Consider the following 52,576-nt stretch of genomic DNA (forward strand, 5'->3'; position numbering starts at 1 on the left):
GGCACTCGTCAGTTTTCAGATCTTTGACTTTAACACCGTTTGATCTAAGTCTAAAAATTACAAAAAAAACCATCCCTCCCAGTTTAAATAATTATTAAAAAAATTTGTGGCTGGCGCCGTGGATTATGTTTTTTCGTTGTCTTGAATTTTTTATTATTTTTTTTTATTTTTTTATAGCTTTTTAATAATTATTTAAACTGAGAGATGTGGCGTTTTTGTAATTTTAAATCTTAGATCAAACGGTGTTAAGGTCAAACGTCTGACAACTAGCAGCGATGGCCACATTGAGACAATTTTTCAAGCACAAGGGGTAAATCAATGCAATCGAGAATAGAATAAGATAAAGTAATACCGAACCAAAATACAAGGGGGTAAAGTGGAATTTACCCTTAATTTTATAATATATTTTATTTATGTCATCTCAAGTTTACCTCTAATATCGATCATATTTGTAGAAATGTTAATACCATTACTCTTAAGTTAAATTTGAGAAATAAATATTTAAAGATTGGTGTAATATATTTCTTATTTCGATTTACAAAATTTATTTTCATAATAATTTCACGTCACTCGTGAGCTTTGCTCATGAGTTTTGTTTCTTGCGCCGTTTGACTTGAGATAGGATTCGTTTTGTACTCAAATACAATTTGAGTTCGTAGAAAACCCTTATTTTTCCATAATTTCTTTGGATATTTCTACCAATGCACATTAATAACTCTTCTCCGAATTAAATAGTTATTTTGCAATTTGAATCCAATTTGACGTTCCTTATCAGTATAGTATGAGTTATTCAATTTTTCGAGTCTTATTTAATTTGTGGTTATTTTGTACGCAAGTGAAATGTTTTGGTTTCTACTTGCATGATGTTATGTTCACTACCATTGTCTTCATTACACCATGTAAAATCTGATGCCTTAATGACTGTGATAAGAGTTTCTCGATTATGGCTTAGTATCATGTTGCAAAAACAACATGATATTGACAAATTCACTTTCGGAAGTGGAATCGATTATGCTCTATTGGAATACTATTTCAATAAGGAAAATCTCAAGTTGAAGATAGTGTGTCTGTATGAGAGAAAGTTTCTTATGCCAACAACATTCGATCTCATAAGCACTTCCTCTTCTTTGTTTCTATCAGTACTGATTACACTTGAGCACACATGTTGAAACAATCTGTCATATTTTCACTACTAATCTCCTTTGTGCGGTACTCAGTGAAAACTAAAACGAACTCACTTACATGTTTCTTTTCGTGACCAATATATAAGTCTAGTCATCAATTGTTGTTTATAATCCGACATGTCCGATTGACTTCTTACAATCCTAAGACCGTGGATGAATCAATTTTAAAGATCGAAAGCAAACACTTGGCCGATGGTTATCGAACCATAAGGATCATTATTCATTAAATCATTATTTATTAACTGATCAAACCCATCATTGTTTTCATATCAAAATAGCTGTTAAATCTATTATTTATTAACTGAATAAAAACATCATTGTTTTGATGAATAAACGCATTAGTTAGCAACATAGCTGTTAAACATCTAGGGTTTTGTATTATATTTAAAATATTGAAGAAAAAAACTATCTAATAAATGTAAAATGGATAGAAGATTAAATAGTGATACAAAATCAAATCACACACCTTGACTTGTTGTTTGGAAATATAAAGGCTAATCTTCAGTTGATGTGTTCGGATGAATAAACGTATTGTTTATCAAAATAGTTGTTAAATCTCTAGGGTTTTGTATTATATGTAAAATATTGAAGAAAAAAACTATTTAATAAATGTAAAATGGATAGAAGATTAAATAGTGATACAAAATCAAATCACACACCTTTGAATTGTTGTTTAGAAAAATAAAGGCTAATCTTCAGCTGATGTGTTCTGATGAATAAACGGATTGTTTATCAAAATAGCTGTTAAATATCTTGGATTTTGTATTATACGTAAAATATTGAAGAAAAACTATTTAATAAATGTAAGAAGGATAGAAGATTAAATATTGATACAAAATCAAATCACACACCTTGAACTGTTGTTTGGAAATATGAAGGCTAATCTTCAGCTGATGTGTTTTGATGAATAAACGGATTATTTATCAAAATAGTTGTTAAATCTCTAGGGTTTTGTATTATATGTAAAATATTGAAGATAAAAACTATTTAATAAATGTAAAATGGATAGAAGATTAAATAGTGATACAAAATCAAATCACACACCTTGAATTGTTGTTTAGAAATATGAAGGCTAATCTTCAACTAATGTGTTCTGATGAATAAACGGATTGTTTATCAAAATAGCTGTTAAATCTCTAGGATTTTGTATTATATATAAAATATTGAAGAAAAAAACTATTTAATAAATGTAAAATGGATAAAAGATTAAATAGTGATACAAAATCAAATCACACACCTTGAACTGTTGTTTGGAAATATAAAGGCTAATCTTCAGCTAATGTTTTTTGATGAATAAACAGATTATTTATCAAAATAGCTGTTAAATCTATAGGGTTTTTTGTATTATATGTAAAATATTGAAGATAGAAACTATTTAATAAATGTAAAATAGATAGAAGATTAAATAGTGATACAAAATCAAATCACACACCTTGAAGTGTTGTTTGGAAATATGAAGGCTAATTTTCAGCTGATGTGTTCTGATGAATAAACGGATTGTTTATCAAAATAATTGTTCAATCTCTAGGGTTTTGTATTATATATAAAATATTGAAGAAAACAATTATTTAACAAATGTAAAATAGATAGAAGATTAAATAGTGATACAAAATCAAATCACACACCTTGAAATGTTGTTTGGAAATATGAAGGCTAATCTTCATCTGATGTGTTCTGATGAATAAACGGATTATTTATCAAAATAGCTGTTAAATCTCTATGGTTTTGTATTATATTTAAAATATTGAAGAAAAAAACTATTGAATAAATGTAAAATGGATTGAAGATTAAATAGTGATACAAAATCAAATCACACACCTTGAACTATTGTTTGGAAATATGAAGGCTAATCTTCAGCTGATGTGTTTTGATGAATAAACGGATTGTTTATCAAAATAGTTGTTAAATCTCTAGGATTTTGTATTATATATAAAATATTGAAGAAAAAAACTATTTATTAAATGTAAAATAGATAGAAGATTAAATCGTGATACAAAATCAAATCACACCTTGAATTGTTGTTTGGAAATATGAAGGCTAATCTTCAGCTGATATATTTTGATAAATAAACGGATTATTTATCAAAATAGTTGTTAAATCTCTAGGGTTTTGTATTATATGTAAAATATTGAAGAAAAAAACTATTTAATAAATGTAAAATGGATTGAAGATTAAATAGTGATACAAAATCAAATCACACACCTTGAACTATTGTTTGGAAATATGAAGGCTAATCTTCAGCTGATGTGTTTTGATGAATAAACGGATTGTTTATCAAAATAGTTGTTAAATCTCTAGGATTTTGTATTATATATAAAATATTGAAGAAAAAAACTATTTATTAAATGTAAAATAGATAGAAGATTAAATCGTGATACAAAATCAAATCACACCTTGAATTGTTGTTTGGAAATATGAAGGCTAATCTTCAGCTGATATATTTTGATAAATAAACGGATTATTTATCAAAATAGTTGTTAAATCTCTAGGGTTTTGTATTATATGTAAAATATTGAAGAAAAAAACTATTTAATAAATGTAAGATGAATAGAAGATTAAATAGTGATACAAAATCAAATCACACATCTTGAATTGTTGTTTGGAAATATGAAGGCTTATCTTTAGGTGATGTGTTTTGATGAGTAAACGGATTATTTATCAAAATAGCTGTTAAATCTTTACGATTTTGTATTAAATATAAAATAGTGAAGAAAAGAATTATTTAATAAATGTAAAATAGATAGAAGATTAAATAGTAATACAAAATCAAATCACACATTGAACCGTTGTTCAGAAATATGAAGGCTAATCTTCAGCTGATGTGTTCTGATGAATAAACGGATTGTTTATCAAAATACATGTTAAATCTCTAGGGTTTTGTATTATATGCAAAATATTGAAGAAAAAAACTATTTAATAAATTTACAATGGATAGAAGATTAAATAGTGATACAAAATTAAATTGCACACGTTGAATTGTTGTTTGGAAATATGAAGGCAAATCCTCAGCTGATGTGTTCTGATGAATAAGCGGATTATTTATCAAAATAGCTGTTAAATCTCTAGGGTTTTGTATTATATGTAAAATATTGAAGAAAAAAACTATTTGATAAAAGTAAAATGGATAGAAGATTAAATAGTGATACAAAATCAAATCACACACCTTCAATTGTTGTTTGGAAATATGAAAGCTGATCTTCAGCTGCTCTGCCGAGAAACGATGTAAAATGAGAAATGGGATATGGGAAATGTGATTGTTTGGAAATATGAAAGCTGATCTTCAGCTCCTGTCGAGAAACGATGTAAAATGAGAAATGGGATATGGGAAATGGGAATTGGGAAACTAGGGTTGTGTTTACTAAATAGTGGTATATTCGACTAAGGGCCTTATCAACATTTTTTCTCCAATAAGCCCATGTCCATCCTTTTAATATTTATTATAATTAAAGTCAAATTAATGTATATGACAAAATTATTCTAATTTTTAAACTCAATTCCTAATTGCAACCCTAATTGAAATATAGTAATTGACAAATAATTTATATAAAAAATGGGCAAATTTCATTTTTAACACTTGTACTTTGGTTCGGTTTCATTTTACACCTACTCTCGATTGCATCGATTTGGCCCCTTGTACTTGAAAAATTTGTCTCATTGTGGCCCTCGCTGTTATTTCTAAGACATTTGATCTTAACATCGTTTGATCTAAGCTCTGAAATTACAAAAACGCCACCCCTCCCAGTTTAAATTAAATAAAAAAAATTCAAGACAACGACAAAGCATAGTACACGACGGCAATCACAATTCGTTTAATTTTATTTTTAATTTTCTTAATAATTATTTGAACTGGGAGGAGTGATTTTTTTGTAATTTTCAGACATTAGACCAAACGGTGTCCCTAGGGACGGGCTCGGTTCTAGAATAATGTGAACCGTGAACCGTCGGGCCGGTCCGGCGGTTCACCCCAATTTAAAAAAACAAAAAGAAAAAAAACCGAAAAAGGCCGAAAAAAGTTGTGACAGCTAGTGAACCGACCGTTATTTTCTTTTTTTCTTTTTTGAATTCGACACCCCCCCCCCCCCCCTTTTTCCCTATAAAATAAAGTTCAAGTCCTTTCATTTTGTTTTTTTTCCTATTTAAAAGTAATTCTTTTAATTTATTTATTCATCAATTATTTTCAATATATATATATATATATATATATATATATATATATATATATATATATATATATATATATATATATATATATATATATATATATATATATATATATATACCTGCGATGCATGCCCGAATGGAGCGGTGACTAACGGTTGACTTGGGTCGTCCCTATCTTCTTGAACAGTTTTCTGACAGCAAATATTGTAACTATGTAAGATGTTTGTTTTTAAAGAATGTATTTAAAAGAAAAACAGAAGTTGAAAAAGTAGAATAAATATTTATTACCAGTCCACGAGACAATAATGCGGAAATCAAGAAAAGCAATGCTCCCATGCGGCTTCTGAAAATAGGAAGCCCGTTTTCGAGCTTTTGAATGGCACTGGACAGAGAAGTACACGTGCTAACTCTCAGAACCTTCTGCAAGTCGGAACCCGATACAACAGAAAAACTTTCAAGTGCCTTTGCAATTACCTCTGTAATAAAGTGCCAATAAATTGTGAAAAAAAAAACGAGAAAAAAAAAATTCGACAAAATTCCGAAAAGGACGTAACATGTAATGTGCGAAACTAAAAAAACTCACCTCGTCCACCGAGCCTTTCTCGGACTCCAACAAATCACAATCGAGAATATTTAACGACGATATAACTGCTGTTTCATTTCTATATTAATTGGTGTATTTGGTAACTTATAGGTACAAATCAGAAACCTACCTGGATAGGCCCGGAACTGGAGTGAACCGGGGGGGCGGCCCAACCCGATGAACTGTATGCTCTACGTGGCGGTTCTGGTTTCTGAAAAAGTGAACCGTGAACCGGCCCATGACAATGTATGCGTGAAACCTCATTTTGCAAAGAGAGTTCAAGTTGTGGCATGATTTTCTACAATGCACGACTTATATACATATATACATTTTGCTTGCTACACACTCATACTCAAAACATCAATTTTCTGTATACGCCTTTCAGAAACTAATCATAGCACACCATAACACAGTTCATACAAAATCTATTTTCTTCTTGTGAGTTACGTTTACCTCTTTTATAGATTTTTATGAGTTACCTTCCGTTTCTTCTTTGCATTTTTGTCACATAACATTGACAGTTATATATGTTAGATACACACCACTTTACCATTTCAGCTGCTAAGATTGATTATTTGGTATTTTGTTAATTTCTGCATAAGTCCGATCTTACAAGGGACTCGAGCATCCTTATGTTTTGCGACGAAAACACTCAGAAAGGTAAAAACAAAGCACCCTTGCGTTTTGCAACAAAGTAAATTCAGAAAATAGATAAAGACAAAGCATCCTTATGTGCTGCAACGAAATAAACTTCGAAAATATAGGTAAAGACAGAGCATCCTTGTTAATAGAGGGTAATATTGTCCGTAAACTTAACTCGGATCATCACCACCACCACCTGTCGCCCGCCGCCGGACACCACCAACTGTCACCATCCTCATACCCCTCATTTTCCGCCAGTAATCCACTACCACCCGCCGCCGAACACCACCAACGGTCACCATTCCCATACGCCCCAATTTCCGCCGGTAATCCTCCATCACCTGCCGCCGGACACCACCGACAGTTACCATTCCCATACGCCCAAATTTTCGCCGGTAATCCACCACCACAATGACGACGAATTCTCTACTCTCTTGACAATACGTGATGGACATAGAGTTAGGTAATTTAATCAGCCACACGCCATTGTTTTGATGAATAAAAGCATTAATTATCAAAATAAATGTTAAATCTCTAAAGTTTTGTATTATATGTAAAGCATTGAAGAAGAAAAACTATCAATAAATATAAATTTAATACAAGATTAAATATTGATAAAAGATCAAATCACATACCGTGAATTGTTGCTTGAAAATATGAAGGGTAAAATCTTGAGCTGCCTTGAGATGCCGTGAAACGTGAAATTGAAATGGGAAATTGTAAATGGGAAAAGGGAAATGGAAACCTAGGCTTATGTATAGTGGTTATTATGAGTAAATCCCTTGTCAACTATTTTTTTACTACAACCTCATTCGTTTAATATTTATTATAATTAAAATCAAAATTAATGTATATGATAAAATTACCTTAATTTTTAAACTCAATTTCTAATTGCAACCCTAATTTGACTTTAACTTAATCAATTTTGCCACAAATCTAATTTGACTTTTTTTTTTTGAATATTTTTATGAACCTTTTTTTTTTGCCGTCGGTTCCTGTCGTTCGATTTTTTAATTTCCTTTTTCTCCTAAATTTTTTATCCTTTTCTTTTACACTCGCCGCTGAACGTTGACCGTAATTGTATTGTCAATAACAGTAATTTGCTGACATTAATTACTGTTATTGACAGTACATTTACGTAATTTCCTTGAAATATAGTAATTGACAAACAATTTATATGAAAAAAATGAGCAATTTTCACTTTCCCCTTTTGCTTTGGTTCGGCATCATTTTACCCCTTCTACTTTGCATTGATTTGCCCCCTGTACTTGAAAAATTGTCTCACAGTGGGCCCTCGCTGTTAGTTGTACGATATTTGACCTTAACGTCGTTTCTAAGCTCTGAAATTAAAAAAATGCCACCTCCCAATTTAAATAAAAAAGGTTCAAGATAACGAGAAAGCATAGTTCACGACGGCAATCACAATTTTTTTAATTTTTTTTTAATTTTTTTAATAATTATTTAAATTGAGTGGATTGATTTTTTTATACTTTTCAGACATTAGACCAAAATGTGTTAATGTAATTTTTATATATCACATTAATATGCGATGATTCAGGTTGCTCGACTCAATTGCTTATCAAGCCAAATTATTGCACGACCTTTTTAAGCTATATAAATATTCAAATCAACTTGGACAATCATGCATTCGTTCGAATCGATTCGTTTTCGCCCTATTTGCAAGTAAATTAGAAAAAAAAAAAAAAAAAAAAAAAAAAAAAAAAAGAGAGAGAGAGAGAACGCATTTGACATTAAAATTGAATACTCAAATCCTAGGCCCAAACCCATATTACTAAGCTGCTAAGCGGGCCAAACTAATGGCCTAATTAGTATGATAACCCGACCCAGACCGGACAAATTACTATCTTAGTCTTCATTTAGGACTTGCTCAAAACGTCGCCGTATGGAACTCCCTCGTCAACTCTGAAAATATTCCGTTATTATTACTGTTTTAAATTCCATACTACCGTTCTCGATTTTGCATATCAGATATCTCTACACATCAATCTTCTTCATGCTTTCTGTCAATTTCGGGATATTTGTTTACTAAATTCAATTAATTTTTGCATATATATATTGTTTATATATTCGACATCGTGTGTAAGAAAGATGCTGCATTGTATATAGACGAGTCAACGAAAATCCAGTTAGAACCCTAATTGTTCGATCGAGTTCGATTGTTTTTCCAATGGCGGATCAAGAGGAGGAGGATTTCAAATTGGCGCTGAGACTAAGTATGCAGCATCACGATTCGCCGGAGCCGGAGCCGGAGAGGAGCAACTCCGGCGCCGGAAATGAGGCCGCGGATGTGAAATTAAGGGGTTTTGAAGATGAGGGTAAAAGCGAAGGCGCGAGCTTGGAGAAAATTGACGGAGCAAGTGGAATTTCTGAGACGGAGTTATCTTTGACGGAGGCTAATCAGCTCTTCGTGATGATTTTCGGTGACGGAGTTAGTCGGAATGTGCTTGCACAGTGGACTAATCAGGGAATTAGGTAAGAATTTGTATGAACAGTTGATAATTAATTGTCGATTTTTCGTATAATTGAAAGAAGAGGTGGAAAATTTCGGAATCGAGTGTTAATGGGATTATCGATTTGTTGCACTACTTTTAAAGAGCATGTACATGTTTGTGTCTTTATTGGATCTTAGTTAGTTAAGATTTGTTTGCTAGTATAAAAAAACGAGATTCTCGTTGTATCGTCTTGTCTGGCTTGGGTGGTGATTGACTTCCATTTGCAGGTTTAGTGAAGATCCAGAAACTTCAATGGGGCTAGTACAGCACGAAGGTGGGCCGTGTGGCGTGTTGGCTGCTATACAGGTAAGTGTCGAAATGAATGAAGTACATGTTTTTTTATTTTACGGTGTATGTTTTCTGATAATGACGTAATCTGTGGGAATTGCAGGCTTTTGTACTCAAGTATCTTCTATTTGCTCCAGAGGAATCTGATAATGTCGTGCCGAATAATTTGTCAAATTCGGGTACGAGAAAAGTGCCCGAGAATGAATGTTTGGTGACAGATATTTTACAGTCTCTTTCAGAGGAAGAAAAATCGAGGTCATGAATCTTTCTATACTATTTCTTAAAGCTGTTGTGTTTGGTCTTTCCTTAGTGTTAATTTCTCAATCGATATTTGATTTGTGACGTTAGTAAGAGATATCTGGATAACGAATCTATATGCCAATGGCATTTTTTGTAATTTGGCAAGTGCAGATTATATCGTATCTATAGGATTTTTCTTTTGAACATTTCTTGGAGATGTTATTAGATCGATAGTGTAAATCTGCTCGTCAAGTTATATCAAAGTAGTAGTCATTGTCGCATTTCCAACGGAAGAAAATTATCAATCAAATATTCTTTCGAAAACTGCAATTTGCATTACATAATGTCGGTTTTGTACTAAAATGAACTTCTCCATTGATTTAATTCGTAATATTTTAAGTTTATTTATTTGACGAACAGATTCCGTGATTTATTAAAAAATCGAACGATTAACTACTCGTTAGAATTACTGATAGTAATTTCTGCTTCTTCGAAACAGATCTTTGGTTAGGAGTATGAGCGAAATACTCTTTCTATGTGGAAGAAATGAAACAGCAGTAATAGCGTCGTTAAATATTCTCGATTGTGATTTGTTGGAGTCCGAGAAAGTCTCGGTGGATGAGGTGAGTTTTTTTTAGTTTCACGCATTACATGTTATTCTTTTCGGAATTTTGTCGACTTTTTTTTCTCGTTTTTTTTTTCACAATTTATTGGCACTTTATTACACAGGTAATTGCAAAGGCACTTGAAAGTGTTTCTGTTGAATCGGGTTCTGACTTGCAGAAGGTTCTGAGAGTTAGCACGTGCACTTCTCTGTCCAGTGCCGTCCAAAAGCTCGAAAACGGGCTTCCTATTTTCAGAAGCCGCATGGGAGCATTGCTCTTCTTGATTTCCGCATTATTGTCTCGTGGACTGGTAATATATATTTATTCTACTTTTTTCAACTTCCGTTTTCTTGTAAATACATTCTTTAAAAACAAACATCTTACATAGTTACATATTTGCTGCTGTCAGAAAACAGTTCAAGAAGATAGGGACGACCCAAGTCAACCGTTAGTCACCGCTCCATTCGGGCATGCATCGCAGGTCTATAGACACACACACACACAAATTCCATTTTTTCTCGTTTTATTTATGACGATTCGAATGATGTTTGACATTATAAAATCACCAAAAAAATTAGGAAATCGTAAACCTGTTACTTTCCGGGAGTGCAGTTGCTAACGTGTTTGACGGAAATATGGATTTAGGGGGCGGCATGTTTTTAAAGGGCATCTCGACAAACGTAAAGATCGGATTCCTCACTCTATTAGAGTCCCTCAATTATTGCAAAGTCGGTCAATATCTCAAAAACCCGTGTTTTCCGATTTGGGTCGTGGGGAGTGAATCCCACTACACGGTTCTATTCTCACCCGACTCCAAAATCCAAGAGCAAAACGAACTCGAAGAGAGAGAAGCACATATCCGAAGAGCCTTCGATGCTAAAGACGAAAGTGGAGGAGGTGGCTTCGTAAGCATCGAAGGATTCAATCAAGTGATCGAAGAAACGGGCATTAAACTTACCCGCGAGAAAACGGAGCGGCTTTGTGGGACGGGTTTCGCTGTATGGAGCGAATTTTGGAAGGTTCTTTTGGATTTGGACAATAGTTTGGGTGGAATGAAGGATTACGGCACGAGTGGATTAATGAGAGAGAAAGTGTTTGATCTTTACCATTTTAATGGGATAGCTAAATCGATTGGTTCTTCTGGAAACGAGAATAGTTTGATTCAAAGACCTAGGTTGACCAGATTGAGGGTTTCGGTTCCGCCTAAGTGGACATCCGAGGAATTGTCGGCTGATGTGGCGGATAGATATGGCCCGCATTTGGACCAATCCGGAAGCGACAAGTGTACTAGTAGAGTGTCGGAGGTTCGACTTGCTCAACACGCGCCGTTGGTTGATTGTGTAAGGACTAGGTGGTCTGATGCTTTGTGTAACTGGGAAGGTGATGCACCTAGTATTGTCTAAATCTGATTTTGCACCTTATTCTATTTTTTTTGGAAGAGAAATGAAATGTCATTGAATTTATTGTTTCTAGATTTTCTAATTTATTGAAAATTACTTAAATGTAAATTATAACGTTGTTGTACTTGTACTATGGGTGGAAATCGGACAAGTTTTCGGAATTGAAAAAAAATAATTCGAAAAGTTTCGGTTAATAAAAAAAATCGGAAGAATTGAAATTTGGAATTTCGGAAATTAAAGTGCAAAATCTTGATCCAAAATCGAGTACTTACGATTGGAATTGGCGGAACTCGAAATTTCCATTTTTTTTATCACACTATATAAAATACATAATAATATTAATATTATAAATGTAATTTTCAGAAGAAAAAAAATCGGACTTTATAAAATATTTACCAAAACTAAAATCGGATCGGAAATCAGAGTCATGTATTTCGATTTTGTTCCAAAAAAACTCAAAAAAATTGAAAAACAAAATTTCTTGAATTCGGAATGAAAAATATTGTTCCGAAAATCGAAAATTTAGTTCCAATTTCCAAGCGTAACTTGTACCAACCAACATTGATTTTGACAACATAAACTAAAATTAAGAGTCAAGAAACATCCTGTTTAGAAGGAGGCAACAATAACTTTAATCTCTTAACCATATTCTTCAATTCTTCTAATTTCTCCAACTCCAAAACCCTCTCCAACATTTGCATCACTCTCTCACTCACAAGCCTCCCTCTTTCCAGCATTTGCTTCGAGCAATCAAACGCTTCTTCGACTCTCCCGCACGCACAAAGCCCCGTCACAAGTAAATCCAACGCATGGCTATGCGGGCACTGCCCTTTCTTCACCAAATAACCCCACAAATCGAGCCCCAAGTCAACCCTCCGGTTTTGACCGAACAACTTCATCAACATAACAGCCGTATTACTCTTCGGCACAAAATCTCTCTCCACCATCTTCCTGTAAAGTGCTTCAACACCATCAATGCCGTTCGATCTCATTAATCCCATAAACATATTATGGTACGTCACGTTATCGTGTTCCACTTTTCTCGTTTCCATCTCCGCCATTAAAGCTGATGCTGACGTCACATCCTTCGATCTGATGTAAGCGCTCAACAGGGCGTTATAAGCACCGGTATCTGTGTTCAGCGATCTTCTAGAAATTTCCTCGAATAATTCCTTCGCCTTTGCGATATTCCGAGCCAGTCCAGCGCCGTGAATTAACGTGGTTATTGTTTCTAATGTGGGCCCGCAATTTTCTCCTTCCATCTGTTCGAAAAGTCTTAAAGCATCCCCAAAATGCCCTCTTTTACAATAAGCATCGATTCTTATACTATACGTCACGTTGTTCGGCTTAAACCCTCGTATAACCATTTCATGATAGAACAACTCCACTGAAGTAATATCGCCCGATTCTTTAAACCCCAACAATAAAATATTCATGGTTTTGGTGTTGGGTGGGTACTGAGAGTGCATTTTCTGGAAAACGGATCTTGCTTCCTTCATTTGTCTTTGTGTGCAAAAGGCTCGAAGAAGCACGTTAAATTCGTTTGTGCCGAATTTTCTCCGAGGGAATATACTCGTCTGCATCCTCTCGAACGCTTCTAGGGTTTCTTCGTAGGATCGGAATTTAGCTATTCTCGATAACATTATGCTCATTGACTTGAGAGTGAGCAAAGAGGGGTGATCTTTCTTGATTCTTTTTATCAATTCCCATGCTTTGTCGAAGTAGCGCATACGAGTGAGTATATGGAGGGTTTTCTCGAAAGCATCGGAAGTTGGAGTGTAAAGATTGCTGCTGAGGCAATATTTGAAGAGCTCGTAGGCTTTGAGGCCGTTTGAGTGAGCACCAAATAAGTTGCCGAGGATTTTTTCAACGAAAGAAGTTGAGAGGGTAGAGTGGGGAATTTGAGTGTGAAGAGTGAGATGCAGTGGCTGGTCTGGAAAAGGGTGGTCATTTATTATTCGAACAATTCTCTCTATTTCGGTTTTCGTCTCCGTTTTCGTCTTTGTTTCGATCAAAGAACAAAACCAGGCAATGTTCAGCTTCTGTCTGAAATAAATTCTGCTACTGAGAAGCATTGTTTCTTGATATCAAAAATCAATTTTTTACTCCGGTGTGTCAAATATCCCATCAAGGCCGGAGTTTTGAAGCTATCATCGAACCAAAAGAGATTATCAGAGTTTTAAAATAAACAGAGTGACAAAACACAGAATCGAGGCCAAATGATCCAAATTAAAACAAGTAATGTAGGAAGTTAGATTTAGCTCACCTCGATCATCTCCGGTGATTAAACAAACGCAAACGATGCTCTGCTGGGCATTTTATCAAACAGGTAACATGCAGTTGATCTGATGGGTGAAAAACTAGCTGTTTTGGGATTAAATTAACGAGTACTGACTACTAATCCATGCATTACGCGGTAAACCAAGCTAACAATCTTATAAACAGTAATCAACTGTCTTTCGAAATTCTTGTCCAAACTGCTTATTTGATTTTGTCTGTTTTTCTGGGGTGTAATTGGATTTTATACCGATTTATGAGCATGTACTGGGCCGGGTCAATCTCAAACCCGACCCGAGCATAAGCTGTACTAACCTGAAAAAGCCCAATAAAATACAACTAAAAAAGGCCCAAATGATATAAGTTTTTCAAAGAAGCGCATAAAATATTTAATTACGTATACAGTTAAACCTCTATAAATTAATACAGTTGGGACCATTAAAATTTCATTAATTTAGCCAACTATTAACTTATCGACAAATTAATAATTATTAATTTATACATTAATTAATAATTTATTAATTTATGAAATTATTTTTATTATTATTTTCAGTAAATACGTTTTTTGTTAATTTTTTTACGTGTATATTATTCATTGTACCATTAGTTCGTTGCACTATAGAGCCCGTTTAACGAATGAAAGCTTTTAAAGCAGCAATTGTATTGAACAATTTCATGTTGAGTTATGCGCTACACTATAAATTCTAACCATGTTAATAAAAGTGAGACACGAAATTGATAGTAATGTGAGCTTCAACAAGAAACAAACGACAATTAAATTATATTTTATTAAACCTTCATAGATCTATAAAATATGCATTGTACCATGTAATTAAAGTATTGTTTTTATGAATTATTAATTTATATATTATATGAGGCTTCTTAAAATTTTCGAATGTGTATTATCTTATAAATTTAGCGAATTATTAATTACTGTAATTACAAAATAATTAAGCAATGTAAAATTGTAAATTAGATCATTAAGATGAATAATTATTCTAATCAGTTGCTCTGTACTTCCATACTAACCACACCTTGGAATAAAACATCTAGTTTCGTTCGACTAGTTCCGCACAATAGCTAGTAACCCTAGTCGAAATCCAATTCATACTGATTACGATTATCTGGATCTCAATTTAAATAGTAAATGAATAATATTTTTGTTCAAAACTGTCGCTGTTAATGATAAGATCGGACTTAGCAACGAGAATCGGCGCAATATATTTTCAGACAAGAAAATAGTTATGAATTAACTATCGAAGTCCACAATTAGTTCCCGTTGGGTAATAGAAGAAAGCGATTCCTTAGAAAATACATTCCGATTATAAAACTAAACTCACACTCGTAATTGTGTACACAAGAAAATAGGGAGAATACAGAATTACGAAATTACACACTTCGATTAAGTGCTAGAAGAAAAAGAAAAGAAAAGAAAACGATTCTTGATCCTCTATGCGTTTAAGCTGTTCTTAGTGGAGGTGAAACCAAAATAACACCATCTCCTCTGACAAATAGAAACGGCACCGTACGCTTTGTTGTCTGCAATAAAAAAATAACTTATAAGTTACAACAAAAAATCGAAGTTATTTTTTTTATTTTTTATTTCTTTTAGGCTTACTTTGAACATTAGCTTATATTCGATCAATCCAACGTTGAATGCAAATGAAGCTCAAAGTATCTTTTTTACCAGAAACGCAGTCATTATATAGTGAGCCTACTTTATTACATGAATGCAGGTGAAACGAATAAAGCCATAAGAGAAACGTAACAGCGTACCCTGACAATTTCTTCGTAAGTCTCATCGTCAATCTCCACGGTTGTAATAATTTCTTCGACATCACCCAGAATCATATTTAGATGCTGATCGTACGCCTGCAAATTCACGTACAAAAAATGAAATATTAAGTCCAAAAATGACAATCTGTAACAGGGTAGTCAACTATTAAAACATTCAAACGGGTAAAGAAAGCGTAAATGAACAAACATTAGAGAGAATAATTCTACTCGGACTTTGTTCATTACGCACACATGTGTATATTATATACTGTATGCATATACAACATCTGGCGTACTACTGGACAATCAAATTTCATCTATTCAGACAAATCAGAGCTTCTAAACCTAGTCGAACTTTGTTTCAACCTATATGACATAACAACTTCATCGATTCTTCGAAATTCTGTGTCGGAAAATATCAACTGAAATTTGAACACGAATCACTAGTTTGATCTTTCAGACACGTAAGCAAAGTTCAAGTAGGTCTATGATTATTAGTGACATTGAGTTGCGTTTTTAAGTAACTTGCTCGGCTGAAATCGCCAAGTTAAAATGAAACGATCGGTTCCATCGACAAAATAACTCGTAAACAAACTTCAATTGTTAAAAGTTCAGTGACTTATTACTGACAAAACAAATTCCAGCAGGACAGTTCTTAAATTGAGTGGAAAAAATCACTGAGAAAAATAAATAAACGGGAAACCCTAATAGCCCTAACAGGAATTCAATGAATCCCAATGAATGTTAGTTCAACTAAGCCAATGAACAAAACTTTGCCAAACCCTAATTATTTCACCCCAATTACAAATAAAAAATATCTCAAACACAATTGAGAGAGAGAGAGAGAGAGAGAGAGAGAGAGAGAGAGAGATGAACAGACATGAAGCTTGCCACGGAGCTCTCGGTCATGGCGGAGTTTGACGTAGATACGCTCGTCGAGGCTGAGACGAATGAGATCCAACGGTTCCTTCACCGCGCTTTCCTCTTCACTCCCCATTATCAATTCTTCTGAGCTTCGTGTTCCCCAATTCGACGAATCAGATTTCTTCTGCTTAGGGTTTCCACACAGCTCTCAATTGGGGTCGCCGATTTTCAATTCCTAATATTTGGTTTACTTTTTTGAAAAAAAAAAAGAAAAAACAAAGGGGTTTTAAATAGACACGTGGCATGTGATGAGTGGGAGTTGAGAGAACCCACCTGGTGGCATCGAATTGGCCGAATTAGACAACTGCGTCGTTGTTGAAGAAAGACCCTTGGCTTTGTCTGTAGGAAATTCGTGCATTTTTTCAGATCTTCAATTCTACAAATTATTGCTTCTCTCTCACCAACCCATTTCAGACCTAATTTTAGCTTCCACTTCACCTGCTCAAATCCCAACGTATTTAATCTTTCATTTTTTTTTAAATCATTGAATTGGGCAGCTGCAAAAGTGAAGTCCTGATTTGTGTTTCATCAGTTCGACGTAAGTTCTTCATAAAAATCGAATCTTTTTTTAATTTTCTTTGATGGGTAGTTGTTTAATTTTAATTATTGTGTAATCATGGTTGTGGGTTTCTTTCCCAGACTCCGCAAAAGTAGGAGCAGAATACTAATTTTAATTTTGTTGCCCTTTTGCAGTTAGGGTTACTTCCTCTGTCGATTTAGGATTTTAGGGTAATTTGGTTTTCGATTTGGAGAAATTAAACATGGATTTATAGGTATTAATCGGCAAGTTGGATTGCATTTCTTCGTTTGATCGAACGTAAAATCGCGTTTACAGCGAAAAATGGAAGGCGATTTATCGTCGCCAAGTACTATGCGTGGCAACCCTTCCTACGGAGGTTTCGATTTCCATCTCCACAACCCTAACCGTAGACAATCTTCCTCAATAGCCCACCACACGATTCACGAGAATTTCCCGCTCACGATTCGAAGCACTCAAGATTTCGACCAGAGCGTTTACGGCAAATCCGCAAGCGAAGAAGACGAGCCGAGCGTTATAGAAGAGAGAAAAGGCAAGAAATCTTCTGCTTCACCATGGCAGCGTGTGAAATGGACCGATACAATGGTGAGGCTTCTAATCACAGCCGTCTCTTATATAAGCGAGGAAGCTTCTTCGGAACATTCTAGAAGGAACTTATCGAACTTGCAGAAGAAGGGTAAATGGAAGTCGGTTTCGAAAGCCATGGCCGAAAGGGGTCACCTCGTCTCGCCTCAACAGTGTGAGGATAAATTCAACGACCTCAATAAAAGGTACAAGAGGCTGAATGAGATTCTAGGGAGGGGCACTTCTTGCGAAGTTGTTGAAAATCCGGAGCTTTTAGATGTGATGGACCGAATATCGGAAAAAAACAAAGAGGAAGTTAGAAAGATTTTGAGCTCGAAGCATTTGCATTACGAGGAGATGTGTTCTTACCATAACGGGAATAGGTTGCATTTGCCTCACGATTCGGATTTGCAGCGTTCTTTAAAGTTAGCCCTTTTGCCTAAAGATGACTGTGATGGCAATGAGTTTGATGATCTTGACGGGTCGGACGAGAATCGGGTCGTGGATCTGGATCCGGGTCGCGGGCCGGGTAAACGGGTCAAGCATTGCGAGGAGAATCTTGAAGATTTGGGTGTGAAAGATTCTTTGAATTCGCTAGATTGCAATAAAACGTTCGATGAAAATCAAGCGCCGAACGAAGATGCGAATGCTAGTACGTTACGAAAGCAGTGGATGAGTCGTAGGAATGTTCAATTAGAAGAAAAAAGGCTACATATACAAGTGCAGACTTTGGAACTGGAGAAAGAGAGATTTAAATGGCAGAGGTTTTGCAGAAAACAAGATCGAGAATTGGAGATGATGAAAATGGAAATCGAGCGGATGAAATTAGAGAACGAACGAATGGCTTTGGAGCTAAGGCGGAAAGAAATGGGTATTATCGACAACAATTAATTTCGCATTCGTTTATAGCATTTTAGAATATAGCTATTTTAGAAATCGCATGCTAGAATGGATTTTCTGTCGATTTACGGTTGTAAAACTCGCTTTCGTTATTTATAACCTAAAGGCTTCATTTTTACGAATTTGTGTTTTCCCGTATTGTCTTCGATGTTTCGATTCTTGATTCTTACAGGCTTTATGTGTTCTCTTCTATGTTTCGATTCTTGATTCTTACAGGGTGTAAGTAGTTTGTAGTATGTTTCCCAGGTTTACAGAAATTCTTAATAATTGCCAAATTTATAAATATCGTTTTATGTATTTAAATTAGAATTGTTTAATGCAAGAAAAAAATCATTATATTACACTACAAGAAAGTGTATAGAAAAGGGTATTTTGGGTTGTCTGAATCATATCAGTGTGCAAGACTTTCTATATTTAGTTACATATAAGATTGAACAAATTGGGTATTATCCTAAAAACTGCATATTATGTTGTGATAACGATGTTTTTTTTTATTAATTTATAATTATTTTAGGGGATTGTGGTTGGCTGATACACTGTAATGTATTATTGTTGCAGATAAATCACTTTTTCTGAAAAAGTTAAATTTAATCTGTTAAAAAAGTTACAAATGACTTTAGAGCTCTTTTGGGTTATTTATTGCAATTCTGTGAATAATAATAATAAATTGTTGGGAAAGCAGAAAAGCTTATCCATATGTGACTCGGACCACCAAATGTGACATATGAATGTAACAAAGTTAATTAGATACATATATACATATTGTGAAATAGACATCAAACCAATCTCTCTCTCTCTCTCTCTCTCTCTCTCTCTCTCTCTCTCTCAGACAACAGTTGGTGGGCTGTAATTTGGTGGCATATGGAATCTGAGCATCGATTTTACAAAGAGTGCTGATTTTGGGCTTTTTAGAGTGCTTCAATTTGGTCCATAGGGGCCCTAAACACAATCACCTTTTTACAAGCACTAATCTTTTTTTAATGGACCCCCATTATTTTTATTTTCTAGTTTTAGGGTAAATTACAATCACTCCATGTAAAAAAAACCATTTATTGTTTCATAATTACATTCACTTCGCTGTAATTTGTAGATTTTCTAGGTAAACATCATTTTGTAGAGGATGGATGTAAGAAATTTACAAATTACATGGGGTTGGATGTAGTTTTTCAAAAAAGAAGGGGGTTTTTGTAATTACACTTTATCTTAGGAGGTTGTTGTAATCCCCCCTCATTTTTATTTATCATTATTATTATTCGTAGTATTATTATAGGGCAAATTACGGCCAGCCCTGAGTTATGGTCAAATTACGAAAATCCTCCTCCTATTTGGGTAATTACAGCCACCCCCTAAACTATGTATTATCTTACGAAAATACCCCTGCAGAGGTAAATTTAAGGGATGTTAAATCTGTAAAACCGAACCGAAATTTCGGTACGCCAACATTTCATACCGTTTACCGAACTGAGTTTACGATTAAGTTCGATAAATAACCGAATTACATAAAATTTATGTAAAAATATTTAAAAGGAGGGGTGGTTGTAATTACCAAACAAAAAAGGTTTTTTTTTCGCAATTTGACCATACCTTAGGGGTCTCCGTAATTTGCCCTATTATTATACTTCAAAAGAGTTGCTCCATTCCTTTTCTCTTTATACTTTGCTTCTTTTTCAGATGATGTGCCCTCACTTTCTGAATTCATGCTCTTTATTTTCCTCCTTTTTTACACACACACGTGTCAATTGGAACATTTTCCGAGTTTCACTCGATCTGATCAAAATTCTCGCTTTCGGAACTGTTTTTCATTCGGTTTGTATCGAAATAATTGGAACACATAATAGATTCTAACTTTCGATTTTTTTTTAAAAAAAATTCGATTCCAATAAGTTCCGATATGAAAAAATCCAATTTCAGAACAAGTTTTTCATTCCGGTTCTCGTTTGCGGTTAAAAGTGTCGTATCCTTTGTTACAGTTAAGATAGCGTGTTTCGATACACTGACAAAGCTTTTGCTTCATACTTGTTAACAATTAGATATTCACACAGCATAAATACAAGTTGCTTTTGGTTTAAGTAATATTAATCTTTCAAAACTAATCTAATTAAGCAGCTAATTAAATAGAGTAGGTAATGAATGAATGAATGAATGAATGAAGTTGCCTAGCTGTATTTAATTTCCAACCTAAGCTAATATACATATACATATATATAAATATATATATCATAAAAACCCTAGCTGGCTGTAACGGTTACACAGTTTGCATGTGGATTACATGATGGGTTTTGGCTGCATGCACGTTCACATGCCCATGTTTTTCGTATTAATTAATTAATTAATTATTATTATTATTAATTACTACTAATTACTTGATTAGCAAAATCTTTATCACTCATACATATATGTTTCATCTAAATTGTAATCTCTCCTTTTTTCATCAGTGCGCAATTAGGTCATCTCCACATGCAGATTACTGTTGCTTTTTTCATTAATTACTCCGAATTAACGTTGTTTATTTCTCTATATCCACACACACACACACACTTGTAATCATTTATTTTCTTCTGGATATCCTTAATTAGTTACGTGCATTATATATATTTGATCAATCTTGTATATCAATATATTTAATTTAGCAGTCGGATGCAATCTTTTTATTTATTTATTTATTATTATTATTATATTAATTGTAGATTTTTTTTCGCAATTTTAATGTATTCATGATTAGGTAATTAAACAAAAGTTCATTAACAAGAAATATCATATAAGTTAATATTAATTGAAAGATCCATATTATTATTATATTTGTTATATTATTATGTTATCATGTAAAGTGACAAAGAATATTTTTTTTCTGCATGTACGAATTATGATGTAAAAAATAAAAAAATGTAAAAAAAAAAAAAAAGAAAAAGAGGAAATATATCCCAAAAAACAGTTAAATAATAAAAATATATACTTGAAAAATACAATAATCCCACTTTTGGTGGGTGGTAATAATAATTGGCTAATGCCAGATAAATCGGAAAAAAAGGTTATTTCCACATGGATACCACATGATTTATGTCTATAATCACATGCCTACCATGTTCATTAATTAATCCTTTGTGTATATGTAACTTATTTTGATTTTTTTACTAAGGTATGTGATATTACCAAATTACCCTTCCAAAAATTAAATACGTTTTCCACTACTTGTGAGGAATTTAGAAGTAATAAGTCCCAATATGAAAAAAGGAACATATATATATTGGAAAATCGGTAACTTACATTCTATGTAAAACAAAAAAGAATTTATTCGAAGCGACAAGTAATTTAAAACATGGATGCTTGTTAACTAATTGATGAGATCACTTTAAATAATGATTTAATTACCTTTTTATAATTACTAGAATAAAAATAAAGTAACTTTACTTACACGTGTAAGCATATTGACATACAAGAAATATCAAACATGTATAACAATAAATATTTAGCCAATTTCCAATAATTTGCATGTGGCATGTTTAGATACTTTCTACCTATTTTTGGTGACAGAAATGTAATTTTGAAAAGGAGAGGAGTGGGTGTAGTAATTTAAGCATGTTTTTTTTTTTTATAAAAGTGCCCACTATTTTATTATGCGGAATTAAAAAGATTATTGCACTTCTGATATTGGGTTTTTGAAATTCGATTATATAGCCACAAAACATAATTAATCAAATAGTCAAGAAAATTAAATAATTAAATTACTTAGAGAAGATATTCCAATTTACAATCCCGGAATAATGAATTATTGTCAAATTACGGATGTTGACGTTCCATCGTAATCCAACTCACGGCACTTATTTATTTCAAATCTAGTAAAATAAAATAATGGGTTAATTATGAAAACCTCCTCGAACTTAGGTTAAATTACGAAACATGCCACCAATCTATCCGTAATTATCAAAATCCCCCAAAATTTGTTTATGTCTTGCACCGACCTCCTTATTGCGTGATTTCTCACGGATTCTTTTTATTTCAGGAATTTTTCCGAAAAATGTCGATTCTACCTCTAAGAACAATCTCTTAAATACCTTCTACAAGAACCTCATTATCTGCAACATGACATTGCAATGTCACAACACTTTCTCGATTGCTAGTATAAACCATGATAGCATACATAGGCATTTTTAAACATTTGTGCATAGCTACCTTCAATATCTTCTATGTTTGTAGGAGTAGAATCGGTATTTGAGAAATATTCTCCTGTATAAAAAGTATTCCATAAAAAAATCACATTGTAAAGAGTCGGTGTAAGACGGAAATAAACGCTGGGGGGATTTTCATAATTACGAATAGGTGGGGGTATTTTTCATAATTTAACCTAAGTTCAAGAAAGTTTTGTAATTTACCCTAGTAAAATGAAATCGGTTTGTGATGTGGTACGGTTCCACGTCACGTTTTACAATTCTTCCCTCGCACTTCTTAATCCCTCTCGTGGGCACTATCTGCATCACAAAAAGTCGTTAGGGCGTCGGGATTGGTCCCGGCAAAAACCCTCTGACGCTCAAGTCAACTTTGTATGATAGAAGAATTTAGAGAATTCAAAAGACTGCTCGGGAGTTATGAATTATGTACATTTGACTGTGAAGTTTCCGGTTATTTATATATAGACATATAATTTCATGGACCTGAACCGCTTGAGGCGACTTGCGCCTAACTATTTAAATCATGGTCAGTTTGGGCTTCAGCCAAGTTAAACTTGTATATTTAGTTAATTTAAACTTGATTTGTGTGTCTCTATGAACTTATTGACGTGAGCCTTTCGGCGTGGGCATATCGGGTTGATTAGTAATTAATCGTAGTTTTTTATTCACCTTTGTCTAAGAAAGCAAATCATACCAGCTGGCATAATTTGTGTTAAGAAATCAGAATTCTATAATTATAAATCTAAATAAAAAATGTTTATTTATTGCAAGAATCTATCTGACGAGAATTAAATAAAACCCAATTGGCCCCTGTAATTATTTGAATTAAATATTTTTTTTTTTGGGATCAACATTTTTACAGCCATGATCTCTACATTATAATAGTAAAAGGGGGGTACCACATTATCATGTACTGTACCACTATTTTCTGGAGCATTCAATATCAACACCTATATTCTTAATTTTGAATTTAAATATCTTAGTAATATATTTCAAATTTGAAAAAAAAAAAAAAGAAAAAAAAATTTGTGGCGGCAAAAAGAAAATTATATATATGTATTTTGACTGTTCAAGAAAGCAAAGTATTAGATGCATCATGCATTGGAAAAAGTAAATATACCAAAAAAATAAAAAATAAGATATTAACAAGTAATTTATACGGTGGTTGAATATACTATTCCACACAATGAATTATTTATTTATATAAAATATAGATTAAATGATTAATCAATCAATTTAGAGAGAGAAAAAATAGGTAGATGTGAGTAGTCATGTTCTCATAATAAATTACGTACAATTAACCTCAAAATGTAGACAAATATCAGCGGTGCCAATTGCGCCTTTGATGTTTACCTACCTTACTTCTCCACCCCTCAACCTCTTCTCCTTTTACTAAAATACCCTTCTTCTTGCCTTTACAACTTCATTTTTCTCTTGACCAATATACCCTTGATGACATAGGATTGTAAAAATATGTTTACAAGTTACTTAGTTGATGGAGTAAGAATAGTTCGATATTTACCCCCTTATTAATATGCTTTCTAGGTCGAGCTCATCGCACATAACTTATCCAGTTCAATTGTGTAATTTGCAGATAATTGTATGAAAACGAGGTTTGCTCGGTGAATGCATACGGTTTCAACTTTCAAATTTATTTGTAAACTGTATTATAATACGTAATTTTTTTTTTATTTTTTTTTTTGCATTTAATGGCTTATTAATTAATGGGTCCATCGTTTTTCATTATTTGTGGGATTATGATGGTCCACTTCTAAGGTAGTTTTCATTTTACTTAATTTTTTTTGGGGTGGGGTGGATAAGTTTGTCATTGTTGACAATTTGAATATAATAATAATATATATAATGATCAAATTATTCGAAGTTTGAACTTATGCACTCAATAATACCGTTAAATACATTTTATAATTGTATTTTGGTGACAAGATGTTCATCATATCCTATGCAATATGCATTCAATAATTCCGTTAATACGATAATTATAGATGAAGTAAATTACAACCACCCCTGAGGTATGATCAATTTACAAAAAAAACTCATCTTATTTGGATAATTATATCTACTCCTCAACTATGATTTTTTCTTACACCTCCATCCTTATGGTGTTAAATTCAACATAATCATCTAGATTTCGTGAAATGTGTGCTCTAGTTTGTACTTGTTTTGTGTCAAAATCCAATTTCTGATGCACCAGAATCTGATATATACAAGCCAAAAAACACATATTATGATCATCTTGCTTCAAAATGTAGAGTTCGAACAGGATAAAACGGGTAAAAATGATAATATTCTATATAATTTCGAAGATTCCACTAAATTTGAAACTGCAAGGGTGGACGTGTAAGAAGATTTATAGTTGAGGGGTGGTTGTAATTACTCAAACAATAGGGAGGTTTTGTAATTCGGCCATACCTCAGGGGTGGTTGTAATTTACCCTATTTCATATACTGAGTTTAGTTAAATTTGTATTATTCCACCGTTAGTGGAGCTAAGATCCTACGTACGAGGGGCCAAATGCAATAAAAATATTACGAGTGGCCGATTATGCTTTTAAGTTAGTCCAATATGGTTTACATGCATTTCTCTTATAATCTGAGTTAGTGCACGAGAACGAATGTTTACTCTCAATGCACTTATATGGTTGGTTGTTTATTTTACTTTAAATTAAAAAATAGAAAACACATCATACTTCCTATTTCTAAAAGAATAACATGGTAGCCACTAAAGAGAAAGTAGACAACATCAAAGATTAAACAAGTATTGTAGAGTAATTACCTGGAAAGAGAAAGTAGAAATATATTACATACACATTCTATTTCGATAAATTAATAATATTGTTTAAATAAATTTTTTTTCCGATCCCTACTCAAGGACGACGTGTTCAAAATATGTCCTTAAATAAATAGAATTTTGTTGATCTCAACTGTATTAATTTATAGAGATATAAATGTAATTGCACATACAATATGGAAACAAAAATCAAAATTTAACATGTACATATAGTACTCCGGTGAACTTAGCTTCATCGGATTATATATTCTAACTATATAGATCAATACTAATTTACAAAAAGTTTATGTGTGTGTGATTGTGAGTAAATAAAAAAAATAAAAAATTACATGTAGTATTTTACATCTACAAGACCAATATATAGATAATTAAGTACATAATTAATTAAGGGGCTAATTCTTGAGAATTTTCTAATGATGAAATATAATGAGATGAAATACTCCATATATACCATTTATTAGGGTAGGTTGCAACCTAACAGAAATTGGCCACAATTTACTTCTATTCATAAATGTCTTTGCCTAATAATATGGCCTACATCTAATTAGTTTAATTCACTCATGGATCCCACCCTTAAAAATGACATTTTCCAAGCTACAATTAATTACTATAAAAAAAAAAAAATCAAATCCCCTCTTCATAAGTCGTAACAATTAGAGGTCCAAATTACGCCGAACAAACCAGGTATCACAAACTCGAATTAAAACTCTTTTCACTACATCAATTTATTCACTCTTATTTTACCTTTAACTATTTATTTACAGTGGTACTTATCGATTTTTTTATATGGTAGGGGTATTTTGGTCAAACGACACTGAGAATCCCGTTTGCAAAAGCATATCCCTAATCAATGATCCGATGATTGATTAGAAAAATAAAAAATAATAATAATAATAATAAAACATCGATGATTAGAAAAGGTCAATGGTCACTCGAGGGGCAATTCGGTCATTTGAGTAAGAAAAAAAAAGAACCACAGAGTTTGAGCCGAAGAAGATAGCCACTGAAATCCAAAACGCCCAGAAAAGCAAAGGTGACCTACATGGGCCGGCATTTAACTATATTTAGCTGCACATACAAATACCAATTTATTATCACCATCGTCGCCATATGCCACCCCCCACCCCCACCCCCCTAAATAAATACATTTATTTATTTACTCTAATAAAAATACATACACCTATACATACACATACACGAGACATGCTACGCTTCTAATATATCGGATATTATAATATTAGTCCTTTATATCGGTTTATTTAGAAAATTAGTCCTTTAAGTTGTCATATTTCATGTTTACATGCAATAACTTTATTAAAAAAATTAGTTTTTTGTTCCTATTTCACTGGTATTTTTAGTTTTATGACTTACAAACAAATTTAGGGCAAATTACGGTCACCCCCTGATGTATGGTAAAATTACGAAAAAATCCTCTTATTTGGGTATAATTACAGTCACCCCTCCTTTTAAATATTTGTACTTAAAATTTATGTAGTTCGGTTATTTACCAAACCAAATTGTATATTCAGTTCTGTAGACGGTATGAAATGTTGGCATACCGAAATTTCGGTTTGGTTTTTACCGATTTAACATCCCTAAATTTACCTTTGAAAGGGTATTTTTGTAAGATAATACATAATTGAGGGGGTGACTGTAATTACCCAAACAGAAGGGGGGTTTTCGTAATTTGACTATAACTCATGGGTGGCCGTAATTTGCCCAACAAATTTAACTTGTCCTAATAAATTTTGATCTCGTAAAAGACGGGTTTACAAATGGAGTTTGAGAATGAAATTCAAGCGAATAAGCCCGAAATTTTTGAATTTGCAAAATTATTGTGCATACAATTGAAATATGACAATTTTATGGGTTTATATATTCAATAAATTAATACAGAGGACCAAAATTGCAATTTTCACAAATACACATTGTGTGTGTGTGTGCATGTTGTAGATAGAGAATTTTTAATTTTTTTACCCTAATTTCAAGGTGATAGCTCTATATATAAAAATAGGAAATGAAACTTTTCTTAATTACTAGAGAGAGAGAGAGAGAGAGAGAGAGAGAGAGAGAGAGAGAGAGGGGGTAGAGAGAGAAAGATTCCTGAGCTGAAAAGGAAAATGAAAAATAACAGCAATTATTTAAATTAAAAAAATAAATATATTTAAAGAAGTGTGAGATTGACAGACAGATCCCCACCGAAATAAAAATTAAATAAATTCACCACAGCACCTTCCCTATCTTCATAAAACCCACATAATTCACCCCATCCTTTTTTCCTTTTTTTTGTTATATATATATATATAAAATTTATTTATTTATTTATTTTATTCTGATCTGGTAATTGCTGCCAGAGCAAAAGAGAGGTGCTGCTAGCTGGAAGGACCAGTACTCTCCACACATGATGCTCGGCGTTTCAGGCGGCGCCGCCGCTGCGGAGGCGGTGGAAGCACACGAGAGCGGCGGCGCTAGCGGTGGCAGCGGCTCCAGCTCGGTTCCAGGCGGTGCTATTGAAGATAGTGAGAGAAGTGGCGGCGGCGGCGGAGGCGGCGGAAACCGGTGGCCGAGGCAGGAAACATTGGCTTTGCTGAAAATTCGATCTGATATGGATGTTGCTTTTAGAGATGCGAGTCTTAAAGGTCCATTATGGGATGAAGTTTCCAGGTAATTCAATTTATTTTATTATTAAATTTCTGAAAAAACACAGTTACACACAGTAGAGGTGTGTATATAGCTGGCGGAGATGATTTCACAAATGAACAATTTCTTCAATTTTCTGCAGAAAAAAACAAAACAAAACAAAAAAAAAGGATCGTAATTTCATTGAATTGTTGCTTTTTTTTTTTATTAAAAATTGAGCAGCTTTTTCGAGGAATATAATTTATGTTCCGGGCTTTCGCCCTTCAGTTATTGTTTGTTTTTGTCACTTTGTTGCTAATTTTAGCCAAACGAAATTAAATTTAAATAAAAAGGAAAAGATGTACGAATACAATGATGAAATTCTTATTTCTTTCAACCTGAATTCATCTCAGTTTCCCGATTTGTCTAGAAATTACAGAAATATCTTTTCCAGAAAAAGAAAAGTTCTTCACACTTGAATATGTTTTTGGGACCATAAGTAATTTTTATTTATTTTTTATTTATTTAATTTATAAAAAAAAATTGTAAAATGTTTTGTTTGAACACTTCATGATTTGGCTTTTCCCACCGCTTTGAGTTATTTTTGTTATTTTTTATTTTAATTGTTGTTGAATCAGTGCAGTTAATTTCATGCCTTTATTTTATGTGTTGAAATTTGAATGTTCATTCATCAATCACCATTAGTAATACTAAACATTAGTCTTATTGAATTAATTAGTTAATTAATACAAAGAGCTGTATTATCAAATCAGAAAAACAAATGGAGTGTGTTTGTTTCTTTATTTTATCAGGAAAATGGCGGAGCTCGGATTCCAACGACACCCGAAGAAATGCAAAGAGAAGTTCGAAAACGTGTACAAGTACCATAAACGAACAAAAGACGGCCGATCGACGAAACCCGACGGCAAAAGCTACCGTTTCTTCGACCAATTAGAAGCTCTCGAAAACACCCCTCCCAATTCGATATCATTCACCCCTCCACCTCCACCGCCACGTCCTCAGCCTCCCGCCGCCATGGCAGTGGCGGCTCCGGCGAACGGAACTCCGAATATCGTACCAATGCCGTCGATTAGTCCAACCCCTTTGAGTATAGTCCACCCTAATAACACACAAAAAACCCCAATAAATAATCCTTCTTCATTTCAGCCAATGCTATCTCAATTACCACCACCGCTACAACATCCACAAAGCAACTTTCAACCCTCGTCGCATCCTTACAACAACGTACCCACCGGCCAGCTGTTGAATTCGACGTCTTCTTCTTCATCCACTTCGTCCGACGAGGATATAATACAAAGGCGGAGGGGTAAAAAGAGGAAATGGAAGGATTACTTCGAGAGGCTAATGAAAGATGTCGTCCACAAGCAAGAGGAACTTCAGAAGAAATTCTTGGAGGCGTTGGAAAAGCGCGAGAGGGACCGAATGGCGAGGGACGAGGCTTGGAGGGTTCAAGAAACTGCCAGGATCAACCGCGAGCACGAACTCCTCCTCCACGAGCGGTCCATCTCCGCCGCCAAGGACGCGGCGGTGATCGCCTTCCTCCAGAAGGCAACTCACTCAGACGACCGAGCCCCTCCGGAAAATAACCCGCCGCCACCGCAACAACCTCCTCCGCGGCGGCAGCAACCTCCGGCTATGCCGCCGCCGCCGCCAGCGGCGGTGGCGGCGCCGGTACAACAAGCAGGCCCGCTCGTCGTAGTGCCGACGGAGCAAGCGGGCCCGCTTGAAGTGGCGGTTATACCGAGTGGTGGAGGGAGCGCGTCGAGATGGCCGAAAGCAGAAGTGGAAGCTCTGATCAATCTGCGAACGAGGTTGGACTTAAAGTACATGGAAAACGGGCCGAAGGGCCCGCTTTGGGAGGAGATATCGGCGGAGATGGGGAAGATAGGGTACAAGAGGAGCTCGAAGAGATGCAAGGAGAAGTGGGAGAATATAAATAAGTATTTCAAGAAAGTGAAGGAGAGCAACAAGAGGAGGCCCGAAGATTCGAAGACGTGCCCATACTTTCACCAGCTCGAGGCTATATATAAAGAGAGGGCGAATCATAGTAGTAGTGGTAATAATAATCATGGCCCGTCGTCTTTCGAACCCGAAAGCCCGATGATGCCTATAATGGCCCGGCCCGAACAGCAATGGCCTCTCTCTCAACAGCAACTGGAAAAGCATGATTCTGTATTGATAATGCATGGGCATGATCAAGACGGAAGTGAAAACAACGAACACGAGGAAGAAGATGACGAGGAGGAGGAGGAGGAAGAAGACGAAGGTGGTGGTGCCGGCGGCGGTTATGAGATAATGGTGAACAAGCAGCAGCCATCTTCGGTGGCAAACACGGCGGAGTAGTGGAGAGAGAGAGAGAGAGAGAGAGAGAGAGAGAGAGAGAGAGAGAGAGAGAGAGAGAGAGAGAGAGAGAGAGAGAGAGAGAGAGAGAGAGAGAGAGAGAGAGAGAGAGGGTTTTAAAAATGGGGGCAAGTGGGGGCTGAGAAAACGGGGGTGGAATTTGAAGATGCTGTCAGAGGTGGGGCGGAGGAGATAAGTGGGTCAGTAAAACGGGCTGGCAGTTGGCAGTCAGATGTGGTGGTGGTGGGTGGTGGGGTGGTGGCGGTAAAAAATATTTGAAACACAGTTAAAAAAATATAACGGTGGTTCTGTAAGATTATTACAATTGTGCTAGTTTTTTTTTTTTAAGTTTTTTTTTATAATTTATTTATTATTTTGGGAATAAATAAATAAATTGAGGGGGGTGGAAATGGAATAGAGGGCTTTTCAGTAAGAGGAGCTAATAAGGGGTAGTATTGTACTTTTTTTTTTTTCTTTTTTACCTTTCTTTGTGGAGTGTAAATTTCCTGTGAATTTATTTTTTTAATTAATTTTTTATTTTGTTGGGGGTGCATGTGTAAAGATTATAGCCTGATGTTTGTCATTTAATATTTTGCCAACATTTACATTTATGTCCCTAATAATTAGCCGTGCAATTCGGTCATGTTCAACTCGTGGGATTAACTATTAACAATCTTGATTTGACTTAACTGCACGGAAAACTCTAATTCTAAACAAGTACATTGAGTGAAATACATGCACGGGCAAATTACCACACATGAGGGATAACCAAATTAAAAAAGAACATCTCTTGTTAGGGTAATTACAACCATCCACCTCCCATTTTAAATATATATAAATAAAATTATGATATTCGGTTATTTACCGAATCAAATTGTATATTCAGTTCGATAAATGGTATGAAATGTTGTTATACCGAAATTTAAAATCTCCAAATTTACCTCTTGAGGGGTATTTTAATAAGATAATACATAGTTGTGGAGGTGGTTGTAGTTATTCAAACATAAAGGGGTTTTCGTAATTTACCCGTAACTCAGGAATGACCATAATTTTCCCTACATTTAATGCATCGTTGAATATTTATATGTAATCACAATTTATAAACTAGCCCATTGAATAATATATCTTTGTAGATTAAGCAATTAATTAGTGACAGCGTACAAAATGTTGTCACTCTTAAATAACATTTTTTTTATATTGTTGAAATTAGGGTGTCACTGATTAAATATTTACTTTAAGAATATTTTAGATTTATTTCGTCACACATAGTCAGTATAAGAGCAACTCCAATGGAAGCATTAAATGAGGTATCAAACTAAAAAACTACCACTTTGATGCTCTAAAATTAAAAAATCCTCCTCCAATGGAGGCATTAAATGGAGAATTATTTTGATACTCAACCACCCGGAGGTGCAAAAATAATTCCTGGAAAATAAGGTATCAAAAATATAACCACCCAATTAACCTATCACTATTTGACACGTGGCATTTAAAAATATAATTATTCATATATTTAAAATTTGATAATCTATTTGATACTTGTGGTTGGAGTGATTTTTTTTTCAAGAAGTATCAAAGTATTATATCAAGTATCAAATGAATATTTAATGCTCCATTTTGATATCTCCCATTGGAGTTGCTCTAAGTATAATGTGATTTACATTTTTAGTTCAATTTGAGAATTATATTTATAGGAATATTTATATTCCGATAAATATAACAAGTGGTAACAACGTTTTCGCACATGAGTTGTCTGAAATCCGTATTTGCAATCTCGGATCCCTTTAAGTTAATTATTAACTAATTATTGCTAATTTAGTGGTTGAGTTGCAATTTACAGAATATAAATAGGAATATTTTGAAATTTTTATATCAGTCATTTTATCGGGAGCACTTTTTATTTGAATTCGTTTGTTTAATTTTTTTCCTATTGAAATTTGAAGATTTCTTTAATTTACTGAATTAGCCTCCTTTATTCAATCTATGAGAGAGAAAGTGCCATTTTATTTTAAATAAATAAAAAATATTTGCTGGATGGAGGCCCATGCTACTATTTCTTTATGCAATTACTAGCGGGCCAAGCCCATCTATCTGAAGAGCCCGAACCCGGCCGATTGACTAACCCACAACCCAGACCCATAAATGAACACTACACCGATAAGCGGTTACAGGTTACCCATTTCAAAACCCGTGACCTGCCGTGTTGACCCGGGCGACTCAAGCGGGTTAACTCGTGAATTAAAAAAAAAAAGAAAAGGAAATATTTCGTTCGGCTCGTGGTTTACCGACCAGATAAACACCCTTATGTAAAGCTACCAACTGAAAGGCTTTTTCATAAAACAATGCATAGTTGGGGGTGGTTGTAATATGTAAACCATGCGTTTTTTTAATTCGTAATTTGACCTAATCTCAATGGGTGATTGTAATTATGTAAGCAAGAGGGGTTTTGTGTTGTCATAATTTGATTTTACCTCCAGGGTGGCTGTAATTTGCCCAAGTCTATAAACCTTTTTCCTAAATTTGAGATTATTTTCTGAGACTGTAGAATAGAGAATGATTTACCTAATTGGGTCAATCCAATGGGCCCACAATTTATCTAATAATTGGGTTCGCTACACGAAAGCTCAAACACCTTTAAAATAAGGTTTGTGCCCAACAAAGTAAACACAACCCAAGCTCAAACATCTTTAAAATAAGACTTGAGCCCAACAAAGTAAACACAATCCAAGCCCAAACACCTTTAAAATAAGGCTTGAGCCCAATAAAGTAAACACAACCCAATAACGACATATAAATAGAAGTTTTTAAACATTTGTTAAGGTACGTTCTATTATTCACAAGTATTCTAGAGCACATATTCTCTCTACCATCTCCACGATCCGTACATCTGACTTGAGCGTCGGAGGGGTTTCCGCCGGATCAACCCATCTTAGTTCACGTGTGTTTATTTCGCAGGGACCTCAGGACCATCTAATTGGCGAACTACTGATCAACTTTGCTCTCTCAACTCATTTACCACACTATCCCATGTGATTTAAGTAATTAACATCATCAGAGAGACTCAGTTTCCTCACTACATATTTTATTCATATAAAGATTATGACGTGAAAGTCGATCTCAAATAGAGTCTCTAAAACATGATATAGAAACTCATTTTACGTACTCCATTGAAGATGCTCTAATTAACAAATCGCGGAATAAGTGGGAAAGCTTCACTATTGAATTGTTGCCATAAAAAAGGAAACTATTTTCACTACCTAAATTAAAACATGCTTCAATGATTAAAACCATATCCTAAAAGTTCAAATGTGGCAAATAGTATCGATCACCTTCTCTTTGCAAATTGTCTAATATATTTTGGAATAAAAATATTAGACAATAAAATAGGAATTAGATATTTTTATTATTATTTTGTATAAAATGAAATAAGCACGTTTTGAACAGAGTTTAGATACGTACAAGTTACAAGTTACAACCGACAGGATCTAGTGCAAAGGCAATGATGAAGAGCAACCGTTGTGGTACCTCGTGCATGGTTGGTGGCACCACTTGATGGAATTAAAGTGATCATTTTATCAATATATTATGAATAATAATTTCGTGACATGTTATATTAGCATATATAGTGGTCATTTTTCTACAAATAGTTATTAAAAAAATTAATTAGAAAAAAGAAAGAAGAAGAAGAAGTAACGGTGTGGCGACGAAGCTAACATACGATTACAAAAAAAATTAATGGGTAAATTACAATCATCCCTGAGGTATGATTAAATTATGAAAACTCTCATCTTGTTTGGGTAATTACAACCACCCCTCAACTATAAATCTTCTTACACGTCCATTCTTGCGGTTTCAAATTCAGTGGAATCTTTGGAATTATATGGAATATCATTACTTTTGTACCCATTTTATCCCATTTGAACTCCACATTTTGAAGCAAGATGATCATAATATGTGTTTTTTGGCTTGTAAATATCAGATTGTGATGCATCAGAAACTGTATTTTTACAAAAAAAATGAGTACAAACTAGACCACATTCCACAAAATCTAGATGATTATGTTGAATTTGATACTATAAGGGTGGAGGTGTAAGAAAAAATCATAGTTAAGGGGTAGATGTAATTATTCAAACAAGAGGGGTTTTTTTGTAAATTGATCATACCTCACGGGGTGGTTGTAATTTACCCAAATTTAATTTATTTTCTTTAGTTTAGTTATAATGGCTAGATGTAAATTGTAGTGTCAAACTTCAAATGATATTATCCACCCAAAAATAACACAGTGGACTGGTTGCAAAATCAACGGTCGACCATAAAATATGGGTAAATTACAAGCATTCCCCTAAAGTAAAGTGTAATTACAAGAAAAAAAAACTATTTTGAGAAATTACATCTAGCCCCCTACAATTTGTAATTTTCTTGCATCCACCCCTATAAAGGGTGTTAATGTAATAAATCTATAAATTCCAAAGGGTAGATGTAATTATAGAAAAATTGAGGGGGTTTTCGATAAATAAACTTTACCTGAGGGGGTGATTTAAAAAGACCAAAGTACTTGAAAATTGAAGCATTGTCTGAAAGTGTCAATTATGTTTGTATCGTGCCATAGCCTACAAAAAAGTATATTCTTTATTTCCAAATAAAACGTGCCTATATATATCTATAATTGTATTGAAGCCTGCAAAAGTACCAACATTAAAATAGTGTACTCATTTCATAGTTCTATAGTGGCAAAGTGCTCCTCTTACTAAATTCTATGGTGTTGTTTTTCATCTTTAATTTACACATATTATTACATAAATATTGTGTGTAAAATATGTATAGATTTATACACGTCTGCGGTAGAATTATGAGATAAAAGTTTTGAATTGCGCCGATTTTGATCTTATTTTAATTTATGAAGATTCCGAATTTTTTTTCTGATTCCGATTTTTGAACAAAGTTTTTTCATTCCAATTTTCAGAATCCTGTGTTTCGATTTTCATGAATTGTGCTTGGAACGAAATTGACCCGTCCAACATGCTCTCCTACTTATTAGTACAAGAAAAGTTGGAACAATAATTGGACATGTTGTTTGTCTACCCACAAAACATGAAATTTTCTTGCCCCATTAATAATTTCTCCATTGAAAATACCATTTCATTTATACATATATAATTTTCTGTTAATGGTACGTCAAATTGATGACCTGAAAAATGATGCAACATCGCACATGAAACAGGGGAATTTTATGTTAATAAGTTAATTTATTCCTGTAAAAATATATTGTAACTGAATAAACGTGTTCAACCGGATTTAAGAAAAAATAAATACATCTCGAATACATACATTAAACTTTGGATAAAAATCATCATTGTGCTGTACTTCTATTGCATGAATTAAATCATCTCATGTAACTGACGGTGTTAACTATTAACGAGAAAAAAAATAGCACGACGGACCGATTTAGTGGAGGATTAATTCCCCATACTATGGGGGGTTTTATCGATCTTTTGTTTTTGCCCCTATGGGTTTATAATTATCTCTCTATATATACATGAGAGCATGTTATTTGAATTCCATAAGTAAACTAATTAAATTGCAAAAAAAAAAAAATGGGAGATGCATCATCGAATTCATATGGAGAGATTGTGAAAAGAATAGAGAAAAAGAAAGCTTACGTGGCAATGATATTTGTGCAGCTTGCATATGCAGGCATGGCCTTGTTCTCTAAAGCTTCGATTTCTAAAGGAATGAACCCTTACGTTTTTGTTGCTTATCGGCAGGCATTTGCCACTCTTGCCCTCGCTCCTTTTGCTCTCTTCTTCGACCGGTCTCTCTCTCTCTCTCTCTCTCTCTCTCTCTCTCTCTCTCTCTCTCTCTCTCTCTCTCTCTCTCTCTCTCTCTCTCTCTCTCTCTCTCTCTCTCTCTCTCTCTCTCTCTCTCTTGTTAAATTTGTGCAATATACCATTTTACATGTCATCTAATTTTTAGTGATCTTTTTCAAAAAAAAAAAAAAATCAGGAAGAAAACGGAGCCTTTGTCGTACCGTCTAATCTTGAAGATTTTCTTGATTTCATTGTTCGGGTACGTAACGTTCTTGAAATATAATCAAACTTCTCGCTGACAATTTTTTTCTAGATTATTGGAATTTACATTTTTCGTTTTTATATACATACGGTTTTATATATTATATTAAACCTTAATTTCTTGTGTACTAACTAACATTTTTCAGGATCACTCTGAGTCTGAATCTGTACACGTACGCAATAAACTACGTCTCCGCAACTTTCGCTTCCGCCAGTATCAACACAATTCCTGCACTCACCTTCCTAATCGCTGTCGCATTCAGGTACATACGTACATATATATATTAAGAAAATTAATCTCGAATCTCGATAAATCGATTAATTTATAAAAGAAAAATATCTATATTATTTTCAAAAAAATTGTTTTTTTTGTTTAGAATCGAGAGTTTTTCGGTGAAGGATTTTCCGGGGATAATGAAGTTTGTGGGTTCGGTAATTAGCCTTTCCGGGGCATTAGTGTTCGCCTTCGTAAAAGGGCCGAAATTAAATTTCATGAACCGGTCGAATGCTATTTACAATACAACTAATATTATTAATCATTTCACTACCAAAGAGAAGTCAATACAAGGTTGTCTGCTTATGCTTTCAGCCAACACTGCTTGGTCCTCCTGGATTGTCATGCAGGTTAATTAATTATATTTGATCATTAATTAATTAATTAATTAAACATTTATTTTTTTATTTAATGAGTTTATTTAATTTAATTTGCTGTTAATAATATAATATAGGCAAGTCTAGTGAAGCAATATCCAGCAAAAATTAGGCTTACAATGCTGCAGTGTTTGTTTAGCTGCGTACAGTCAACAATTTGGGCAATGATTATGGACAGAGATAAATCAGCTTGGACACTTAATTGGGATTTAAATCTTTTTTCTGTCGCATATTGTGTAAGTTTCTATTTCATTTTTTAATTTTATTTTACTACCATATATATGTATAAATTATATAATTTATTGGCTTTGCATTGTTTTGGCGCCTGCAATTTTTAACAATTTAGTTTTATATAAAAAAAATAAAATTAATTATTTTTACAAATTTACGAATTGTGGTTTGGAACCAGGAGCGAGTCCGCTCTCAGTTGATAAAAATTCCACTATATTATGCATATATATTTTTCAGTCCACCCAATTTTTATTATTTAGTCCACTCAAAATCCAAATTGTTTCAAAAAGAAGTCCTAATTATTTTTTCTAAAATTTGAACTCACACTATAACAAAATCCTAGAATCGCAATTCTCAGAATGTTCGTAGTCGTCGTTAATTTTTTTTAACGTTATTTTTTAATGTATATTCAGCCTCTATTGATAAAATTCTGATTTCGCCACTGAATATGTCAAATTGACTTTTTTATACGTTTCTTCGTACAATTCTAATATGTATAGAAGACATTTCATTTTATAACTCAAATATTCAATTTTCGTCTGATTAAAGTACGCCTAGATGGTCATTTCTTGATTTGTCTATCAATTTCAAAAATAAATAAAAATAAAATAAAATAATATAGGAATTAAGAGTGTGATGGGCTTGAATTTTGTGACATCCCAAAAGAGTGGCATATGTCACAATCCACATAATACAATATCTGAATATCATATGTCCAATGTCCATAATCAAGAAACTAGGATATTCGTAATCATTAAAATCATTTAAAAAGTGTTATTTTTTTATTTTATTTTTATAATTTAAATTAAATTTATAATATATAACATTAATTTTAATTAAACTACATGCAGGGTATAGTAGTAACTGGAATATCATATTGGCTGCAACTTTGGGTAGTGGAGAACAAAGGCCCACTTTTTGCAGTCACATTTACTCCATTAGCTCTTATTTTTACTGCTATTTTCTCTGCTTTTCTTTGGAAGGAGATACTCTATTTGGGAAGGTATACCTAATTTTTTAATTTAATAAAAAAAATGTATTTATTCAAATTATATATGTGAATTAATTAGATGTATAATTAATTTTTGTGGTGCAGTATATGTGGAGGCATATTACTGGTTGGAGGATTGTACTGTGTGATATGGGGGAAGAATAAAGAAGAAGCAAATAATATAATACAGAAATTATGTGATGATGCTAAACAAGAGACCAATGTTATTACTACTGTCTAGTTAATTAGTGCATTATGTGTCATAATTCATATATAATTAATTAATTATTGCTCCATTTTGCTAATGTACAGTGTGGATTCCATTCTCTCTCTCTCTCTCTTTTTTTTTTTTTTTGGGTTTTGTGAAAATTATATTACCAGTGATTAATTAGCACGAAATAGATATGATCATATTGTGTGTGTGTGTGTTGTATATATGCTTTGATTTGATTTTGACAATTGTGTTGCTCTTAAAATATTTGCCTTAGTTTACTTGCAAGTTATATGTAATCTAAACTTTTGTTAGCTCAATTTTGTAAGTATACTACACGTTTCAAGATTTAAAAAATAAAATAAAAATATAGGGGTTTTTAGATATAATCCCCCAAACATTATAATAATCGGGAAATGTTCAAATAACCGACAGCCGCCGAGGCACCACCGTTTGGATATCAAATACCTCCACGGCCGTCGAGGCATCACCGTCTGGATATGCAAAATCTATGCCAACGTCAAGGAGTTTGGACATCGATCAAAACACTTCTACCGCCGCCGAGGCATTGCCGTTTGGACATCAAACACTTTCACCGTCGGAATTGAAACAACCCTCATATAATCATAAACCGACAACTTCCTCCTCTACGGCCTCGACCAACACATAGCGTGGCAGAGCTTCTCATCCGTCCGATACGCTCCAATTTTTCTTCTCTCGATTTTAGTATTGTTGTGTAACAGTTTACGTAATCGACTATAGTTGATTAATAAATCAACTATGTTTCTTTTACAGTTGATTTATTGTTTTTAGGTCAAGTGTACGCTTTAATATTTTAATCAACTACACAAATAGCGTAGTTGATTTACCGCCAGTTTAAACCACAATCTCGTGGAAAAAACATAAGATAATCTAGAATTTTGCAAAAAAAAAAACACAAAGAATCGACCTATCTCAATGCAATTTCAAAATTGGAGGTTTTCACTAATTAACTTAGTGCAAGACAAGCTAACCCCACTTTTATAACAAAGATACGTGTTAATGATACCAATAGTACAAAACATGTATTAAAATAAGTGAAAAGAATGTGTTATTATTGGAGAATATTGGACCCAATATAAATAATATGAGATAATGAGGATGCTTAAATAAATATTAACTCGTGATTAATTGCTAATTAAGTGGATACGCTCACGTCGTTGTCAATTAGTGGCCCATATTACTAAAATGCCACTTCCACTAATTCCAGTTCCCCACTCTATCATCATACTGCGCCTGCAATTTTATAAAACGTGCACTTGTTCTAAAAGAAATAAGAGTGGATTGTCTAATGGAATTTTCGATTTTCGATCTGATTTTAAATTTTCAAAAATTATAACATAATTATTGTTATTATATTACGTAATCTTTTTAGTAGTATATATAATTTTTGTATTGCGCTCGTTTCGCTAAAAGAAAAAAATTAGAAATTTTAAGTGCTAAAAATTCGATCTGATCAATCTGTGATCTGATTTCCAACCCTAACTCAAAAACCAATAAATAAAGATATGACCTAAATATAGAGGTATGTATAATAAATACATAGTTTATCCAATGTTGGAAGGATGTGAACGAATCATGAATACAAAAATCAAATTAAAAAATTATATATATATGGTTGAAGTTGAAATAGGCTTTTCAACTCAATCGTGTATCTAAAGTTATAATTAAATAAACATTCTTTAATTACTACAATAATTAATAGTTTATTACATTCTTATATCAATCTTGCTAGCTACAAGTACAATCAACATATATGTACATATATATACATAGAGAGAGAGAAGCTAAGAGTAGAAAATATAATCAATCAAAAAAAAAAGAAAATGGAGAAAATGGAGAAACAAAAGGCATATATTGCAGTGATAGTATTGCAGTGCAGCTATGCAGGGATGATATTATTCTCAAAGGCAGCTATGTCTTACGGAATGAAGCCTTCCGTTTTCGTTTCTTATCGACAGTCCTTCGCCACCGTTGCCTTGCTTCCTTTTGCTTTCTTCTTCCACAAGTAATTATATATATATACACACACACACACTATATATACATGCATGTGTGTTTGTGTGTGTAATTTTATTTTTTTGTTTGTTTAGAAAGGGGTGTGCTCCTCTTACATGGGCTGGAGCTTTCAAGATTTTCTTTGTTTCTTCATATGGGTATTATTATTATTATTTTATTCTGTACATATACATATGTTATATTATTATATATGTATGATCATTTTAATTAATTAATTAATTAATTAATTAATTATATATGTAGGCTTGCATTGAGTTTTAACCTAAACTTGGCTGGATTGAACTATATTTCTGCAACCTTTGGTACAGCTATACTCAGCATAGTTCCTCCATTGGTCTTCATTATGGCTGTTTGTTTAAGGTAATTAATTTCTTATTTCATGATATATCAAAATTTTATAATAAACAAATAAAAATATGGTTTAAATAAAATAATTATATTTATCGGCAAATAAAGTAAATGGAAATGGGGATAGAATTTGCAACTTTTGTCGATTATTTTATCTAATGATAATTAATTTACTAATTTATATTGCAAAAAGCTCTTTGTGCTTTTAAGTTTTAAATTCATGAATCCCTACTTTAATTATGGTTTTTTTTTTTATTAATTTCGAGTTGCGAGAAATTCGTTATGCCTCGTAAGCATAAATTGACCCCCACGACCACTTTAATTATCTCAAAACATTTCGAGTTACTATTTGATTTTTCAGTTCCGATTTCATTGCCAACGCTTTATAGATCAAACTCATCGTACATGCATGGTTGGCCAAAGAGAAAAAACTTCAAAATTGAAATTAATAATCAATATTTTTTTATTTTGTAATAAGATTTGAATTTCTCAATTGATTCATGTTCGAATTTCATTGTCATTATCGCTATGTGAAGCTTGTTACACATGATTATCTTAGTGTTTTTGCGGTTCTCGCATGGTTTGCTAACTATTATACGAGACTGCAGCAGTGCACCTACATGGTTGGATGCAGATTTTTTCATTATAAAATTAGTATTGCATAAATTTTCCATGTGTTAACTAATTAAGTAGCACCAAATTATAAGAATGCATTTTCAATATATATAGACAATGAATAATTGATGAATGATATTTATTAATAAAATAATAATATATATAATATAGGATTGAAAACTTAGGCATAACAAAGTGGCATGGAATGGCAAAGGTATTTGGTACAATGCTTTGTCTATCAGGAGCAATGGCATTCACTTTCTACAAGGGCCCACCTTTGTATTCAGATTCATCAAATCCAACGGCCCACAATTCTTCTCAAAACAGTACTCGCACTAAACAAGATTGGATCAAGGGCTCTGTTCTCGCCATTTCCGGCCAATTCTTTTACGCCATGTGGCTCACTATGCAGGTTACCCCTCTCTTTAAGGGTAAACTACATTAGCCCCCTGAGGTAAGGTCTGTTTACAAAAAATCCCTCATGTTTCTATAATTACATACACCTCCCGTAATTTGTAGATTACTTACATTAACACCCTTTTGTAGAGGAGTGGATGTAAGAAATTTACAAACTGATGGGTCTGGATGTATTTTATAAAAAATAAGAGGTTTTTTGTAAATAGGTTTTACTTAAGGGAGGTGGTTGTAATTTACCCATAGATTTAAAAATACAATTTAGTCCTTTAAGTGCACCTCAATTCCATATTTGGTCCTCTTTATTCACAAACAACATATTTAGTCCCTCGTGTTTTAAGAAAATCAACACTTTTGGTCATTTTCGTCAATTTTTTGTTAGTGCATAACGGAATCAAGCATTTGTCCATCAATTGTTGAAACATGACTAACCAAATGTATTTTTTTTTTTATGAATTATGGAGACCAGATGTGAAATCAGTCAAACTCCACGCGTCGAAAATTATAATTTTCTCATCTCTTAATTATCATTAATTAATTACTAATACTAATAATCATATTTTTCAGGCCCCACTTTTGAAACAATATCCAGGTAAATTAAGGCTCACAATTCTGCAGTGTGGATTTAGTTCTCTCACAGCAACAATTTATGGGGCTGCTATGGAAAGGAATTTATCTTCTTGGAAGCTTGGCTGGAATATTGAACTTTTATCTATTGCCTATTGTGTATGTTCTTTTTTTTTTTTTTTTAATTAATTTATTATATATAACATTTAATTTATTAATTGATTAATTAATTAAATAAAAATGGAAATTTGCAGGGGATTATTGTGACAGGATTAAGTTATTGGTTGCAAGCTTGGATCATAGAGAAAAAAGGTCCTGTTTTTAGTGCAATTTTCAGCCCTTTAGCACTAATTTTGGCAGCAATATTCTCAGCTGTTTTTCTTAAGGAAACTCTTCACTGGGGAAGGTTAGTAAATACGTTTTTTTGGTCGAAATTGGAACGGTGTTTTCGAATTTCTTCGATTTTGATTCGAAATTTTAAATTTTTCGATTTCTGCGCAATATTTTTTCATTACGATTTCCGAAACTTCTGATTTCCGATTTTTATAATTTTTTTAATGAAATTGGAAATAAAATATTTAAAAAAAAAAATTAATTTGTTCATTTTTTGAAAAAAGAAAATTTAATAATAAATTGTTGTTTGTGATGCAGTGTTTTGGGTGGTGGGCTGTTGATTAGTGGGCTTTATAGTTTTCTATGGGGTAGAAACCGAGAAGCCCGAATTGGGGCCCAACAGAAAATGGATAGTTCAATTGAGGAGGCCCGTTTTGACGGCATCGCCACGTCAGCATCCCATGAGAAAGAAATACAAATGATTCCGTGAATTAATTAATTAATTAATTAATGGTGGTTGTATTTCTTTTAACATTTTGGGCCGTAAATTATATTGTATTATGGTTTGATTTGTTAATTAAAGTATTTGTCAATTTTTATCCCATAACATATAATTATAATTAAATTTTGTTAATGAAATGCCTAGCCAGACAAATAGTAGCTTAAGAGACACAAAAATCAGTTGGAACAAGTGAGCTTCGAATCAAGTTGGTAACGGTTATTACGTCGAGTTTGTCACACATTATTAGTCTACTGTTATTTATGTTTCTTGTATGATTTGCAAGCTGTTATACGAGATTATAGATTTATTATGTGCACCATATTCGGTTGACTGCGGGTTCCTTCATTACCAAAATAAAAAATAAAAAAATAAAAAAAAATCTTTATATCTTTGAATGATGAATCTTTAATACAATAAATTAAAACAATTTTTATTAATTTATTATTATTAATAATATTAATTTCCTTGGATCCAATCCACCGGTGGAGCTTGAAAAGTCAACGTGCCAAATAACAGCATGCATGGTCAACAAATTAATTATGCATTATTAACAATGAGCAATCTGCAGTTTTATAAATTGAATTGAACAAAACAAATGTATTTAGTAAAATAATTATCTTGCATGTAAATGAATAATAAAAATTATATATATATATATATATATATATATATATATATATATATATATATATATATATATATATATATATATTCCTTTAATTGTGGATTTGTGCAAAATTAACTCATTGACTTAGCTTTAGGCAATATGAAAGGTTGAGATTTGAGGGGTGAAAATGGCCTTTCATAACATTAAAAAAAGACCGTTGACTTACTATTTATTTAATTTTTTCACCTTTTAAATATTCCAATAATTAGTGCTAAATAGAGTGATACATACCCCTCAACGATTTCTTACGTGTACACTACTTTTGTCTTATCCTCATACACTTATATTAAACACTATCAATTACTATCAATAAATATTATTATTATTATCATTATTAATTATTATTATTATTACCTGAAATATAAATCATTATCTGTACCTCTGTTTATGCTGTTTCAATACCAAAAATAAAAACCAGCGAGGAGGCCCGTGAAGCGGATTTAACAGTGTGTGTGTGGGGAATCCGACAGAAGGGAGTGCAAGAGAAGAGACACTTTCCTAAGATTTCTAGAGAGAGAGTATTCTGGAAGAGAGAGAAAGATAGAGAGAGAAACGCGTTCACTGAGACATTTATTCAAACACCTGGACCGCAAAATCAAATACACACGATACACTTGCAGATACAGAACAACTGTGGTCCTCAATCCTCCATGGACGCAAATTACAAGGTTTACCCCTCACCCCCACGCTACCCGTTCTTACGTTTCCGACATTTTCGCTTCTGGTCGATGTATCCGAGTTGTCTCTGCATTCATGTCTGTTCTAATTTGATTGTAGAAAATGCGAACTCGTGATTTTTTTTTATTTGAAGTATTATGGTACTTGAATTTTTATTTCTATTTGCTCATGATTCATCAATTGATGCAGAATTAAATATGAAATTAGAAGCGGGAAACTGATTATTGTTTGTGTACTCCATGTGAGATTCTTCTTCTTTTAGGGGGAATCTTCTTTTCTTCCTTTGTGCTTTTCCTCAGCCATCTCTTTTTCCCCTTTGCTCTTAAGCTAAGTAAAAAAAAAAAGGAATGGGTTTTGTCACTAAACAATAGATGCCAAACTATTCGAAATTCAAACTCCAATCTTTCGAAAATTTGCAGAAAGTTCGATAAACAAGTTCACCGTTACATGTCTTTTCGAAGTATAGCTCGAGATATAAGGGATAGTATCGGAAACTTGTCTAGGCGGGCCCACGGGAAGTCCCATGGTGCTGTTCACGAGGTGCACGATCGGCCCGAAGTGGTGGTGCAGAGCGGTTGTTGGGCGGGGCTTCCGCCGGAGTTGCTCCGAGACGTGATTAAGAGGTTGGAGGATAGTGAGTCCACATGGCCCGATCGAAAGCACGTTGTTGCTTGTGCAGCTGTTTGTCGGTCTTGGAGGGAAATGTGCAAAGACATTGTTCGATGCCCTGAATTTTCCGGAAAATTGACCTTCCCTATATCCCTCAAGCAGGTATTTTTTTTTTATAATTATTTAATGTAGTCGATAATATACTTCATAGTGTAAATAGTTGATCGGCGATGAATTTGTTTTTTTTTTCTTTTTGCAGCCGGGGTTTCGAGAGGGACCGATTCAGTGTTTTATTAAGAGAGACAAGTCTAGTTTGACCTACCATCTGTTTCTTTGCCTTAGCCCTGGCAAGTTTCTTCTTTCCGATTTTTTGGCTCGTTTTTTTGATTTCTTGGAATGAATCTATGGCTGTTTTAGATTCGAAGTCCGTGTTTTTTGTTAACGCAGACATCGAGTAAATTGGTTAATTCGGTTATTTCTCGTTCGTGCTTCCTTCAGTGAAAGTTGTGTGTGTTTTCGAAATTAATTTATCTTCCTTGGAAAAAATTGCATGCTTAATCTTGAATTAAGGTTGTCGGTTACTTTTGAATCTTGATTATGGTATAATCAAGATTTCATATGATTATATTTTGAATTTATCTTATTTTAATCAAAGTCTATAAATATTAACTTAAAACTCAAAATATGCTACACTGTTGCAGCTTTACTTGTAGAGACCGGTAAATTCCTTCTCTCCGCAAAACGAAATCGCCGAACCACTCACACAGAGTACATTATCTCAATGGATTCCGACAACATATCGAGATCGAACAACACTTATATCGGAAAACTCCGGTGAGTCCTAATGCAAATAAATAAATAATATATATATCTCTATTCCCCTCAATTTATTCGTAATAACATTACCTTACCGATTAAATATAATCAGCTCAAATTTCCTCGGGACCAAGTTCGTAATATACGACACCCACCCGCCTCACAACACCTCCTCCTCCAGTACCCTCCCGCCACCTGGCGTAGCCACGAGCCACTCGAAAAAAGTCTCCTCGAAAGTTCCTAGTGGGACCCACAGCATCGCCCAGGTCTCGTACGAGCTCAACGTGCTCGGCACGCGGGGCCCGCGCAAGATGCATTGCGTCATGCAGTGCATCCCCGCGTCCTCTCTGGAGCCCGGTGGGTTCGTTCCGGGCCCACAGGAGCTCCTGATCCCCAGCACCCTCGGGGATTCCTTCAGGAGCGTCGGGAGCTCGATAGAATTCGGCAGCGCGAGATTTTCGGACATTGTTGTAGCGGCCCCCGACGAACGGGATGACGTGGCTAAGGATGGGCCTTTGGTATTGAAAAATAAGGCGCCTAGGTGGCACGAGCAGCTGCAGTGTTGGTGTTTGAATTTCAGGGGGAGGGTGACGGTGGCCTCGGTGAAGAACTTCCAGCTTGTTGCTGCGGTGGCACAGGCGGTAACGGCTGGTGGTGGGCCCACCGCGGCTCCCGCGAACACTCCGTCCGATCAGGATAAGATAATATTGCAGTTCGGAAAAGTTGGTAAAGATATATTCACTATGGATTATCGGTACCCTTTGTCTGCATTTCAGGCTTTCGCCATCTGTTTGAGCAGCTTCGATACCAAACTGGCGTGTGAATAGCAATTTTTTTTTTTTGTTATTTATTCCATGTTCGTTTTCTGTTGTTAGTTACAGTTGATCTGCCTTAAGTAAATTAGATGAATCTGTTTTTAATTTTGTCTGTAATACAATCACTTCTCTTCTTGCTGTTACAACCGTCTTTTTCTGGGGGGCAATTTAGTAATTTTGTTAATATGCCTGTAGAAACCGTATACGAATACGACGAAGAAAACGGGACGGTACAATCACTTTCTCTTCTTGCTGTTACAACCGTCTTTCTTTGGGGGGCAATTTAGTAATTTTGTTAATATGCGTGTAGAAACCGTGTACGAATACGACGAATACGACGAATAAAACGGGACGGATTGAGTATTTGATATATTGATTATTAAACAAGGTGATCAATCCAAATTCCAAACAGAAGCTATTAATAATTGATTGTATTAAATAAAAACAAACCAAATGAAATTTGATTCTGTACACTTCATCCCCACCAAAAGCTTTGAACACTTTCTTCATCACCTGGAAAAAAAGACAGCATCTTTAAAACCTTAAATTCACTTTCGATTCTTCACAAGTACTATATAAGTCCGGTCGGATCTCGAACAGAAAACAAGAAACAAATACGAAAATGGAAATTAACCTCAACTCACCAATATTCAGAAACGGAGGAAGCTTCTTCGTTTCGATCAAGGGGTAGAGGGGCGCCATGGTAATTTTGACAGATTACGAGAAGTGAGCACACGATAGTAGGATTTCTCGAACTAACTCAACAACGACATCATGAAACTTTCATGCTAACGAAAACGAAAAAAAGAAATCGGACAGAGTAACGTTTTGCGGTACAAGTTAAAAAGACTCGAAAAAAATGATGGGAAGTCGGGACCGAACAACCTATGCGTATATATACACTACATTGTTTCGTATAATTCCACATAATATGACATCGGATTTCAGCTTTCCTGCGTGTCGTGAAGCTGATTGGTCGAATTAATCCCACTAAACAAATTGTTAATACGGGATTAAGCAGTCCTTATCTTGTGAGATTAGTGGAATCTAGACTAAAAGTAGTATTAATGGATGGTTTATTTCTTAAATATTATGGTGTTGCTTTTCTTGCTTTATTGGAATTTGATAATCATCACACAACCCCTTCAACTGTGCAATCTCATGCTGCCCACTTAATCCTTTTTTTTAACCTTAATCTTCTGGTAATGACTAATTAATTACCTTTTGGTGGCATTGAATAATTGTTGTACAATTTTTTTTTTGATTAATTTTTTTGAGGAAGAAAAATTAATAAGAAATAAAGTTCTGGCCAAAGGCTAGCTAATGAGCACATTACACAAGTGCTATTCACCTAACTAATTACAGAACTGTCGTTCAACAATAATTACAGAATTAACAATCAATAACTAATTATAGAACTGTCACTCGTAATAATTTTGATTTACCACTAATCATTAATTACAAAACTACTATTGAGTATTGACTACCTTTGTTTATACAATAAATTTGAATTAAGAAAATTATCCATTGGATTAAATCACTTATTCAAAGATGGTACTTGAGTTTCTTTCATCTATTATAGATAATATCAGTAACTAAGAAGCTCAGACTAGGGGTGAGAATCGAACTGATCAGATAGAATTAACATTGGAAACAAAAACTAATTTCAATCAGTTTAAAAAAAATTAGAAAAATACAAAATCAAAACTTTCAAAGTTGCAATAAAAATTATATATTTCTCATATATGTAAATAAGTATATAAACGAATAAAAGAAAATATTAATAGAAGTGTAATAATTAAATTGGTGGAATTTGGGCCAAGCGGCCTGTCAATAATCAAACCGGTAGACCCGGTTAACAACCCGGATCCATTGCCCATCATACTTTTCAATGAACGGCCCAACCCAATAGGAAGGATTGCTTTTTTACTTTTTATTTATTTATTTTTTATTTTTTATTTAGAATTTTGAGAAAAGGTGGCCTGAAAAATGATATTCACAAACATAAAGGAGCTGAACACAATTTATCAAAATCATTTGCTAAACTGAATTATTACTCTCGAACTCCGGCGTAAAATCAGTAGAAAAAATACAAGATTTTCAATTTTCCCCCCCTCCCCGAATCGAGAAGGCATATGAAATTCGAAAACTTGTTCGAGGTATTGTTAATTTCATGATTTCCGATTTTTTTTTTTCTTTTCAATCTGCTCTAATTTATTCTTCGTTTTTCTGCCCCTTTTCTTTTTTAATTTTATATTAATTTTTTTGTGATTTATGCTCAATTCTCGGTAGTTCTCTGCTTGAGCTGAATCAATTGAACCGATGCTGTAGTTTAATTTGATTTAAGGTATCGTGCGAACTTAATGTTTGTTAAAAATGCACAATTTTGTGATTCCCTAATTTTCTTCTGAGAGTTGAAGACTAGTGTACAGTAATTTTTTTTTTTTAATAGTTGGAGTAGTATATTTTTTCATGTGGGTATTATAAAAAGTTGAATTTTCCGTGCAAAAATCGAATGATCTGCTATATTCAAGATTGCTGAGGTAAAGCTGATATTTACTGGATCCAAGAAATATTTATCTTAATTGAAAATCAGTGAAATTTTCTTCGATGATGAGTAATTCGTAATTGTCTAAAAAATAAATAGATAATAATAATAATAATAATTAAAAAAAAATAAAGAATCATTACTTCGTTTCGCAGGGTCCAACAATGGAAGACCAAAAACGGGACGTGGCGAATGAGTTCAGTGTATACGCACGGCCAGTTGTTGCTGGAGCGTGGAGGTATTATGAACTCTCCATCGGTTTTGTTTCATTTCTCGGTTGTTAATTTACTTTCTTTTACTTCTGTACTAAGTGATTAGGGTTTTTTTTTTTTAATTCTTTTTTAATTTTTTTTAGAGGGAGGTTTAATATCCCGACTCAGAGTTTAGATATCAATATAGTCGGCCACGTCTCGAACAAAGCTTGTATGAAAGTGTTGGAGGTAGTAAGGACAATGCCCGGGTTATTATGCTTGGAAATGATTCCGCGCGTCGATGTATGGCCCACATCCTTTAATAGTTCTCCACCTACCGAACAAAGTGTTGCACTGTTTTTCTTTCCCGACGGAAGGTGACGGAAGCAAATTAATTTTATCATCATTTCTTTATTTTCCTTATGGTTTCCCGTTTCCCCCTATTTAATGTTTACATGCAAACGTCTTCCAACAGAGATGAAGATGTTTTTGATAGCCTGCTGAGTTACGCAATCTACACTGATTTTGCCCTTAAAGCAATGATTGGCGACGCTGAACTCTTGATATTCACTTCTGTCCAATTGCCCGGGAAGCTTCACAGTGAGTCGAAGAATAATTATGTGTGTGTGTATATATATATATATACACATGTGTGTGTGTACAGAAGCATTAATTGTATTTTCCATTCGTTTGAATTTGCAGGATTTCAGGGGAAACCATATTTTTGGGGAGCTTTCAATCGAACTGAACACCATGTCCAGAGTCAAAACCCTAAAGTGAGGAAGAGTTTAACTCCACATTCAGGCAAACAAAGGAAAACCGACAACACAGGAAGCCCAAAAGCCATTTCAAGCAAACAAAGTCCTTGTAAGTCCTTTGAGAAACGTTGTTAGTCGTGTTTGTACTTTGCAATCCGTATTCTCGCTGCTTACCTGAGAAGTATCATCATATAGTTTCTTCGTGAGAGAATCTGCAGTAGGTAATAGGTTCTATTAGACGTCGTTGAATTTGTATGCTGAATAAATCCCTTCTATTTTTTTTTCTTCCCATTTCGCCCTTGTGTCTGAGGCAATTATTGCTGACATATAACTGGGGGCGGCATGAATTTTTTTATCTTCCTTAAACCACCATGCATGGAAACTCTTGATTCAAACGCCGTTTATTCTAGCCGGTAACTGTTGTGGGAATTCCATGTAAACACTAGAATCTTCTTGTAAGACATGTTTACCAAACAGGGCCTTAGTATACCAGCACTATATGTCACGTGAACTCTTGTTTCTAGAGAATTTATCTACAGATTTGGCCTCATTCTGCTATTATTATGTAAACCCCGTAGCATGTGGTGGTCTTGCTTGACTTTCGTACCGCTTATTTATATTCATCTTGTATATCTGTTTCTAATAAAATCGACTGTGATGCACTTTGACGGGCGTTTTGACAGTCATGTATGCCTTTCTTTTTGCTTCTTTTCTTAATCCTCCTTTTGGGGAGATTAGCAACAGATGGTGCTAAAACTGAAAGGAGGGGGAGAAAATTAGACGACGCTTGGGGGCATGCCAATCCATTGGATGTATTGAGACAGAAGGCAGAGTGCAGATATTGTGGCTTTATCTCTTCGCACGGAGGCATTTCGCGCTTAAAGGCACATCTCGGTGGAGGTCACCCTAGAATTCGATTACCAGGTTGCGATAAAGTGTCGCCTCCAGTCAAGAAAGTGATGTCTGATTGGTTCATCGAATGGGTTAGATACACCAAAGCTCTTTGGACCAAGGAAATTAGAGGTATGCTGCCCCATCTATTCAAAGTTCAAGAAAATCTTGATAGGTATCGGATTTTTCTATCCTGGTTAAATTTTTTTATTTTTTTATTTTCTGATTTATGTGTATTAGCCGAATTGGGAGTACAAGTTGATGAAATGGGAAGGCGATATGATGTTTCTCTGGGACACACCAAGCCATCGGATGTATCGCATAAGAAGAAAGCAAAGAAATCGACCGCTCTATTCTCGCCCGAAACTAAGGGAGTCATATCCGGTTGGCCGAATAGTTTGACAGTATCTACCATGGAAATGTCTCAAGGTATATATATACACCTATCAGTAAGAACTGATTCGATTTTGAACATGGGATTAAAGACAAATTCCTTTTTTTTTCTTTTTCTCATGTATGCAGCAGTTAGTATGGAATCCGAAAGGAGAGGAAGACCGTTAGATGGTGCATGGGAGCATGCAAAGCCGTTGGATGAAGCTAGGCAAAAAACGCAGTGCAATCACTGCGGTTATGTTTCTTCGTACGGTGGAATTTCCCGTTTAAAGGCTCATTTGGCAGGCGGCTCTCATGAAATGCAGTTAGAGGGCTGCCCTCATGTGCCGCCACAACTAAAAAGAGTGATGGAAGAGTGGTTTAACGAGTGGACGAAAAACTCAACCGCCACCTGGACAAGAAAGTCTCATGGTAAAGCCGTTAGAGATACATAAATAAAGTTTTTTTTTTTTTTTTTTAATTATTATTATTTTTTTAACTTCTTGAAACAGATGGCAGTGGCAATCCTTCGAAGAGAGGGAGGCCAAGAGATGACACATGGGATCATGCTATACCTTTGGATGAGATGGGAGAAGCCACGAGATGCAAGTATTGTGGTTATGTATCTAAACGAGGCGGCATTGCACGAATGAAGGTGCATTTGGCTGGCGGAGATCCAGCGGCGCAGCTGGT

At 34.0% G+C, this 52,576-nt stretch overlaps 9 protein-coding genes and 1 long non-coding RNA gene across 11 annotated transcripts in view; 7 read left to right on the top strand and 3 right to left on the bottom strand.

The window, feature by feature from the left end:
• The first annotated feature begins 8,476 nt into the window (after positions 1-8,476).
• LOC105950787 (uncharacterized) lies at positions 8,477-11,724 on the top strand. The gene is made up of 7 exons (XM_012974153.2): positions 8,477-9,063; positions 9,311-9,389; positions 9,475-9,626; positions 10,111-10,234; positions 10,341-10,526; positions 10,626-10,697; positions 10,795-11,724. Exons 1-7 carry the CDS (start codon positions 8,759-8,761, stop codon positions 11,617-11,619), a joined length of 1,743 nt encoding a protein of 580 aa, XP_012829607.2. The 5' UTR covers positions 8,477-8,758; the 3' UTR covers positions 11,620-11,724.
• A 304-nt stretch (positions 11,725-12,028) lies between these two features.
• On the bottom strand, positions 12,029-14,121 carry LOC105950822 (Tetratricopeptide repeat (TPR)-like superfamily protein). The gene is made up of 2 exons (XM_088815788.1): positions 13,883-14,121; positions 12,029-13,763 (listed from the first exon to the last, which is right to left on the bottom strand). The coding sequence occupies exon 2, from the start codon at positions 13,689-13,691 to the stop codon at positions 12,210-12,212; it is 1,482 nt and encodes a 493-aa protein (XP_088671914.1). The 5' UTR covers positions 13,692-13,763; positions 13,883-14,121; the 3' UTR covers positions 12,029-12,209.
• A 995-nt stretch (positions 14,122-15,116) lies between these two features.
• Positions 15,117-16,685, bottom strand: LOC105950676 (sm-like protein LSM3A). The gene is made up of 3 exons (XM_012974043.2): positions 16,550-16,685; positions 15,670-15,765; positions 15,117-15,432 (listed from the first exon to the last, which is right to left on the bottom strand). Exons 1-3 carry the CDS (start codon positions 16,664-16,666, stop codon positions 15,352-15,354), a joined length of 294 nt encoding a protein of 97 aa, XP_012829497.1. The 5' UTR covers positions 16,667-16,685; the 3' UTR covers positions 15,117-15,351.
• Positions 16,686-16,785: 100 nt separating this feature from the next.
• On the top strand, positions 16,786-18,717 carry LOC105950807 (uncharacterized). Its single transcript, XM_012974173.2, has 2 exons — positions 16,786-17,131; positions 17,287-18,717. Exon 2 carries the CDS (start codon positions 17,435-17,437, stop codon positions 18,584-18,586), a length of 1,152 nt encoding a protein of 383 aa, XP_012829627.2. The 5' UTR covers positions 16,786-17,131; positions 17,287-17,434; the 3' UTR covers positions 18,587-18,717.
• Positions 18,718-27,871: 9,154 nt separating this feature from the next.
• Positions 27,872-31,089, top strand: LOC105950763 (trihelix transcription factor DF1). Its single transcript, XM_088815789.1, has 2 exons — positions 27,872-28,233; positions 29,001-31,089. The coding sequence occupies exons 1-2, from the start codon at positions 27,971-27,973 to the stop codon at positions 30,550-30,552; spliced, it is 1,815 nt and encodes a 604-aa protein (XP_088671915.1). The 5' UTR covers positions 27,872-27,970; the 3' UTR covers positions 30,553-31,089.
• Positions 31,090-36,105: 5,016 nt separating this feature from the next.
• On the top strand, positions 36,106-38,944 carry LOC105950687 (WAT1-related protein At1g43650). Its single transcript, XM_012974056.2, has 7 exons — positions 36,106-36,361; positions 36,553-36,615; positions 36,764-36,880; positions 36,995-37,241; positions 37,346-37,504; positions 38,351-38,502; positions 38,596-38,944. Exons 1-7 carry the CDS (start codon positions 36,144-36,146, stop codon positions 38,729-38,731), a joined length of 1,092 nt encoding a protein of 363 aa, XP_012829510.2. The 5' UTR covers positions 36,106-36,143; the 3' UTR covers positions 38,732-38,944.
• A 1,522-nt stretch (positions 38,945-40,466) lies between these two features.
• LOC105950683 (WAT1-related protein At1g43650) lies at positions 40,467-43,629 on the top strand. Its single transcript, XM_012974051.2, has 7 exons — positions 40,467-40,748; positions 40,834-40,896; positions 41,003-41,119; positions 41,894-42,134; positions 42,704-42,862; positions 42,958-43,109; positions 43,355-43,629. The coding sequence occupies exons 1-7, from the start codon at positions 40,567-40,569 to the stop codon at positions 43,524-43,526; spliced, it is 1,086 nt and encodes a 361-aa protein (XP_012829505.2). The 5' UTR covers positions 40,467-40,566; the 3' UTR covers positions 43,527-43,629.
• Positions 43,630-44,535: 906 nt separating this feature from the next.
• LOC105950788 (tubby-like F-box protein 10) lies at positions 44,536-47,307 on the top strand. 2 transcript variants are annotated; one of them, XM_012974155.2, is made up of 5 exons: positions 44,536-44,873; positions 45,303-45,654; positions 45,752-45,839; positions 46,194-46,326; positions 46,421-47,307. In XM_012974155.2, exons 2-5 carry the CDS (start codon positions 45,331-45,333, stop codon positions 47,133-47,135), a joined length of 1,260 nt encoding a protein of 419 aa, XP_012829609.2. In that variant the 5' UTR covers positions 44,536-44,873; positions 45,303-45,330; the 3' UTR covers positions 47,136-47,307. The 2 variants fall into 2 exon arrangements, with proteins under 2 accessions (XP_012829609.2, XP_088671916.1); XM_088815790.1 differs by having other exon boundaries at positions 44,675-44,873; positions 45,146-45,654.
• A 149-nt stretch (positions 47,308-47,456) lies between these two features.
• On the bottom strand, positions 47,457-48,119 carry LOC105950789 (uncharacterized). The gene is made up of 2 exons (XR_001172229.2): positions 47,768-48,119; positions 47,457-47,636 (listed from the first exon to the last, which is right to left on the bottom strand). It is a non-coding gene; the product is annotated as an uncharacterized LOC105950789 (long non-coding RNA).
• Positions 48,120-49,122: 1,003 nt separating this feature from the next.
• The window catches only part of LOC105950640 (uncharacterized), an 8,145-nt gene continuing 4,691 nt past the window's right edge, over positions 49,123-52,576 (top strand). Inside the window, exons 1-9 of the mRNA XM_088815296.1 lie at positions 49,123-49,282; positions 49,827-49,909; positions 50,027-50,239; positions 50,338-50,462; positions 50,565-50,729; positions 51,359-51,643; positions 51,752-51,940; positions 52,034-52,315; positions 52,396-52,576. The exon at positions 52,396-52,576 is cut by the window's right edge and continues 113 nt beyond it. Of these exons, the coding sequence (XP_088671422.1) occupies positions 49,259-49,282; positions 49,827-49,909; positions 50,027-50,239; positions 50,338-50,462; positions 50,565-50,729; positions 51,359-51,643; positions 51,752-51,940; positions 52,034-52,315; positions 52,396-52,576 (1,547 nt within the window). The 5' untranslated portion in view covers positions 49,123-49,258. The remainder of the gene's footprint in view (positions 49,283-49,826; positions 49,910-50,026; positions 50,240-50,337; positions 50,463-50,564; positions 50,730-51,358; positions 51,644-51,751; positions 51,941-52,033; positions 52,316-52,395) is intronic.

The sequence above is a fragment of the Erythranthe guttata genome, chromosome 3 (assembly GCF_056151865.1).
Source record: "Erythranthe guttata isolate IM_541 chromosome 3, IM_541, whole genome shotgun sequence".
NCBI lineage: Eukaryota > Viridiplantae > Streptophyta > Magnoliopsida > Lamiales > Phrymaceae > Erythranthe > Erythranthe guttata.

Excerpts from the sequence above, each read along its gene's own strand:
- LOC105950787 (XM_012974153.2), top strand. The coding sequence starts at position 8,759 with ATGGCGGATCAAGAGGAGGAGGATTTCAAATTGGCGCTGAGACTAAGT. Across the intron at positions 9,064-9,310 it reads TGGACTAATCAGGGAATTAG|GTTTAGTGAAGATCCAGAAA; the intron begins GTAAGAATTTGT and ends TTCCATTTGCAG. Across the intron at positions 9,627-10,110 it reads TCAGAGGAAGAAAAATCGAG|ATCTTTGGTTAGGAGTATGA; the intron begins GTCATGAATCTT and ends TCTTCGAAACAG.
- LOC105950822 (XM_088815788.1), bottom strand. The coding sequence starts at position 13,691 with ATGCTTCTCAGTAGCAGAATTTATTTCAGACAGAAGCTGAACATTGCC.
- LOC105950676 (XM_012974043.2), bottom strand. The coding sequence starts at position 16,666 with ATGGGGAGTGAAGAGGAAAGCGCGGTGAAGGAACCGTTGGATCTCATT. Across the intron at positions 15,766-16,549 it reads AGCTCCGTGGCAAGCTTCAT|GCGTACGATCAGCATCTAAA; the intron begins GTCTGTTCATCT and ends GTGAATTTGCAG. Across the intron at positions 15,433-15,669 it reads CTTACGAAGAAATTGTCAGG|ACAACAAAGCGTACGGTGCC; the intron begins GTACGCTGTTAC and ends TTTTTATTGCAG.
- LOC105950807 (XM_012974173.2), top strand. The coding sequence starts at position 17,435 with ATGGAAGGCGATTTATCGTCGCCAAGTACTATGCGTGGCAACCCTTCC.
- LOC105950763 (XM_088815789.1), top strand. The coding sequence starts at position 27,971 with ATGATGCTCGGCGTTTCAGGCGGCGCCGCCGCTGCGGAGGCGGTGGAA. Across the intron at positions 28,234-29,000 it reads TTATGGGATGAAGTTTCCAG|GAAAATGGCGGAGCTCGGAT; the intron begins GTAATTCAATTT and ends TTATTTTATCAG.
- LOC105950687 (XM_012974056.2), top strand. The coding sequence starts at position 36,144 with ATGGGAGATGCATCATCGAATTCATATGGAGAGATTGTGAAAAGAATA. Across the intron at positions 36,616-36,763 it reads TTCTTGATTTCATTGTTCGG|GATCACTCTGAGTCTGAATC; the intron begins GTACGTAACGTT and ends AACATTTTTCAG. Across the intron at positions 38,503-38,595 it reads GAGATACTCTATTTGGGAAG|TATATGTGGAGGCATATTAC; the intron begins GTATACCTAATT and ends TTTGTGGTGCAG.
- LOC105950683 (XM_012974051.2), top strand. The coding sequence starts at position 40,567 with ATGGAGAAAATGGAGAAACAAAAGGCATATATTGCAGTGATAGTATTG. Across the intron at positions 42,863-42,957 it reads TTTTATCTATTGCCTATTGT|GGGATTATTGTGACAGGATT; the intron begins GTATGTTCTTTT and ends GGAAATTTGCAG. Across the intron at positions 43,110-43,354 it reads GAAACTCTTCACTGGGGAAG|TGTTTTGGGTGGTGGGCTGT; the intron begins GTTAGTAAATAC and ends TTTGTGATGCAG.
- LOC105950788 (XM_012974155.2), top strand. The coding sequence starts at position 45,331 with ATGTCTTTTCGAAGTATAGCTCGAGATATAAGGGATAGTATCGGAAAC. Across the intron at positions 45,840-46,193 it reads GTTTCTTTGCCTTAGCCCTG|CTTTACTTGTAGAGACCGGT; the intron begins GCAAGTTTCTTC and ends ACACTGTTGCAG. Across the intron at positions 46,327-46,420 it reads ACTTATATCGGAAAACTCCG|CTCAAATTTCCTCGGGACCA; the intron begins GTGAGTCCTAAT and ends AAATATAATCAG.